The sequence below is a fragment of the Eurytemora carolleeae genome, unplaced genomic scaffold (assembly GCF_000591075.1).
Source record: "Eurytemora carolleeae unplaced genomic scaffold, Eaff_2.0 scaffold764, whole genome shotgun sequence".
Classification (NCBI taxonomy): Eukaryota; Metazoa; Arthropoda; class Copepoda; order Calanoida; family Temoridae; genus Eurytemora; species Eurytemora carolleeae.
The window spans coordinates 36,497-91,403 of NW_019396681.1; the positions used below are offsets into that span (position 1 = coordinate 36,497).

The 54,907-nt window shown below is 33.2% G+C and overlaps 2 protein-coding genes across 2 annotated transcripts in view; both read left to right on the plus strand.

Moving 5' to 3' along the window:
* Positions 1 to 2,778, plus strand: part of LOC111707311 (uncharacterized) — a gene marked incomplete in the record, with an annotated part of 6,154 nt that extends 3,376 nt beyond the window's left edge. The window contains 3 exon segments of the mRNA XM_023480396.1: positions 290 to 585; positions 2,031 to 2,145; positions 2,691 to 2,778. Of these exon segments, the coding sequence (XP_023336164.1) occupies positions 290 to 377 (88 nt within the window).
* Positions 2,779 to 39,796: 37,018 nt separating this feature from the next.
* LOC111707310 (alanine aminotransferase 2) lies at positions 39,797 to 53,727 on the plus strand (the record flags this gene model as incomplete). Its single annotated transcript, XM_023480395.1, has 15 exons — positions 39,797 to 39,892; positions 40,454 to 40,555; positions 40,920 to 41,016; positions 41,370 to 41,448; positions 42,260 to 42,351; positions 42,586 to 42,677; positions 42,875 to 42,969; positions 44,354 to 44,441; positions 45,520 to 45,600; positions 46,405 to 46,501; positions 46,690 to 46,776; positions 47,504 to 47,606; positions 48,004 to 48,091; positions 51,729 to 51,877; positions 53,606 to 53,727. Coding segments are annotated over 15 exons (1,437 nt in total), but the record flags the coding sequence as incomplete, so codon positions are not given.
* Between the last annotated feature and the right edge of the window lie 1,180 nt (positions 53,728 to 54,907).

Here is a 54,907-nt window from a genome sequence, read left to right on the forward strand (position 1 = left end):
ACCTCGCTCAGTGTTTTAACCATGATAAGGGCGAGGGAGGGTGTGCAGAGCATCCATGAGCCCCGCAAGCCGACCTCCGGAGCCTCCTGATTTGCAGATTAGTACAAAATCATGAGAGTTCGGAGATCAGTTCGGCTTATGAATTCAGTTTGGATTATGGATGCTTTGCACACCCTCACTATATGGGTTTGTACTTTAAAAATGAAATTGATGTCTAAAAATAAAGTTTATTTAAGTTCTTAAGATTATTGAAATGTTGAAAATCCAATGACATAATTTATTTTTCTAGACTGAAGGACACATATAACAGAAATGGTAACATTCCTGATCTCTGGAGAGACGTACAAGAAGCACACTTTTTCAGTAAGATGGGATAGGGAGTAATTCTGGATGGGAGGAATACCAAAGAAATCGTAAATTAAACTACTGTGATAAATCATATATTATGTGATAGACTAAGTCAATTGTGCAATTATTGAACGTAAATTTTTAATATCATTACTTTTAGGCATTTTTTTTCAGAAGAAAAAAAGAACTGGGGAACATTGTAGCAGGGTTAACTTGGTTGAGCAAATGAATATACAGGTAGATACATTTATATTCCTGAAACTCNCCCCCCTTCCTGAAAATTATTTTGTTCGGGTATTTTCGTTGGGTCATGCATGGGGAAATAATAACTATTTAAAATATATTACATTAAAAGCTAGCAATTTGGGGTTTGATGTTTACCCAAACCTTCAGAAATCATTAACCCCCTTATTTTTTTTTTGGGGGGGGGGGAAGTCTTCTTTAAAATTGTTTAGAATAAGTTTAGAGAGGACATTTTTTAACATTATTTAACATCCAGACCTTTCCTTCACTGCATTCACCTTTTCTTCGTGTCTTTATCTATACAGCTTTCCTTACATTCCCTAACCTCGCCTTACCTTCCTATTCCCTCCCCTAACTTACTCTTTTCCTTCAAAACAATCCTTCCATAGCTGTCCCCTTCACAACCTTTATATTCCCTACTTTCCCCTACTTACCTTTCCTCTGCCCTGCCTTTCCTTTTCCCTACCTTTCCCCTTCCATACTTTTTCATCTTTATCTTTTCTCTTTCTTATTTTCTCGTTCCACTTACCAACCTTTCCCCTCCTACCTTTCATCTTCTCTACCCAGTACCCATGTCCTTTTCCTTCTGTTTTCCTTTCCTTTTTTCCTTTTATCTTTTCTTTACTCTGTTTTTTCCCATTACATTTTCCCTTTTCCTTCCCATTTTCTTTCGTCATTTCCGTTTCATTAACTTGAAAAAGTATCACTTTGGAAGTCGCCTTGCTAAACTGTCTTTGACAGTTTTTTTAGGTGTTTTAACCCAAACTGCAAACTGATCTCAGACCTGAAGTGAGACTTAAAGTTCAAAATCGAAATTCAAAATCATGAATTTGGGTTGGTAGGACGACAAAAAATGTAAACAAAATTGAAATTCTACAGTTAACTAATTACTTGTTTAGGAACAGATTGAGGAAATAAAAATTAACTCTTTATCATAGAAAATAAGTAATCTTATTCAATTAAAAATTTCTTAAATCTCTCGGTATTTACAGAGATTTTCTGTAATTTGTATTGAAAGACAACATTTAAACAATTTGTAAAAATCTCCGAACAAATTCATAGAAACTAAGAAATTAAACATAATAATGAAAACGACATAATAGATTCTAGCATTGATTTTTTGGCAAATTTTTTTTGAGAAATATGTTTCTAAACATCTAATTATTTTACTATAGAAATTTTTACAATATTCGTTATTTTAACTGGTATATTCGTGGAATTAAGTTGGGGTTAAAGGTTGTTTTTCTAATGGATTGGTATGTAACTGGGACATTCATGAAATTAAATTGGTTTTAAGGCAGCGCACGGTCCCAGAAAGTGTCCTAACCTAATCCTGAAATATTCCGGTTTAACTGATACATTCTTTGGATTGATTTGGTTAAAGGTTGGGTTAACTAATATCCAATAAAAACTGAATAATTAATGATGCATTTTAACAGGATGCATAGTGGATATCAAGATCGCTACTGAAAACGGAAGCAACCCGGGCCATGCAGGAGGGCAGGGTTTAAATGGTGCACGGGGAATGTCAAGATTTCTACAGAGATGAAGAAGGTATTGTGCATATCAGGATTGCAGGACCAAGAGTATGCAGAGTAGATAGATTCAGATAGTTCGCGAATGTTACCTGATGTTTGACGGGATGAATAAGAGTGTAAAAAAATATAAGATTTAAAGTTTTGCACAAAATAAAGGGACTAAAAGGAGAAATTTCCACAGTCTGGATGACCAGGGGCTAGGTTTCGGAAGATGCAACGGTATAAGAAACAGAGAAATGCAGTAGATTTTTTAGAAACAAGATCCTTTTCATAGCTGCGGTTTTCAGCTGCAAAACTACCCATTTTTTTTCTGTGCGGATCCAGAATCCGGATCCGAATCCGCATCCGTATAATATTAAATTGATCCTAAGCACTGGCTAACGTGCCGGACCACCATCTTTGAAAGAGTCTGGTCCAATGGGTACTGTTAGTTATTCGAGCTATCAGATAGATAGATAAATAAATAGATAGATGGATCAATTGATTGATTGATTGATTGATTGATTGATTGATTGATTGATTGATTGATTGATAGATAAAATTCTAAAATTCTTTATTTAGGACATTGATAAGTACTTGAAGGACAACCAACGTTTTGAGGCAAACCTTCAACCTGGCGAAAAAAAGTTTCCCAATACTCAGGTAAATACCAGAAGTAAGAATTTTTATTCTAACGTGTAATGTGATTAGTTAATTATAATTGTAAACATTGGATCAATTGTGGTAATGTTAAAATGATCTGCCCTTAAAAATTAAATTTTAATTTTTTTACATTCTTTTAGTGTACAAATTTTGGAATATCTCTGCCAATTTAGAAGTTACAAAATGTTAGACCTCATTTTGAATATTACAAGACCAGACATTTTGGTATATTCCTAGAGAACGATTTTTGGCCCCCCCCAGGCCCCCCCCCCCCTCCTATCAATTTTGTACATGGATCTTACAGAAAGTGTCTCAACTTAACCTAACCCGTGGCCGCAGCGCTCGGCCCCCTAGCCCATCCTAGCCGCAGCGCTCGGCCCAGAAAGTGTCTTAACCTAACCCTAAATAATGCTAAATAAATACTAATTTGGTCATGTACAAAAATGATAGGAGGGGGGGGGCGGAGGGGCCTGGGGGGGATTCAAAAATCGTTCTCTAGGACAGACCACACATTTTCGATATTAATTCAATTAATGTAAAAATTTTGTTCATGAAAAAATGCTGCAAGAATCGAAGACGATATAAAAGTTTTCACTCAATTCTAATGTTTATTGGGGCATCTTGTAAACAAACAATTTTAAATGTTTTCAAATCGATAGTAATTAATATTGGGTTGGTTTAACACACAACTACACGCATGACTCAGGACACGGGGCTTTCCAGTCAATTAAACTGTTAGTCTCTTCCCTTCCCCCTCCAAACATTCCAACTATTTAGGAAAGTCCCTGTAGATGAACAGTGGAAGCTTGTAAAAAGTGTTCTACCTAACTACTGAAAATGGTACCATACTGAAGGAGAGATCAACGTCATCATTTTCACTCTTTTAGTCTTGTATCTCGTAAACTTTATACAACAGTATTTACCGTTTTTGTTTCATGATTTGCAGATATTAATAATTTTTAGTTTTCTATAAAGTCAAATAGCTTTGTCGTTCTATCTAATTACAATTTTTTTAATAATATACAGGGTGTCCCAAAAAACATGGGAATTCAGTGACGAATTGGATATCGTCTTTGTTATGAATTAGCATTGTAGTACCTAATTTCAAAAGCTATAATATTATTATGTCTGCTAGAGTTTATATTATGAAAATGGTAAAATACTGTAAAGGTGTGTCTATAATGTCTCTGCAAGATGAACAGTGAAGACAGACAGGTAAATACTCTGTTTGTATACTGTAATTTTCTTGTTTTACTAAGTACAACCGTATGCAGTCAAAACATAAACAAACAAAATGTGAACTTAGCAGACGAAACTCTTACAAATTACAGCTTTCTCAGTAGGTATCACTTTACTAAATCAAAGAATTATCTAAAAAGACGATATCGAATTCGTCACTGAATTCCCATGTTTATTGGGACACCNAAAAAAGAGGAAACACCTCAACTAAATCAAGTTTTTAAAATACGGAAACGCCTCAAAAATTTTGCGGAAATGCCTCAAAAATATTGGGAAATCCCTCAAAAATATTGGGAAATTCCTCAAAAATAATTGTCAGGTGAAAAGCGGAAACCCCTCAAAAATTTTAGGAAACGCCTCAAAATAAAGAGGAAACCCCTCAAAAACTGGGTTTTGAGGGATTTCCGTTTTTCTTGCAGAAATTGCGGAAACGTCTCAAAAAAACCGGTTTTTGAGGGGTTTCCGCTTTTTTTTGAGGCATTTCCGTGTTGAGACGTTTCCGTGTTGAGGCGTTTCCATAGCACCAAAATGGAAGTTTAGGGATAAAAAATGAAAGATTTGGTACAGAAAATTAAAATTTTGGGACAGTTAATGAGAGTTTTAGGACAAAAAATGGAAATTTGGAACAAAAGCACAAAACAATTGGGACAGAAAATAAAATCTTTTGGCTGGAAAATGAAGTATTTTGGTTGGGAAATGAAATATTTGGGATGGAAAATAATCCCCATGCGAAGAAAGGACTAGTGGGATTAAAAATATTTGAAAAGGGTATGGGACAGAAAATGAATTTTTTGGGATTAAAAATGGAAGTCTTAGGGATTGAAAATGAATTTTTGAAAAAAATAAGGAAATAATTGAGATAGAAAATGAAATTAATAACAGTATGTATGAAAAGGTTAAGTGGAATTTGAAATAATTTTCTGGGGTTTGGGATGGAAAATCCAGGTCATGAAAGGAATGACTAGTGAAATTTAAAATAATTGTTTTTATTTTGGGACAAAAAATCAAACTGTTGGGACTGAAAATGAAAGTTTCAGGACCAAAAATTATTTTTTTCTGGGATTAAAAATAACTTGGGATGGGACAAATAATCAATTTTTGGAATTATATTGACCCCTGGTTGTTTACATGTTTGAAGAACCCTTAAAAAATGGATTTGATAAGATTGAATTTTAAAATCATCTCACTGATGGCACAACTAAGTCCAATCTATTTTCTTTAATGTCTTTCACAGATTATTAAATTGGTTGTATTTTTAGGTCACAGGGGTCTCATTCAGGACTTAAAATGCAGAGGTGTGGCAAGCTGTTGTAAGTTTTATTTAATTATTCTTTTATCACTGTATTATTTTTAGATTTTTTTAAAATATTCATTTTGACTGTAAATTCTTGGATTTCTTCAACCTATAATAACACCTGGGTATCCAAGGGTTCCTTCAAAAAATGTCAGCCCATTCAGTCAAGCAATTTGGCCTGCTGTAGGGAACACTTATACAAATGTCTTCCTTTTATTATATAGATGAGCAACTTCACAGAGTTCTTATTGCACCTCTGATTTTTTTTTCGGTGAATTTCAGTTTGGCTGAAAATAAGAAGAAATATATGGAGAAAATTAAAGATGTTAATGTCTGGATTGGGCTACCAGAATTTTGAATGATGGCGGACTATCTTAGATGTCCCATTGCTGTTCTTTATCCAGATAAGAAGGAACTAATCTATGACAAGTTTTATTGGGATGTTTATGAACCAAAATTGGATTACTTTAATGAAGCTCCCCTGACCAAACCATTTTCAGGTAAAATGTTTAAAAAAAAACAAAAACAATTGACTTCTACAGTCCAAAATAAATTTTTTGATGGTTTTCGTGGTAGTAGAACTGATTTGATTGAATCATTGAATAGTTTCTTTACTGAATAACAATAAAAGATTTTTTTATTATAAAGATCTAATAAGATTATGTATGAAACAATTTAGCATTTTTTTGATGAATACATGTGTCCTAAGGTTTTCTTTTACCCAATTGAAAACCATTTTTTTATTTTTTCACACTTAAATTCATTCAGATTTGTTTGGTATAAAGATCTAATAAGATTATGGATGAAACAATTCAGCATATTTTAGATGAATACATGAGTCTTTATGTTTCTTTCTCAAATTTAATAAATTTTTTTTTGGCTTTTCACATGATTTTTTTAATAGTAAATTACCAACTGATTTTTAATTTTTAACATTTTTAAATTTATAAACCTGGTTTATATTTTGATGAAGCATTGCTCTGCAAAAATGATCTGACAATTTGATGAAAATGTTCTACCAATAGTATGATGTTAAACTGTTAGGGTTTGAAGATAACTCCATCTGAGTGCATCAACTTGTGTGGACATGGTAAGTTAACCTTCACTTTCCTGAACCATAACCTTTGACCGTTAGTTAACTGTTAGTTATCTCAATTCTATTATTCAAGGCCCTGATGAATGACATTTCAGAAATTGTTAATTTACCAACCTAATAATGCTTAGTTACATTAAGTTTGTCATTAATGGTTATGTAACGATTTCAAAAATCAAAACTTTGCTGTTTGTGAACAGAATCTTCAGTTAATTTTCAAAAGTGTTCTCCCGGCATTTGAAGTGTTCTCCTGGCATTCAAACTGGAAAACATCTACCCTCTACTGTGCTGCCTAACACCTGCCCCTTTGATGGCCCCCCAGCAGCTAGGGCTGGGCCTACCAGCATCAGCTGAAATGTCAGAAACACACACCCTGCCACTTCAACACCTCCAAGTATACTAACATGAGCTCAATTCAAAAGGTCCTAGCTCTGTACCTGGGAGCTGTAAAGACTTGAGATTCTGTTGAGCTGAAGCTATGGTATCGAGAAGGAAAAGAATTTTTTACCTTTTCCAGATCCCTGTTGAACAGGAAGAGAAAGAAGAGAAAGAGAACGAGGAGACAATTTAAACCTTTCTCTCAATCCATTTCCGGGCCCCTGGAAACCCAGCAGTCTAAGGTGAGGTCCCAAGAGTCTCCCTGGACAGTTGTAAACTACCAGAATAATCCACAATCCCAAGATAGATTCCAGGAGAATACCAAGTTCCTTCCAAGTTCCGAGGACAGGTCCCAGAGAAACCACACTAGTTTCTGAATTCACTTTCAAAACTGCAGTTTTAAGGTTTCGTGATTTTTTTTGTTCTGCTCGATGTAAATTTTTTCAAAAATTTTAATGAAATGGTCCTAAATCCCTGGCAATAGCTCTAATTCCCAGAAATTTTTCACTGATTATTATGGTGAAAACAAAAACTGAAAAAATTGAATGAAAATGTCATTTTTTTACGTTTTAGTTTTGATGTGGCTCTGATCAGCTGATACTTTTTTCAAAATGGAACAAGACTCCCGAGACCAAGGGTTTTATCTCCGCACACGGGCCAGGATCTATTTTCCGCACAGTCGCCATCTTTCTTAACAAGCTTTGCATTGTGAAAATTTTGTAAGTTTATATTTGTGTGCAAAAGTGTGAATATATAGTGACAAATTGTCCGTTTGTTATCCCGTAGTGTTGTAGTGAAGCTGATCAGACAATTAAAAAGTTTTTAAAAAGTGTGAATAACTATTGTTTTTCGTTTTTTTAAAACCATCATAGGGGAACCTTTTTATAGTGATGTTTTGCCCCCCACCCTGTAAAAAATGTACATGAAAATAATTTGTCAAGTGTGGTTGCAGCGCCAGGCCCATTAGTGTGTCTTATAGCCGCGGCGCCCGGCTCAGAAATTGTCTGTAATTTACCTAACCCTAAAATACCTCAAAATAAATATTATCGTATTGATTCATTACATTAGTCACATAAAATTGAGAGGGGGGTAATTTCCTAGATAATGAATTTTGGACCCCTCCCCCCGGGCCCCCCCCTCATTAATTTTGTACATGTATCTTATATGTTAGACATTGATATAATTGACCATGTGGCCGGAGGGCTCATCCCCCTAGCTTGTCATAGCCGCAGCGCTCGGCCCAGAAAGTGTCTTAACTAACCAAACCCGTGGCCGCAGCGCTCGGCCCCCTAGCCTGTCCTAGCCGCAGCGCTGTGCCCAGAAAGTGTCTTAAGCTAACTTAACCCTTAAATAAAAACTAATTTGGTCATGTACAAAATTGATAGGAGGGGGGGCCGGGGGCAGGGTCCAAAAATCATTCTCTAGGACGGATCCGATAGGGGGAAGGGGGAGGGGGTTAGGAAATCGTTCTCTTTGGTTTGATAGCTAGAATAACTTACCAAAAATGNGTGGCCGACGAATCTAATTGTTAATTTTACCTGCATACGAGCTCTGCTATGACGTCATATCCTGTTATATAAACGAAACGGTCATTATTCAAGAAATCTGCGTCAGGAAAAGATCTGAGTATGAGTTAAATTTTTTCACTTTAAAGTCTAGGGGTATATATATATATTTTAATATTTAAGAAGGAAATTGACGGTTTTATTTTATAAGCTCGTCACGTGAGTCTGCTTTATTTGTGGTTTAAGTTTGGGTGTTAAAATAAGATACAAGATAGGTACTCGTAATAAGTTTCATATATTCAAATCCATATATATATATATAATTAAATATATATATATACCCAAAAAATGTAAACTAAATATTTTTTCTCGCCAATAGATAACTTGATCTTTGTATGAAATAAGCAAGAGCTCGATAGAGGTATTTTTACAAACGCCGACCAAATGCTTAAAGGTAAGGACAGAAATATTAATTATCAGCTGACTTTGAATTGGCGCATTTAAATAAGAAATATTCCCTAGTAATTTATATTCAATTTTAATGTTCCTAAAACCTTAACCCTGGGTTAATTAACATGTCATACGAGTATGATTCTTGGACCCCCACCCCTCTTATCAATTTTGTACATGACCACTTGCTTTTCAGAAAAATTATTATAATTTTTTGATTGTTTATTATTTTAGGGTCATGTTAGGATAAGACAATTTCTGGGTTGAGTGCTGCAGCTAGGACGGGCTAGGGGGCCGGGCGCTGTGGCTAGGAAGGGCTGGGGGGCAAAAATCGTCCTCTATAGGAAATAATCTAATAATGTGAGGTCATGCACAAAAATTGGGTCTGATCAGTTCACATCGCGTATTATATTAAATCCGACACACACACAAAAATACTATAACACAAAACACACACTATAAAAATACTATAGAATGATGCAGTATATTATTTTCAGATCATGCAAATCCAGCCAAAGCTAAAATGGATTTATTAATTGGAACACTAACCAGCCTGAATGGTTTTGTTTCAGGTAGATACAATATTTTTTTATTAAATGAGAAGTAATTGAACTAGAATTGGTTCAGGTTTAACCCTATTCCCGCTGGGGGGGGGTCAATTTGACCCCCCCCTGTAGTTTTTTTTACATAACTCAAAAAGTATTGGTCTGAGGCTGTTGAAATTTTCTGACTTTTCTTACATACCCAAAGCCCTCCCTTTAGGCCTAAAACCGGGCTTTAATACTAACTGCCTGAGTCCTCAGGCACACTGCCTGAATGACTGCTTTTGCCTGTAGCAAACTAAATCTTTGTTTTGACCCACTTTCACTTGTCAGATTTTGATAAAATTTAGCTTTTTGGAAAGCCTACGACATAAGGAAACGGATTGCACAAGTTTTGCGAAAAAAAATTGCAAATTTTTTGCAAAAAACCTGTCAAAGGAAATTTGCACATTTTTAGTTTTTCTTGATTAAAAATCAGGTTATTTAAAATTTTGCAAAAATTTTTGCATATTTGAAATGGCATGGTCAAGGGCTTTTCAAAAATGTATAATTTGTCATTTTTTGGACAAATTTTTTTTTGCAAACATTTTTACTATAAAACTGGATTTTGCGATAAAAAATTCAATTTTCGCAAATTTGCAATTTTTTTTTGCAGATTCTAAAAGTAGAGCACAAGAGCTTTCTAATGATGTATCATTTGTCATATTTGGACATAAAACATGGGATTTAGAGGGGGGGGTCAAATTGACCCCCCCCCCAGCGTATCCTGGTTTTCAAGTACCCCAGCGGGGATAGGGTTAACCGTCTATGTCCAAACTTCATATTTTTAAAATATTTTTTTCAAATTTTCAATTTTATTTAGAAATGTTCCCTGAGGAACAGAAATATCTAAAACGACCAAGCTAATTTACGCTTGATTCACTTCTAAAAGGGACCTCATAACTGAGGAATGTCGCATTACTGCAGTGCATGTTCGGGCAAACAGCTGACCCTGTGGAGAGCTGGGGTGTCCTAACAAGGAGCTATGCAGAGTCTTAATAGACAAGCTCAAGATACCATAAAACTATGGAAGACATATGATCAAAACCAAGTAAAACCGAAGTAGGTAGAGGCAGAGGATTTGGCAGCTGTTCACCAAACAATAATTAATTGGTGGTGTAAATACTACCACCACTGATATAAGGAAATTTCTCTATTCCTGTACTGGACTGTTCTCGCAAACTGTTGATATAGACCTGATTGTATCTCCCATTTACATGATAAAAAGAGGATCCAAGATAACTCCGCTGACGTTACAAGATATGCCTGCTGTCAATATATTGGGAAACACTGCTACCATTGAGAAGTATAAGGACACACTAATGAATGTGTTATTCTCTATCAGGTTCCAAGGAGGAGAAAATCCTGCTCATCAGGAGCAGTTGAAGAAAACTGTGTGGAAAACCAGACCAAGTTGGAACCATTTCGCATGGATGTCCAATATAGATGTTCAAAAGTTGGATGATCTGCTAGCGGCCTTCGATTGGTGTTTATTCCTCAAGGAGACTGATGACCAGCCGCTAAGGTTTGGCACTGTTACCACACAATGGAAAGACATGGGAGCATTTTGAGATTTCTGTTTAATATCCGAACTATTTCCAGGGGATTCTACCAGGCCTATTCGCTGGATACAAAATCCAGTCGTCGCAGATTCAATTCTTAGGATGCACCTAATAACGACTGAGATAGGCAACGTGGGAAGCTCTTTTCCCTATTGTAAATCAATGGGCATAGTCACTCAGAGTGATCTATCTGTATCTGAGCATGCCAGTATGCATGATTATGTACACACTATGGGAGCTATCCTCGGGAACACAAGGTCCTGTAATAGCAGGTTTGTGTCAAACAGTATCTCAAGAAGCGACGTCTGCATGGCGGCAATGTGCATTATGGCAACTGGAGCTATGCGATCAGGAGTACAGTTAGATAGTGATGAAAGCAAGATTATTAATGAGACAACTGCCAGAGCTTTGAAATTAAGTGTTCAGGAGATCAACTCAATACCTGACAATGTGACGGTGTGGATACAGACCTATAACAAGAATCCATCCAAGATTGGTGATTGGATAAAATCGAGGCTAACCAATGCTACCAAGCCTAGACAGTACTCTGTACTCTGTACTCGTGAATGGAATGAGTCTTAAATATTCTGTCATACCACTAGGATATATCTGAATTGTTATTGATATTTACTTTCAAAATTATTTGTATTATCCAGAATCTAGTTGATATAATAACCATTTTTGTAAGATCAAGAATTTCCAATTTATTTGCTTGTGGAAGTTTTTTTGTATCAGTAATTATAATCTCTTTTCATTAAAAGTCAATTGATAGAGCCAACTCACATTTATCATATTTTAACTTTTATTATTAAAATTAAATGTAAATAACTACAATTTCAGAAAAAAAAAAAAAAAAAATTTCCAGTTCATCTCAGTATCTCCAGTTCATCTCAGTATCTCCAGTTCATCTCAGTATTTCCAGTTCATCTTAGTATTTCCAGTTCATCTCAGTATCTCAAGGGAGAAACACCTAGTGAACTAGCTCCAGCTCTGTAGTGTTAGTGTGTACACAGTACTGCAAATCTCAGCAAATCAAGTAAGTACATTCGGTTAACGGAAAAAAAATTGATACAGAATTGGTTTTTCATAATGGAAATGGAAAAAATGTCCGGATCATTTCCATACGTAAACTGTAACCCGGAATTCCATTGGAAACCCTACTTGGTGGCCTTGCAAAGGTCTTCAAACTGGGCATTGAACTGATATGACTCATATACCTGAGCTCGAGCTTCCCAATTCTGTTATGGACCATGATTAGAGGGGAGGAGGTTAAGGTGCTCTGTGGGGACTTGAGATAGAGGAAACAATCAATGAGGCCAAGGGTGACTACCACGTCTACAATCTTGATTCTGGTAGAGGATCCGACTAAGTAGGCCCTTCCCTCGTGGTTTCTGCATCTAGGATTCACCTTCTTCAGTTCTTTGAAGGCAGACACCTTATTCAAGAACTGTCTGAAATTACTCACACACTCCTGTACCTGTGTAACCCCGAATGCTGTAAGCCACATCTGGTTGCTGTGATGCAGACTCATGGTGGCATACACCAAGGCAATCTTGGCCATTCCCACCGGAATTGTGTCTCACTGGACTTTCATGTCGTCCCCTAAGATGGTCTTGTTCATCAGGGAACGGGAATTGTGGCCACACATACTTTACCCTGTTCTTATACCCATAATATTAATTGCTAGGGGGGTAGAGACCCAGTGCTCAACCTCCCAGACAGAGTTCTTTGCAGATTCCGTGATATAGCTGCCGCTGGCGCTCATCCAGGGGTAAGTTGTAGAGACAACCTTTGTGATGAAGTGGGTTGCACGGCCCTGCCCCACTTGGATATTAGTTTGAAACCAATTAACCTTCATTGCAATCATTACCGTCGGGCCTTGGATACAGCGCTAGGTTTACAGTATTTTGAGAGCCAATTAGACCCAGTGATGTCAGCGGAGTGGATTGCCATCTACATATAAATTTGGCTTGTCTGTTTGTTTGTACCCAATAAATGTCAAAACGGCTGAACTGATCGGGCCCAAATTTTTTTGTGGGACATCACATGACCCCAGGGAAGGTTTATGAATGATCAAAATTTTAAAAATTTGTGTTTATAAGTTTTTTATTTTTGTAAAATTTTAAAATGCGCAAAAAAATATTATGAAGTCCACAAACTTTTTTTGTTTTGTTTTATACTGAACAAAGAGAAGATGCTCACAGATAAAGCCACACTTAATAGTTGAAATAGAAGATGGGCGCGAAGCGAAGCGCCCTGAAAGCCTAGTGTTCACACATTCATCCATCTCTTCTTGTGTCATATCGCTGGAGTCCTGTGCTGGGCGTTTAACTGCAATGACNGGTTAACAGCGCAAATTTTTTTGTCCCCCTCCCAGTAAACTTTTTTTTTAAATTCCCCACCCCATTCTAAGGCTAAATAGTTCTAATTACTCCCCTAACCTTATTAAAAATAATAAATTATTCAAAGAGAATTATACTATTTATAGATACACAAATGATATGATTGGCATTTCATTACCTAGTTTATATTTGTATTTTGACAGAATATATATTTTATGGTTTTTAACTAAGCCCATTTTTTATATTTTCTTCATTGATTTTTTTAGATTTTAAGTGTTTTTTATTCGTAAGAAACTTTCAATATTATAGAAAAATGTGGAAACTGAGAATTTAAAAGATATTAAAGAACTGACCTTAAATATAAGGAAACTAGTGAAAAAAAGAGGAAAACGATCAACAAACTGAGAATTTACAACTTTTTCTGAAAACCGGAAATAGACCCAAAAATGAGGAAGGGGATCTAAAAAACAAGGAAACCGATTAACAAACTGAGAATTAAATTTTTTTTTTGAAAACCAGAAACAGACCCAAAAAATGAAGAATCGCACCCCAAAAAAGGGGAAACCGATCAACATACTGAGAATTTTTAACTTTTTTTGAAAAATGGAAACAAACCCAAAAAATGAGGAAATGGATTGAAAATATTGGGAAATCCCTCAAAAATATTGAAAAATCCCCCAAAAATATAAGACCTGTATAAACCGGAATCCGACCTAAAAATCGGGGAAACGGATAAAAAAACGGGAAATTCCTCTAAAAATTAGATTTGAGGAATTTCAGATAATTTCTTTAAAAACATGAAACGCCTCAAAAAATTCATTTTGGGGAGGTTTTTGTTTATTTGGGGTCCGATTCCGTGTTGAAGCCTTTCTGTGTTGAGACATTTCCATAGCACCTCTAACTCTTCAAGATTTATTTTATAGAACATGTCAGATTGGGATTTAAAAGATGAATCATTTAAACAAGCAGAACAGAAGCTGTATGTATATATTCAGATTTTATAAAAGGCATTCTACGCTCAATTAATTTTCCCCCTCCAGGTTTTAGTACATTATTAGATTTTGTTATTACTTCATTAATACTTTAGGGCTGGGATAAGCACCTGTCTTTTAAAAACTCTGTGGCCAAATTTTTGTTATACCCTAAAAATTACATTAAATGAATCTTTATATGAATGAAAATACAATCATACCTTTTTTCATCTGTAAAACTTGTGGGAAGAGGAGCACTCGTCAAACTTTTTAACTTTCTCTTGAGAGAAGAAGAGGAGTTTCAGAAGAGATTTCACTTCTCAACTCAATCAAAGGAGAAGGAGTGAAACAAGAGATCTCTGTTCTCAACTCATAAGAGAGAGGATTTCAAAAAGTGGTATCAATTCACGACTCCACTATAGGTAGGGATGTTAATCGTTTTTGTAAACGATCGTTAAACGATTGTTAAACGATCGTTTTTTGTTTGGTTTTCAAAGACGATCGTTTCGTTTTTGGAAAAAAACTATCGTTTTTAAAAACGACCCACTTGTTTTGAACTTTTAGAAAACGAATAGCGATTGTTTTTGAAAACGATTGTTTTTATTAAAACGATTTGCGACCGTTTTTGATACGATTGTTTTTAAATAAACGATCTTTTTTGAAAAAAAATTTTATTGCAAATTATGTTAACAATCGTTAACGAAGGGTCGTCGTTAACGATCGTTAACAAAAGCTCGTCGTTAACGACCGTTAACGAATGGTTGTTGTCAACAATCGTTAACGGAACGACAAACATTATCAAAACGGTCGTTTTAAAAAAAAATTACATGCAACTTTATTGAATGTCGTCTTACATGAAGTTTAACAGTTGTGGGGGAGTTAAAACTCCTTGATATTTTCTTAAAAACTACTCAATGATAAGTGCAGATGCCCTTCAGATCGGTTTCCTCTCTTTGTTAATGATCGTTAACAAAGGGGTCGTTGTTAACGAAGGGGTCGATGTTAACGATTGTTAACGAGGGGTTGTTGTTAACGAAAGACGAATTTTATAAAAACGATCGTTTTGAAAAACGATCGTTGTTAAAAACGAGCCTTTTTACAACCATCATTTTTAAAAAACGAACTTTTTAAAAAAACGATTGTTTTTAAAAACGATCGTTTTGTTTTCGTTTTTTTGTCGTCGTTTTCATAACAAAACGATCGTTTTTCTGAAAAATGAAAATGTTAACATCCCTTACTATAGGAGGAGAAGCATCTGAATATGTCTCACTTCTCAACTCCATCAGAGGTCGAGTATCCCAAGAGCTTCCTGATATAGTCAGAGGAGGAGAATTATGAGAATGTCTAGTTGTCTACAGCAATCCTTATCATTAGGTAGATTATAGGGAAAGTTTCCAATAAAGGTGAAAAAGTAAAAAGTAAAAAGGTGCACCATTTTGTCAGCAAATGGCAAGGTTTTTGAAAATTAACTGAAGATTCTGTTAAAAACAGCAAAATTTTGATTTTTGAAATCGTTGCGTAACCATAAATGACAAAAATAATGTAACTTATCATTAATAGGTTGTTAAATTAACAATTTCTGAAATGCCATTCATCAGGGCTTTGAAAAATAGTATTGAGATATCTAACAGTTAACTAACGGTCAAAGATCATGGTAACTTACCATGTCCACACAAGTTGATGCACTCAGATGGAGGTATCTTCTAACCCTAACAGTTTAGCATCATATCTAGATGTCAGATCACTTTTGTACAAGCAATGCTTCATCAATTTATGAGCAATGTTTATAAATTTAAAATGTTTAAAAATTGCAAATCATTTGCTTATTTACAATTAAAAAAATCATATATCACCAGGGAGGTTCATTTTTATAACTCTATAAAAACATATAAAAAAATCTAAAAGAAGTTAAATGTGAAAGCCTGACAAAAATTGTTTTCAATTTGAGTACAGAAAACTTGAAGACTCATGTATTCATCTAAACAATGATAAATTGTTTCATCCATAATCTTATCAGATCTTTATACCAAACAAAGGCGACATCAATCTCAGGTATTTTCATTGTTTTACACCATATTCAAGGTTTAGAATTTTTTCAGCAGAAGGATTTTTTCTTGGTCAAATTTAATTTAAAAAGTTTCAGCTAAACCATTTTAAGGAACTGTGGGGACATGCAAAGTTTTTCAAGATGATTGAAAAAACCATCTTCTTGTATTTAACTTTTAAAGCAATCTTTTTTTTTAAATTGTTTCAATAAAGATCATTTCATTTTCATTTAATTTGTATTAAGTGGAACTGCCTCAATTAAAAGAAAACATTAACATACTTTCCATTGATTTTCATTACTTTTTTTAATTCAAATTTTTTGCGGACAACTATATGACTGGCAGAATAATTAATTCCTGGAATAAATCATTGAGGGCTGTAGGTTGAGAACTAGTGATGATACTTGTAAAGATTCCTGTCCTGCCCTCCCTACCTTGTCAACATCTACGACTTCTAGATCCTCCTCCCTGGATGATGAGAATAGGTCAGAATAGGTCAGAAAGTTTCCCGATATGCATATATTTAATCTTCTTCAAATTACCCTTTTCTCCATGTTTCCTCATATCAAGGCATGCTTTGCACCTCCGACAGTCCTCAACTGTGCATTGTGGGCAGATCTTGCACCTGAGATGGAATTTAAAGAATTTGAGCCACGGTTTAAATCCGCCAAAACCCGGTTTAAATTCAGCGCCGGCTTAAATCTTGAAACATTTGATACAATTTTAAGTGGAACCAACCATATTTAAACCGCGGCTTAAATTTAAACCGCCGCTCAAATTCTTTAAATTTGGTCACTGGTTTTCTTTTGAGCTGTTATTGCTCCACAAGACTGGCTGTGTTGCAGAATATTCACAATGATTACATGAATACATTACTCCTTCTTGAATACTCCATATGTGTTTCTTTAAATTTCCTGGCTGTGTTGCAGAATATTCACACTGAGTACATGGATACCTTCCTCCTTCATGAATATTCCCTATGTGTCTCTTTAAAAAATAAAAAAATGGTTTTTAATTAGATAAAAGAAAACCTTAGGACACATGTATTCATACTAAATCTGTAAATGTTATTTAGTAAAGAAAGTATTCAGAGACTATCACATTAGTTATACTTCCATGAGAACCATAAAAAAATCAGTGACATGGAAACGCCTCAACGTGGAAACGAATCAACTCAGAAACAGATTAAAAATTGTTTTTGAGGAATTTTCGTTGTTTTTTAGAAATTCGAGGAAATACCTCAAAAGTTCAGAATTGTTGAGGGATTTCCGAATATTTTGTATCTGTTTCCCAATATTTATAATTGAATGGGTTTGATCATTTTCCTCATATTTTTAGGTCCATTTCCTCATTTTATTGATCCGTTTCTGCTTTTTTCAAAAACTTTAAAAATCTCATTTTGTTGATCGGTTTCCTCGAAATTTAGGTTCGTTTCTTCATATTTTTGATCCATTTCCGCTTTTTTCAAAAACTATAAAAATCACAATTTTTTAGTGACATGGAAACGCCTCAACATGGAAACGGATCAAAAATTATTTTACAGGAATTTTTGTTATTTTTTAGAATTTCGTCGAAATTCCTTCAAAAGTTCAGAATTGTTGAGGGATTTCCAAATATTTTGTATCCGTTTCCCAATATTTAGAGTTGAATGGTTTCCTCTTTTTTTTGATCAATTTACTCATATTCGTAGGCCTGTTTCCTCATATTTTTGATCCATTTCCACTTTTTACAAAAACTTTTAAAATCTCACTTTGTTGATCAGTTTCCTCAAATTTTAGGTCTGTTTCCTCATAATTTTGATCCGTTTCCAATTTTTCCAAAAACTTAAAAAATCTCAGTTTGTTGTTCGGTTTCCTCAAATTTTAGGTCTGTTTCCTCATATTTTTGATCCATACTACCGCTTTTTTCAAAAACTTTAAAAATCTCATTTTGATGACTGGTTTCCTCAAATTTTAGGTCTGTTTCCTCATATTTTTTATCCTTTTCTGCTTTTTTCAAAAACTTTAAAAATCTCATTTTGATGATCGGTTTCCTCAAATTTTAGGTCTGTTTCCTCATATTTTTGATCCGTTCCCGCTTTTTGCCAAAAATTTAAAAACCTCAATTTGTTGATCGGTTTCCTCAAATGTTAGGTCCATTTCCTCATATTTTTGATCCATTTCTGCTTTTTTCAAAAACTTTAAAAAATCTCAATTTGTTGATTGGTTTCATCAAATTTTAGGTCCGTTCCCTCATATTTCCTCATGCAGCTAAACCTGAGATATTAGACATGGAAATCCTGAAGAGGGAATTCATAAAGGAGAAATGTTGTAACAATGTTCCAAGTCGGTCAATAATTGTTGAATTAAAGGTAAACTTTACTAAAAAAACGGATTATCCTATTTTTTTTTCTGTCATTATCTGTGGCGTACGCAGGATTGAATTCTAGGGGGGGGGGGGCCTAATTAAATATGTGGGGTATATATAAGCTTTATTTTATTGCTTAAATAACTAGTTGTTTTAATGTTTTTTATGTTTCAGAGACACCTAAATGAAAATTCAAACACTTCAAATCTGGGGAAAAGGAGTGCATTGGTAAAACAGATATACAGAGAATCTATTACGTCGAAAATGACTGGTCCCTCCATCAATAGTTATGTGGATTTATAAAAACTTCCAGCGGAGTTTAAAAAATACAGAGAAGAAGATTTTTTACTCAGTGAACAACAAACTAAGAAAAACGAAGCAATCCACATTTATGGAAGCTCGTCTGGACTAAAAATCCTTCAAGATTGCTCTATATGGGCTGCAGATAAGACCCATAAGGAATGTCCGAACCCCTTTGTTCAAATCTACGTAGTCTGTGGAGGACTTGAGGGACATTTTTCACCATCAATTTATTGCCTGCTGCCTGATTCATGTTTCATAACAGCAAGGTTGTTCGGCCAGACGAGGATTCAGATATCATTGAACAGTCCTGTGAGGCTACAATTCTCCCTGGAGTTGCTGTATCTCAGAACTTGCCACTTCTCATCCTACCCCTGGAAATACTGGAACTTATTCTCAAAATGATCACCGTGAACGACATAGAAAACCTCATCCGTCACTGCAGGATGCTGGAGAGAACCTTCAAGTCTCGATATATTCTCCATGTTATGGTCCCCTACCCCCATTCTGTTCTGAAACACAAGAAACCTGTTCTGAATCTGACCAGCACATATGACCTGAAACAACTAAATAAACCAATTGCCTACTTTTCAATCATTAACTTGAATAATCTCAAGGAATTGAAAATGACTGGTGCTAACTTACTATATGATGACTTTATCGGTGTATTGAAACCTGAATACAAGCAAACCCTTGTCAGTATTTTGTTTTCTCTTCCTCCTTCTTCTCTACAGAAGTTAGAGATACTTGTGGACAAAATCTTCTGTAAGGTTGTAACAGAACCCCTGAAAAGGTTTGTGAATTTGAACGAACTGATCTTGCGGGGATCATCATCCTTCCCATACTGCGAACAGCGATACCATTCGAAAACGGATTTTCTAAAAGCCTAGTTACCGTTCACTCAAATCAAGATCCTACGTCTCGTAAAGTTTACACTTAATGATGACTTACTGGAGGTGTCGAGCAACTCTATCGAAGAACTGTCTATTTCAGCATTTAAGGTGTGCACAGAGTTCAAGTTTGATCTGCCCAACCTGAAGAAGTTATCCCTTGGCGGATCCTATACATGTCATTGTCTTTTCCACAGTCATTACGGGGGAGTGATGAAGAGTGTACATGAAGGATGCAAAAATATTCAATATTTTAACGATCTTGATATTCTCAATATTCCAGATTCAGACAAGTTTTCTTCATGGTTTGAAAACATTTCATCTGAACCCCAGAAGTTTTGCGACTATACAAGATTGACATATTTGTAGACCAGCTTACCTTCATATGCGTCTAATTAGATTTAACATTTCATACTTGCTTGTCTTGAAAAATGTCAAATATGATTTGAAATTGAAATTGAAATTGGATTATGGCCAGATTTTTGAGGAAATTGATATTATTTCTATTTTTTATACAAATGTTAAAATGTATACAAAATTATATCTTATCATTATAATATCTGTATTTTTTATAATAATGTAAAAGATAGATATTTTTTATTTGATTTTCAGAAAAAAAAAAAAAATCATTCAACAGATATTTACAGCTATGTATTCCAATTTATTCAAAGCATTGTGAAAAAAACCTCAATTTAAGTTATTATCGATTTTGAGTTGGCCACCATGAATGCTCTGCGAAAGGTTTATGTAGGGGTAAAAGTGACAGGATGCCTCTACCATTTTCAAACCAACCTTTTCAAAAACATTATGAAGAAATATCCTAGTTGCAGTCAAAATGAGCACAGCCAATTTTTTTCCATTTCCATTATGGAAAAGGTTCCGGAAATCCGGAATTTCAAAACAACTTTTTTCTGTAAACCGGAAATTTCCGGGACATTGTTCTGGAATTGCGGAACGTTACGGAATAGTGTTCCGGAAAATTCCAGTTTATGGAATAATTGTTCCGGAATTTTCCAGTAAAAGGTTTCAGAAAACGTTGAAGACATCTTAAACTTATGTAAAAGATGAAACCAGTAAGTAGTACTATCTACAGAATAATAGAATGTGCACTGGGTGTAGCTGTATTTAAAGTAATATACTACTGTGAATTATCATGAAATAATATAAATCCTGACTGCCATGTCTCAAAATAATTTCATCTACAGAAAACTGTGGAAAGGAAGACGACATGTATAACAATCCTTGAGTCTAATTGATGTTGTTACAAAGTTTTGTAAACCCCGAGTTTTATTCAGTCTACAGCAGAATTTAAAACGCAATAATTAACTCTCTTAGTTCATATTTAAAAATTCCAATAATTGTAATAATTGTATATTTATATTAAGGAGATTGATATATGATTCCAAGCTGCACCTTTGCATCAAACGACAGCAGGAGTTCCGCCCTTCTCAACCTCAGCAAGGACACGTGAGTCAACAGTTCCGCCTCCGCCCTCAGATAATGTCCCTCTCTAGATATCCTCCTATGCCCCTGAGATGCATCTACAATTACTTGATGAAGGCTCTGCCAGGCAACGTTTATCTGGCCCTCGATCCTTCTCCAGTCACTGATAACTACATCTATCCGGCCTCTGTCTGGCTGTTGGCCCAGTCTCATCCACAGGAGGTCCTTCTCGTCTGCATCCTCAGGCCTATCCTCCGGGTCAGGGAGATCTACATTAGGATCCCCCGTCTGGGGGTCACCTTCTCCTGATCCTCTCCTATCCAGTTCATTCCCTCCTTCATCTACAGGTCTCTCAGACACTTCATCAGCAGGCAGGACCCGAACTACAGCCCCATGGTCTTCATGGTCATCACCCCCTGGGGGTAGGGTGGTCGTAATCTCCATTATAGCTTCTATTAACTCTTTGTGGTATTGTTAATTACTTAGCTATTAATATACTTATAATAAATTAAGAATTATTTATCTTTGTATATATCTTTACTAAGCTATTGGTCTTGCTTAGCGTTACAGAGCTATTTTATCTTGCTTTACAGAGCTATTGACTTTGCGGAGCTATTAACTTTATCTAGCGTGCATTGATTATCTCACTTGAGATCAGAGATAAACAATATATATAACTCTATCCGCTGTGTTGGAAACAGAAGGACAAAGCAATTTCTGAAAATAATAAAGATTATTTTTGAATGATTATTTAATATTAATGTTGATGGAGCAAGTAATATAAACCTAGACTTTAGAAGAAAATATCATAAAATAAAATAAAAAGATAAAAAAAAAATGTATAAAATACATATAAAAATAAAAAAAGAGATTATTATTTTATAGAATAAGATAGTGATTATTTACGCATCGTTATCGTTTGGGGACAACTATCGATTAGATATTCAAGATCGAATTTGGCTTCGTGTTAACGATATTTGTGAAAGACTATTGGGATAAGTCACATAAATTGTTTAATGAACAATTATTAATTTATCTTTGAGAAAACATAAACTGCTATGAAAACCACCATGTCGTTGAAGGACATCACAATAGATAACTCGGTTAAGGAGTTAGAGAAAATAAAAGCGCTTTTAGAGCTGTCCATTCTCAAAAATGCATCTAACCGTGAAAATCAAGGGGAAATTGATGAACTTCTTATAAAAACGACTTTGAGCTCTGACCAACAAGGAACCCAAACAAATATTGCAAACAAAATACAAGATATCAAAGCAAGACTAAAAAAATCTCAAAAGGAGGATCAGGTTACGGAATTTAAATTCGACATAAAAACATTTAGTCTAGAATCTATTTTAGAAGATTTTAATAAATTTAATTTGCTTGTGGATGAATACATCAAATCATTTGGGAATAATAATATCATTTATATTTCTAATACATGGGAAGAAGGGACTATAGAGTATAAACGAGATAATTTGAACACCAAATATGTAAAGATATCCGATACAAATACCCCTAGGCAAGGGTACACAATTGCAAATTCATTTTCATTTGGGATTCAAGGCCAAATCCAGAAATTAATTTCATACTTGGATAATGAAAAAAAGGTCATAAATTGGGAATGCGTAATGAATGAGCTGAAAGCACTGGCTAAAAGCTCAGGGTATACATGTAACGATGTAAAAATTGGCTTAATGGGGTTATTAAGACTGGGAAATCTGAACCAAGACCTATATGAAGATATGACAATTGATGAGATCACAAATAGCTTAATTAAGAGCGTAAAACCAATTTATAAGTCTAGTATTTTATGGAACGCATTACGTTCCCTTGAAAGACAGATAAGTACACCCCTTCAGTTAGTTTTAGCAGAAGCAGAAAGTTATATAAAAAAACTTTTTCTGGATGAAAAACAGAAAAGGATACGTGAAAATTACTTTTTTATAGCACTTACCAGCTTTGTTAATGACTCCCTATCTATAGAGATTAGTAACAAAATTAAACGTAAAAAGGAACTCAACGAATATTATAACTATGATACTTATAAGGAAAATTGTATAAAGTTAGAGATGACAAAATCAAATATACCTACTCAAGTATTAAAATATGGCCGTCATGTAAAAAAGAATAGCTCTATACAAGAGGAATCTCTTCATAATACTTCAATGAATAATATTCAAGATAAAGTTAGTGCCTTGGAAAATGAGCCTTCAGATGAGGAATTAGATTTTCAGTATTTCAATATTCATAATAAGAAAAGTAATCCAGTATTTCCTGTGCAAGTTAAATCAAATATAGCTGCAACAGATCAGCCATCATTAGGGACATGTTTTGGAGACAGAAGTGAGGATGACATTACGACATTTGTTAAATACAACAATTCATATTATTCTGTTCCACTTAAAACCTGTGACACAAAAATGCAGTTAGCATTATTGGCAGCCATGAGACAGGGACGTCTTAATCAAACTTTAGACCTTTTATGGAATGATAATGAGAAATATATGTCTAGAATTTCGAAAGATGATTTTACTGCTGCAAAATTGTCAGGTTGCAAACCGAGTAATAGATGGTCCGATAAGAGAGAGTTAACTTTAAATGTAGCATTAACAACAGAAATGAATAGGGCTAGGATACACAGATCAGACTCAGATTCATTCGAATCCACAAATGGTGAGGAAGATTCAGAAGTAACAGCTCTAAATAATACAATGACCGGCACGGGCAATAAATATCAACGTGACTATACGCAGTATAAACCGCTGTGCAATAACGATACTTACTCAGCGAACCGTAAAGATAATAATTATCGTACATATGATAGAGAAAGATATTCTAATAATACAAACGGATCAAATACTCCATATTACAGAAATAGATCTAACTCCCCGGGGGGATACAGAAATTTGTTTAATTATAGAAATAATCAAAATAAAGACGATAAGTTTACGAACTATAATGATAAGCAGAGAAATGAGAATAGCTTTAAGAAACAATCAGACAGGCAATTTTCAAATAATTACCGAGATAATAGTAGATCTTCCAGGGATAATAGATCTCCATCTTGGAATAGAACGACACAGGATAGATATCAACGTCCACGCTCTCAATCTGCAAATACTAATTATGACCATAGCAGAAGTATGAGAAATAGTAGTCCATATGACAGAGATAGACGTCAAAACCCACATAATGGTGAAAATAGAAATAGATCAGAATCAAGAGATAGACAGGATAGATTTCAATCTACTAGATATAGTAGGAATTCCTCAAACAACAATAGACCAGGGGATAGACCCCGTTATAATAGAGAAGACAAAAGTAGTTCAAGAGATAGATACAGAACAGGAGAAAGGGGTAGATCTCTGGAACGAAGACGACAATCAGATTCACGCTATAATATAGAAAGATCAGCAAATGGAAGAGATAGAGAAATGAATAGAAGTAGACCAACATCTAGGGATAATAGTTTAGAGATAAGATTGAGATATCCTAAGTTTAAACCTGGGGAAAATTGTGATTCAAATTATAATCCTAACAAAGTTAAAATGTGTAGAAAATGCGCTTTGAAAGCAAATTTTACACATCACAAGTTTGAATGTAAGAAATACTCGAAGTTTAATGATTATCCCTGCAAAAAATGTCACGATGGTTTTCACTTTGAAAAGGAGTGTTCTAATACTAAAAGTAGAGCATTTAACATTGGGGAAGATGAATCTGAAAAAAACGCAAACCTGGGTTAAATTCCATGGGTGATTTAACTCAAATATCTGATAATATATCAATTAATAACCATTAAATAATACTAATAATAACGCAGACAAATTATACAGTAATACACATGAGAGCAGTCAAATAAATTTTAAATTCCCTTTACCGAAAATTAAATTAGAAAATGATTTCCCGACGAGTGACAAACCTTTGACATCAATAATGAAGGATTATATATTATTGACTGAGACTAAGGATAAATACGCGGAAGATAGACATAGGTATTTAGAAGGAAAATTAGATGAGGAAAGAATAAGAACTAAGAATATAAAGTTAAAAACATAAATAGTGCAAATGATGATATAATTCATCTTGGATCTGAGAAACATATTGAATTAAACATTACCAATTTAATTGATAAAAATAATATTCAGAATAGACTGAGGTGTACCTGGATATACGCTGGTAGATCATTTCCTACACTAGTTGACACTGGAGCTTCTCATTCTTTTATAAAGGAGGATCAGGTAAACAAGATAACTCCAAACTTAATCCTAAATTAAAAGAAAATATAAAAGTTCAATGTTTTCGGCAGGGGGCAATCTTAAGGATAATATAAAAGTAAAAATAACTGTCATATGCACTTTTCAACTAATAGATGGAGAAGAAATATCAATGCCTATTGAATTTTTAGTGGCTACAGAACTGAATGAGTGGGATGTAATATTGGGAGAAAGCTTTTTAGGCAATAAAGAATTAAATGCAACCATTCATAATAAATTCATTTCTTTAAACAAAAATAATAATTTATATAAAATCATATTATTCCACAGTAAACCGAGTGATTGTATAGGATACGCGAGATTGTCGGAGAGGATATATCTAGCTCCTTCAGAAGAAAAAAAGATATCTTTCAATAAATATACATCAATAAAATCAGGTACGGTGTTAATTGAAAACAATATTTTATTGGACAGCAAATTCCAACTAACTCCCTCTGTGTTGAAATTAGAGAACCATAAAACTCAAATTAATATTAAAAACACTAGTAACGAAACGTTAACAATATATGAAAATAGTAACATAGGCTTAATATATAAAGTCTTGGATGATTATGAAAATCAAAAGATGTCATTTAATAATTTTATCAATATCTTGACGGGGCATAAATGTGAATTCGAAGAGGACATGGATAAAAGCAATATAAGTTTATATAATAGTATGATTGATAATGATAATATAGATGAGGATAACTTTGAAAATGATATGGATAAATTAATAGAACACAATAAGGATATAGTGTACCCACAGGATTCATCAACTGAGTTTCAGGATAACTTAACGTTTTTACCCGACCCGATTAAACAGCTAGAAACTTGGTCATATAAAGACGTCAATGTACGCCACTTAGACAAGAATAAACAAGAAAGAATTTTGAATTTATTAAGAAGTTTCGAAGGGTGCTTCGCATCCAGCAAATTAGATGTTGGAAAAACAGACTTGATCACTTGTGACATGAAGGTGGACAAGAAACATAAATCATATATGTCTCAAAAACAGCGATATATGCCACGAGATAAATTAAAGGTTGCACAAGAAGCTGCAGACGTCCTTTTAAAGTCAGGGGTGATCCGATTATCTGAAACACCTGAACTAAAATCTAATTTATGTCTAGTTCCTAGAATAGAGGCAGGTAATATAAGAGATTCAACTATAGCAGCGAAAATTAACCAAAAGAATAAAAACCAAGGAAACACATGGAGAGTTTGTGTAGATCTAAGGAATTTAAATGCATGTAGCATAGGAAACACTAGTCCATCACTAACTACTTTAGATTCAATCCTTGCCGCATTACTAGGTAAAATGGTTTCAAATCTAGACTTTTCTAACGGTTTCTTTCATATTCCTTTAACGAAGAGATCTTGCCCGTTAACCGCTTTCTATCTAGGGGATAAAATATATGAATTCTGTAGGCTGTCACAGGGATATATATATATAGCCCTACAATTTTTATAAAATTTATGCAAAAAATATTTTCCAAGGAACAATTCGATCTAAGCAAAAGAATATTATCTGAAGATGAATTAAAAGTAATTAAGGATATGACAAGTTTTGATTCAATCTGTGTGAATTTTATGGATGATTTATGGATATATTCGCCAATGGAATTAGGTTTTGATGGACATCTTATATGTATCAAACTAGTTTTTAGTGCACTTAAACAAGCAAAAGTAAAATTGGGGCCAAAGAAATGCGTTTTTTACACATATGAGTTATAGTGCTAGGGATAGCAGTAAATTCTAAAGAATCGACAATGTTCATAGATGAGAAGAAAACAAACGCAATACTTATGTGGGGTAGACCAAGCAGTTTAGCTGAATTAAATAGCAGAATTTTTTCTTTAAATTACTGGGAAAAATTTTTACCTAAATTACTTGAAGTTACAGCTCCTCCGCGGTACTTGGTACTTAGATCACAAAAATTCTCCTGGGATAGTCACTGTGAGGAAGTTTCAATCAACTGAAAATGTTAATATTAGCAGATATTAGGCTTAATATACCTAATGAACAGGATCAATTAATCTTAGCAACAGATGCATCAAAAATTAGTTCAAGTCAAGTTTTATTTATTAGAAATAAAGATGGGACATTAAAAATCTGCGGTTGCAATAGTAGAATTTTCTCTTGTCAAGATGCTAGAAGAGACGCTAATTTTAAGGAATCCATTAGTCTTGCAACAGGTTTTAAAGGTTTTGGTCCATATCTGAGTTTAAGCTCAAAACCACCAATCATTTTGTGCGATGCTAAAAATTTGATGTATACAAGTAGATTAAAAGAGAGATCAATCTTAGCTAATAATCTGGTTATGTATTTAACAGACATGGCTAAACTATACGAATATGCAGTTTATTCTATTCCAGGTCCAATCAACTTTCTAGCTGACCTCTTAAGCAGGGCTTTTAGTCAGTCGAGATTTATTAATAAAGATAAATATAATCTATCCAAAGAAACTGCAGTACAATTGCCAAGTTTAGGTCCAATGTTCAGCATAGATCCTGCTACTCTAATTAAATATTTTCAATCGGAGATGTTACCTGTTAAAGGAGACACAGGGAATAAACAAAAATCTTTGCCGAGACAATTATAACCAGTCTTAACGATGTATATGAATAGCACACCTGAGGAAAGATATGTAGATACAATTTTATTATTAAAACAAATAAGTAAAAAAATAAGTTCGTCAAAATTAAACTCTACAATTGAGGTTAAGGGAACAAATAACTTGAGACTTAGTGAAGAGGAAATTAAACATCTTATAAATCATGACATTAGCAAAGGATCTGAATCAAAAAAAGCAACATTCATTAAACCAATGTTAGAACGTATAATTGAAAATCAATTTGGAGCAGATTTGGACCCCAAAAACAAAATTAGGATTAGGGATGCATTACTAAATAATTTTTTAATAATGAGGAGGATAGAATCAAATTCCTCCTATTTACTGAATGTTTATGAAGAAATCAACAATGATATAAAAAAGAGCTGCATGAATTTATCTCCGCATTCAATCAATCAAAATAATTCGATCTATAACCAATCAATAATAGATGACAATGGGACCGAAACTAAAACATTGCCTGAGTTTCCAGAAAACATTTTCTTGGACACACCGTTATGTAATAATATTCTTTTAACAGAAAACTTGGATGATGAAGATAATGAACTGTCAAATATTGGATACTCAATCAATTTACAATTATTACATTCTAACGTGGAAAAATTAGATTTAATTGAAAAATTATCTAAGAATAAACTCAGGGTGTACCAAAAAGGTAAAAAATTGGATACTTACTTCTCTTGTACTGGAAAATTTCCGCCAAAGGCAGCTTCATATGGATATGATGCAGGTATTGATCTGTTTCTCTAATCGGAAGTAGTTCTGGAACCTAATATATTGATAAAAATTAATACACAAACAAAAATATTAATTAATACAACTACTTGTGGTATTGTATATCCAAAGTCTAGGACAATGGGAAAATTATCGATATTTAGGGGTGTAATTGACCCTAATTATACTGGGGATATTATTATTGGAGTAACAAATATTACGAAAGAACCGATAACTTTATCAGAAGGATCAAGCATATGTCAATTAGTGATAACTGAGTGTAATTTAGCAAACTTAATTGAATGCAAACACATAGAATATATATCAGGCGAAAATAAAAGGGGTGATAAAGGCTTCGAAAGTTCAGGAAATAACATATCTATCAATGTTGCAACAAATACCAAGAATAATATAAGTTTTATGGATTGTATTGATAATCTAATCCCAGATAAAAGTATTTTTGAGAAAACTAAAATTTACAATATTTTAGAGGAGAGAGCTGGTGATTACAACAATACAAACCAGGATTTCGATGAAAATGAACAAAATCAGGTACTGAAAAGGAAAGGATTAAATTATATAAGAGGAAAATATTTAACACTCGATGAAACGGAACGTCAGAATATGATTAAGGAATATTTAAATCGACAAACTTTGAAGAATGCAAAGCTCTATACTGACGCTATGAAGGACGAGAATTTTGATAATGAAGCAATTAAAAACTTGCAAATTCAAGACGAATATTTAGGCAGTATTTATGACGAATGCAAAATCAAGTCTAAAGACCCTTTTATAATAATAAACAAAATGCTTTAGAAAAATTCTAGGGGACACTATAGACTCTGTATTCCGTCGATTTTATTAATTAGCATAATTAAATGTATACATGATAAATTGCTTCATTGTTCGAAACGTCAATGTATTACGAATTTAAAAAAATATTTTTATCATCCTTTTGCAATGTTGTACGTTGCTAAATATACAAATAGCTGTCTAACGTGTAGATGCACATCTGCATCTAAAATCGCAGAAAAATCAGTGAGATCGGAAATAAGATCTTTCGGAGTAAAATCAGCGAGAGAACTGTTAACTATGGATCTAATTCCAACTCTACCAAATTCTAACGGTTATGATTCAATTCTTATTATTGTGGACGAATACACGAATTACTTGATAGCTATTCCGTTACAAAATAGTGAATCATCGGAAATAGAAAAAGCTTTGAGCATAGTATTTTCTACCTTAGGATTTCCTAGATGTGTAAGAACGGACTGCGATAGAAGAATAACTAAGGCTCTCGAAAATCTAGCAAAAAGAATTCCTTTCATTATAACCACATCAGCACCATACAGACATGAACAAAATGGTCGTTCTGAAATTGGGGTAAAGCTTATAAAAAATAAGTTAAAACAGGCAATATATGACCCAAACCTTAAGTTAGCGAAGTCAAATTGGAGTGATATTTTACCAATGACAGTAAAAGCAATTAATAATATTCCAGTAAGTAAAGCTGATATAACAAGGGAAGAATTCTTTTTTAAATCTTCTGCACGTAATATTTTTATCATGGTAGGTGCGGAACATATATTCGAATATGTAAACAATGACGAAATAGCAATTAATAAATTCGAAAAAAACAAGGAATTAAAAAAATTAGAAAACATGAAAATGTCAAAATTAAATATAGAACAAGAAACCATACATACAGGGGATATTGTGTTATTTTTAGACAATACTAACCCAGCAGCAGGAGTATCAAAACAATTATCACCTAAATTATATTTGGATCTTTTCCAAGTATTAGGCAAAGCCTCGAAATCTAAAAATTTGGAAATTATGTCTTTGAGAACAGGTTCTATTCATACGGTGCATAAATCTCAGATAAGAAAAATACATATTAGTGAATTTATCTCGGAATGGTCAGCAGAGAATTATATTAAAGAGATAGTAAATTTAGCAAGATTCACAAAACCTGGTTCTCAAGATTTTAATAAACCACTATTTAATTTCGATAACGACATCAATCCAATTGAAAATAATGATGATATTATGCCAATTGATAATACTGAAGAAAGGCTAATGGATAAAAAGATTGTGAATGAATTGATTGATAAATCAGGGGACTGGAAGGATAAACCCCCAGATTTACCTAATTTAACTATTCCTAGGACACCAGAGATTGAACAGGAAGCCGAGCAGGAAACTGGATGCACTCTAAATTTGAGAATTAGAAGTGTACGATTTACCAGGTAAAATACTGAATAAATCTTAAACTAGAATATAAAATCATAATAAATATATTTATGGCAACTTGATTATATATGGGATAATGAACTTTTGAACGATATAAATGTTGATTTTCTTTAATAGAATAAAGAAGGGTTTTCATTATTATAATAAAAACATTAACGGATCAATCAAACCCTTAATTGAATAAGGCAGAGAATGATAATTTATAAAAGATGAAGATGATTTGTTCTAAAATCTAATAAGTGATAAATAAATTTATTTATTATGATATTCCATATATCAAATATGTTCTGCCAATATTCCTAAAATGTTGATAACACATAATCAATATATAGATTTGAATAAAATATAAAATAACAATGTAAAAATACACAAATAAAAAAATCAAAAATATTTAATATTTAAATGTACCTAATAACATTCGATTTAGGATGGATATGGACTCTGAACATGAGTCGGTTGGACATGTAGACGGTGACGATGAAGCAGACAACCTGTGTGAGATAGAGGATTGTCTCGAGCTGATCCAACCAGAAACCGTCACAGCTACAACCTACTATGAAAAGGATGTAGATATAGAGGAGCTTTTGTGTGACACTCCGGAACCAACAAACCCTGAATCTACAACTGAAGCTTCAGCTCCAGCTGTAAATTTAAATTTGGACAGTAAGGAGAAGCTGAACAATCTAATAAGTATCGAAAATAAGGAACTTGCGAAAATATCGGAAAGGGAGCCGGAACAATTAATTACCTCAAAGAAGACACTTGATGAACAAATATTGGAAATGGAGACAAATTTAAAAGAGAGGACATGGATTGAATTAAAAATGATTTTAAAGTTCTGAGGGATATGAAGTCCGACTTGGATGAACTAGAAGCCATGCCGATATACCAGAGATGGATGGAAGATACATCACAATTGGCTTCGGAAGCAACAAAAGCTTCTGTACAAATTAGTGAATGTGAAAAAGAATATCTAAAACAAGAACACCAGGAATGGACAAAAATATGCGAGGCTCTGGAAAATAGAACCAAGTGGGAGGAATACAAAGAAATATTTGAGAATGACTGGGAAGATTTGGAAGAGGAATATATGAAAATTATAAAGGAGTGTGAATGTCTGGGGGTTAATATAGAAACCCAGAAAATGAAAATATTCAAAACAGGAGAGGAATATTTTAAGAAAGCAGAAATAAATATCTAAACCACAGGGATATGATTATAAATAAAAATATACAATCATATCAAATAAATATATGCTTATATATATAAACATATATGAAACTGCTTTTGTACCATACAGAATTGCATCTAAAGTATTTAATAAATAAGGAAAAATAAAAAATATAAAATAAAATAAGTATAGTCTTCTATTTACGCTTTTATACTGTATTATTACTATATTATCATTTATCAATTTTTTAAAAATAAAAACCCATATATTATAATTTACAGAGAATATGTCGGGGCAGGAAAAACAAAGCATTACTTTGACGGAAACAATTGATTATGCTGATGATAGGATTAGAATCGAGGAAAACGATGAAGTAGGACATATAGATCTAAATGAAGAATTTAGAAAACTATGTAAACGTGAACACAACGAAGTATTTGATCTGGAACATAATAGATTAAAACAGGAAAATAGAAACCTTAAGGATCATACTTTTGAGCTTGAAAGACGACTCACCAGAGTGCTTCATCTAAATGACAGATACGAACATCTTCTAATGCAGATTAACCTGGAGATGTATGGCCTAAACAAAGATAATCATATTCTACAGCTAAGATTACAGGACTAATAGAACATTCACGAAGCACAAATGTTATACTTAAAAAGGGATAATGACGAATTAAATATTAAACTTAAAAATATTCTTGGTTTTCACAAAAAAATTTTAAATAGTTTTAAGTTTATAAAAAAGACAATAAATTTAAGGCAAAAAATTAACTTGATATATGAACACAGATTAAAAATTTTTAATATGTTGAAATCTAATTAGACTTAATAAAAGTCCACTTTGCTTTTTATCACACAAGCTGTAGAAAGATAAAATATGTAAAATTGCACATTTTTCAGAAGATATGGCAGAATCAGTGGAGAAACAGGATGCAATCCTGGATAGTATCACCTGGAGACAAGAGGAGATACTCAAGGAACTTATGGATCTCGAATTAGAAGACCAGAGCTGAAAACTTTAGAATGAAATATCCAGATATCCGATCGGTTAACTTCTCTGGAGTTTAAATTCATGTGGAGAACAAGCAATATTTAAACTGGATATTAAGAAACTTAGTTTGAAAATAGTGGTTTAAGCCTTAATCCTGATATCCACCATTCTAAAGTTTTCAGCTCAGGTTACCTAAAATAAACCATTAAAAAAAGAAAGAAATTTTTTTTGATCAATTAGTAGTATCGATTGATAAAAGATAAAGTATTCTAATTTAAAATTTTTTTGCCTATAATACTTAAACAATTACGAATAACTCATTTCTTCAAGTAGAGTTTGGATCACTATCACGATCGATCTATTGAAACACAAACTTTAAACCTAACATTGAAAAAAATTTACAAAAAAAACAATTTTTTTTCAATGGCTGAAATTATTAAAATATTTATTTTTCAGCTATATTACTCGGATGGAAGTAGTTCAAATGATGAAACTAAGGGAGTACCATCTAAGAAAAACCGACGTCCGCGTACGCCGATTCCAGCGACACCTTCAACAAGAAACACAAGATTCAAAGATAATATGGAGTCCAAGTATTGATTAGATATGGCAAGCGATCTAACCACATACTCTAACATCAGAAGCATGACGGACGAGGATAGAAATAAAAAGGAATGCGCAAACAGAAATAGAGTTCGGGGGATTTCTCTGGAATGGTAACAGTCTAGTGGAAATTTTCAACACAGCACTATCTGATCCAACAGCAAAAATGATCCTCTCGTACACCTGGCCGGAAGAAATTGATGCTCCGTCAGAAAATCGGGAGGATGACGAGGCGAACCCGGACACTTAAAATGTGTCCAAATTATCAATGATTGAAGACGAGGTCTATCACCTGAAAAAGAGGCTAGCTAGGTTTGAAGGTAGAGAGGGAACTGAGTTTTTCGCTCTTGACTCAATGGCTAAGAAGCTCTCCAACTTAACACGGGTGATAACACCAGATAGGTTACAGGAGTGCACTCGAGATATGGACGAAAGGATTATACAACAAAGAATGAAGGAACATGCACACGATATTGAAATAAGAACTCTCAGAACATTGGTCAAAAAGCAAAACGATCGGGTAAAGGATTTAGAGTCTCAGCTAGAAGCTCTTAAAACAGCAAATTGGAATGAGAATAACATCTGGAGAGAGAATTATGAAAGCCTGGAAGAAGAGTTGGAAGAGACTCGGACGGAACTACATCATCTGCTTATTGCACGAGGACGGAACGAAGGTATCTTCACCTGGATGACTGATTAATATCTACGAAATAAGGATATATATATATATATATCAGTGCAGAAATACAATTATGTATTAAACTTTTGTTTAATAACTATAACTTCATGACCGAAAAAAGTTCAATAATTTGTTTATTTTTCTTTTTCTTTTAATATTGATGGGATAAAACTTTTGTTAATTACTTACGTTCCCATAAACCTACATATATATAGGGCATGATTTTTGCTCCAAAAAAGGAAAAGCAAACTTATTGCCATAAGCTAAGTTTAATTGCTGATTTAGTGTGTAATTGGATAGCACACAGTTATTGCTATTTAGTAGCAAAGGCTTATGACTGAAATAGTTCTTACATTTATTTAGACTGAATATCAACAGTCTACAGAGTCCAAAAGAGGGGTAATTTTTACTTAAATTGCTGAGAAGCTAAGCAACAAGCACATTTATTGCTTATATTATTAAACAATAGTTGAATTCCAACCTTAGTTTAGCCACCATTCCTAATACACGAGTCTAATCCTGCGTTAGGTTAGGCAAATATTGCTTAACTGCCAATATTGCTAATATAGCAAAGTTATTGCTAAAATTTGCTATATTCTCTAACTAACATTATGCTTATTTAGTTTTTGAAACCTCTGTGCTGTTATCAATCTGTGACCGGAACATGACCCTTTCTAAGAAGATTGTATTTATCAATAAAGATTTATGTTACTCAAACCTTGTCATTTATGTATTAGGGGGATTAAATAGCAATTCTCTAAAATTACGCAACATCTGTTTTTGAGACAAGTCTAAAAACCAAGGCTTTCAATTTGTGCCCATTACTAACACTCAGTGTTAGAAATATGTTAAGTGTTAAGTTTGGAACTAATGTCCCACGCTGGACCAAAGGAACCGCCAGGTTAAAAGTTGTGGCACTCAAATGAAATTCAATAGAAATGACTCTAATATCGCCAAGGTCATTGATTATCAACGTTTTAAAATCCTAATCAAGTGTTAAGTTAAAAAAAACAGATTTTTTTTTTGCGGATTTTTAGCCTGAAAAATGCTTTATCTATTTACTATGTGACAATTAAAAAATCTTGGAAAACAATATTTTAACATGTTCTACATTTTATTAAACTACAATGGTTGCTTACTGACTAAACAGGGCTTTGATGTATTATTTTAACTTATTCTTCTTGTGTTAAAGTCGATTGCAGATGAAGTTAGCCGTTTTGCATGCTCAGGATGTTCACTGTTTCATTTAAATCTGTTCCAAGTTGGCTTAAATTTTGCATGAATAGCTTCTCCACATTGCTCTGCAAACTTTGACAGTCCACAATTGTGAAACTCTATGAAAGGTTCCACATGACAAAAAAGTATATGAACTTTCCAGGTACAGCATAGCTTAAGGCCTAAAATATCTGCTATTTCTTGAGCAGATAAGAATGAGTTCTTTAAAACTGTAAATGTCCTTTTATAATCAGGTTGGAGAGCTTTTCCAAAGCATGCTTCTTTTACAGATCGGAAATCTTTAAGGCATTGCGCAACAGGAAGCAACATAGGCATAGATTTACTGATATCAACTTCTAAGGAATCTAAATTCTTCAAGATTCTATTGGAATTATTTCCATCCCAGCCTCTTCCTTGGTATCCTCATTGGAAGATATTGTTGGATACTAACCAATGATCAAATCTAGGCCATGCATCTAAAAGTATTACTCCTAAACTTTTATCAAAGCCTATCAGAATATGAAGCTCAGGGGGAGGTATCTGTTGTTCCAGAACTGTATCAGGGTTCTCTTCATAGTACAAGATTCGAGGATTAATCACATTCATGTAGTTTTTCATATCTTTCTTGATAGAACCATTCTCAGCATATTGACTATACCAATAATCCAAGCTTCCGAGGGTTCTTATGGTTCCTTTTTCCAATGAAGACGGTCCTTCACACCACAGACAACTATGCTTTCTGCTGTGTGAAGAAAGACCAAAAACTGCATTTGCACATTTTAGGTCAAATGCAAGATAGTAGCTAACATTTTCCAGTTTCAATTTTTCAAGAATTAGGCGAAGATTGTAATTACTTTCAGGAACTTCTTCTGCAATAGCGAGAACTTGACACCTTTGAACTCCACTGTTTAGAAAACCATTACTTAAGTCATCTTCAAGAGGATCGAACACATTAAGAGTCACTTTCAAAAACGATCCTCCTCCATCTAGAGAAATTCTAACAAAAGCTGTCAGAGGATTGAGGTTTCTTTCTTGTATGAGTTTTAATATAAACACTGATGTATCCTGTATGAAAACTAAATTCTTGCTCAGAACACTTTCATCCGAACCCAGAAAGTTTATCTAAATAAAACATACTATGAGATCAAGAAAAAATTGTAATTTTACTGTAAAATTAGATTCATTAACATGTGCGCACGTGCAGGAGTCACTTAAAAGCGTTAAAATATTTAAAATGTACTTCGTACTGTTGTTGCTGCAAAATTGAAATGTTTCCTTTATAATTACATGAATTCCAGAATGTCCCGATATATATGAAAATTGGCTGAAGATTTTTATTAGTGTTGTTCTTTCAAAACAATTTTTCTCTGCCCCCCCCCCCCCTAACCCCATTCCTGTTTTAGTAGTTTTAAGTCCTGGCCCTATATATAAGAGAATATATTTTTTTTTCTCAGAAAGGAACTAAGCTACAAACTCTGATTTTCTAACCCTTATATTTTTGCAACCTGATACCGTAAACCTTTGCCATTTCAAACATTATTAAATCTGTTAGGTTTCAGTACTGTCATAGTTTAAAAAATCTAAAGCTTCAATATTGGAATTAGAAAATTTAAGATTGTGGCAAAACTCCAGTTTCTGTAATTAAATATCATCAGAAATTACCTTTTCAACTTCATAGTAAGCAGAAATAGTTTGTTCCAGATCCTTTAGCTTTCCAAGTACATTAGATTACACAGAAAGTTGAGATTCCATAACCTTCCGCAGAACTGACACTAGTTGCTTAGTTTTGTTCAAGGATAGCTCAAGCACTATTTGAAGTTCTTTTATCAATTGTAGAGAAATTTGTTGAACAAATTTTCTTTCTGATTTCTTATCTGCTGTTCCTATGGTTATCATGATAGGATTTCCACCAGTTGAAACTCGGAATTGTGAACCCTTCTTTATATTTTCATCATCCATTCTTTTCTTCAGTATCCCACTTGCAACCTGCTCTGCTTTAAGGGTACCCAGAGTAAAGGCTAGAAAGATTAGATTCGATACAGCAGTAGTGGAGCAGCAGAAATGATCAGAACCTGGTCTTACAGAAGTAAAACAAGCTGTACAAATCCTTGTTGAACTAGTTTGTGCTTCAGATTCCTTTTCATCAGATGAATCATTTAAACTCATTATACTGGAGGTTCTAGTAACTCTCTTCCATTCAACCTTAAAAACACATTTTTATGAATTTTATTTTAAAGAATTTGAGTAACATTTAACATATTTTATCTAGATTAATTTTTAATTGGATTAGATGGAGGTTTAAAGTTTTATGCATCCTGCTGAAATATTAAACTCAACAAATATATTATTATTATCAGTTTAAATTAACTGAATTTCCTTGCTTACTCTTTCAGACCAAGTGCCTCTTGCAGTGTCTCCACTATTCAATTTATACAGATTGCGTTTGCAACCAGAGCAAACTACAGAGGGATAAATGAATGAATTCTTGGAGTATCCATTAAATATGAATAACTTCATCATATTCTTAATCGTTTCATTCACAGCATGTAGAACTTTTGATCTGGAACCAAAACTAGTCCAACAACAACAACAGATACCTTGGAGACCTTTCTTTTCTTCCATGATTGGTACAATTTAAGTGTACAGATTTAAATTTTCCCGGATTTTCAACCATTTTTCTCGCGGATTTTCCCGGATTTTTTTTTAAATGATGAACTAAAAATAAGATAATTTCAAAAATATTTAATTTAAAAATTTTTATGTTTAACACCTGATTCAGATTTTCAAAAAGCTCTTAAAATAATCCTGACATATTATTGAATTATTTAGAAATGGTTTCATTTGAGTGCCACAACTTGTAACCTGGTGGTTCCTTTGGTCCAGTGTGGTCCCCTGAACTGAAGGGTTGCTTGATACATATTGTAATCCTAGTCACAAGGACGGTTATTAGACGAACTGTTGATACATTAGTGAGGGGAAAATAAATTCCCTGTTACTCTGTGTTTGCCTATTCAAAAGTTTAATATGCTCTGTAGAGCACCAAGCCAAGCCATCTTTCCTAGATGGCATGAAACACTACTAGGTATTAGCATGGATTACTTCATCTGAGACAGAAGGAGGAAAATATCAGGCTTGGCTTCAGCAATCCAGTGCATTGTAGTAATTTTTTAAGATGATGTTTTCTCTCTACACTGTGTTGCTCTAAACAGTTCGATTCTGTTTTATTATTTTAATTAAGTAATCTTTTTGTGTTTATTGTGTTATATTTTAATGTCGTGAAACAGAACTAGTAATATGAATATTTATTGAAGTCATTTTTTTATTCAAATCCTATCTATGTATAAATTTGGCTTGTCTGTCTGTTAGTCTGATTGTTTGTTTGTATCCAACAAACGTCAAAACGGCTGAACCGATTGGGCCTACATTTTTTGTGGGACATCACATGACCACAGGGATGGTTTATTAATGATAAAAAAAAATTTAAAAATGTGTTTTAAAGGTTTTTAATTTGTAAAAAAATTTAAATTCTTGAAAATCCGTAATTTTTTTTTTAAAAATCCGCAAAATTTTTTTCTTCTTTGTTTTGAAATGTAAACAAAAAGAACATGTTCACAATTTAAATAGAAAAGCCTTGTAACATATATATATATAAAGCAGAATATATTTAAACATGAATTTCCTGTTTTAACTCAAGCCACTGATCAGTTCTTTCATATGATTGAATGAATACTAAAATATTAGTGAAACAAATTATGCTGAACTAACTAGAAAAGAAATAAGAGGGGGGAGGGAGGAGATGAAACAAATGAAAAATTGCTTTACATTGTTTTAAAGTTCTCTTTTTAAAATAAAGGATTTATTAAAGTTTTCTTTATAAAGTAAAAGATTTATTAGTATTAAAATGCTGAATTGATTGATAATATTGAATTTAAATTAAAATTCTCAATTTAAAAAAAGTGAAAAGATTAAAAACCCCACTTTTAAAATTGGGTTAGTTTTTCAGAAGATAAATAATATTACAAAATGGCAAGTCTAAATATTGAAAATATGAATATTCAATCAATGACCAGCTCTAAATATTGAAAATATGAATCCTCTTCTCAAGAAAATGGAATTTGCTGTAACAGGACCATTAGTTATCAGAGCTATGCAGATTGAAAAGGTATACCAATAATTCTATAATTTAAAAAACTGGAAAAATATTTGGGAAGTTTCATGTTTAAAAAAAGAATTAAATTTATCGCTTTGTTATTTCAGAAACATTTTAATTGTGATAAAATCCAGTTAAGCACTGAAAAATTTAGAAATAGCAGCTGCTGATAAGTGTCAGTATGAATTTTCATATCTCTAATTTGCCAATCCTGAAATGTCTGGTAATCAGATGTTAAATCAAATTATAATAGTTTCATAAATGAAATTATATTTCTTGTTAGTTGTCCAACCTTATCAGCTGTTGGTTCCATAAAGAATCTTAACACTAAACTCAAACTGTAATTTTATAATCCTTATATCTTTGCAACCTGAAGGTGTAAACCTTTCGTATTAAAACTGTTTAGTTTAGCAGAATACTTAGCTTTAGATATCTTAAGTCTTCAAAACAAATAGACGCAAAGGTCCAAATTACAGTTTGAGACTAATTTAATTCAGTCTCGTTTTCAATTTAAAATTAGTTTCTAGTGAGGTTTTCTAACATACTATAGAGGATATATCCAATGTATTCAAGGAACTTGCCTCAGGGGCTGAGAAATCATTTACAAGATTGATAAAGACAAATCTTGGTGATGCTCATGCTATGGGGGACACACCCATCACATTTATTCGACAGGTGAATCATTTTTTTTAATTTGACCATTCAAGAGGATTACAAAATCTCCTACTTCCTTATGCATCTCCACTGTAGCCCAAGACCTGATGGATGAATTGCTTGTCATTAAGTCAATTCGGTAATTTCCTAACCCGTCAATTCAGATTATTAAAGAAAAAATATACATTGTCTTTTTAAAGTAGTATTAATTATTTAAAACTACTTTACAGGGAAGTTAGGTTAATTTTATTGTACCAAGGGATCAAAAAACAACAGGTTAAACTGTATATATCAATTACTGCTTAAGTAGAACTTGTGTCAATTGGGCTTAGAAATCCTAAATGTGATTGTAAAATGGAAAATTCTGATAAAAATTCTGTTTGAGGTGTTGTCTCTGCTAACCTACCCTCCTCTGCTGGAATTTGAAATGTTTCCTGCAGATGCTAAGCAACGTGCTCAGGAAATCTTGGCTAGCTGCAGAGGTAATATCAAATGGTCTGTCAATGTAAGTTTTCCTAAAATCTAATGTTAAAACGCATTTATAAACTTTTGTTATTGTTCTTCTCAAATAACGTGATGGGAAGGAAACATGTAGATTTCCTTTTGTCAAGAGCTTTTCAAAACCTTTGTTGTTAGATCTTTAATTTCTTAAAAGTTAAGAAATCTTCTGAAGAGGAAGAGGGAGCATAAAATCTTCCCTATTTTAAGATAAAATAATTCAGCTTCTGCGACACCAACACCGACAATGAGGAAGCGGTGCCACCTAAATTGTTTCTGCAGGACAATTCTGCTACAGATTTTAAATTCGACAATGTTTAACTGATGTTTATTTGAGGATCAAGTGTGGGTTCGTACAGTGAAGGAACTGGGATTGAGTTGATCCGTAAGCATGTGGCGGATTACATCAATAGCAGGTTATTTCTACAATTTTTACCTTATCCTTGAGAAAGAAGGTGTTTAATTTATCCCAGAGATATTTAGAGAGTTGAAATTTTCCCTGGGTGTTAATTTTAGGACTGTAGTATGGTTTTGGAGAGTAATATAGCCATTCAAAGCCTAAGGGTGTCAGAAATTATTTATTGGCATATTTTTTAAAAACGTCTTATAAACCAGATAAAGTTTAATCTTTGATAAAACTTTAGCCTGTATAATTGCAATTAATTTTTAAAACTTTCTCAAAACAGTATATATTTTCTAAATTCATTAAGTTAAGAGTTTAAGTCAAAATAAGTATTGATAAATATTGCTTTAAATCAAGTAGATATCCTTAAACATAACGATGTAAAACCTTTCAGAAAGTAGGAAAAATCCTTCATACAAGATTTTCCAATCCAAACCAAAATTTTATTTTGAACAAAATATTTAGTATCTGTAAAGAAACATTTTAAGTATAATTTCAGTCTAGTTTTTAATTATTTCAATTTATGTAAATGCTGGTTTAATACAACATTAAACAGCTGATCTGTCAACAGGTGGAGGGATGTCAACCTTGCTAATTAGTAACACCAAAAATCTGGGTTGTACTGAGTGGGTAATTGGGGTAATAGGGAATACTGAGGTACTGCTGATAACTCATTATTACTAAGCTTGGTTAGCTTTTTTTAAATATCTGCTCTTAGCGGAATAACTCTAACTCTATCATTTGAATTTGGTTCCATGTGTAAGTATCAAGGGAACTCAGAAAAGTCAAATTCATATACAACCAATATGATATGATTATTTAAGAGATGGTTATCCTTCTGACTGGGAGGATGTTTTTCTATGTGCTGGGGCAACTGAAGGAATCAGGGTTTGTCTCAAGTTGATAGCTAATTCAGGTGTTAATTCATTTACCTATGTTAAAATCCATGATATTTTATGGTAATGTTATTGGATATTGGTTAATCTATGATCAGCATTTTGTTAATCTATTATCAATCTATGGTTAATCTATGATTGGTTGATAATGTATGGTACATAAGTTTAATCTATGTTTACTCAACAGTTAGCCCTTGTGGTAAGGAAATAATGAACTTGGGCTATTTATGTGTTTTTAACTACTTAGTACCTAGAGAATGGCTCAGTAACCAGAACAGGTGTAATGATACCAATACCACAGTATCCTCTTTACTCTGCCTGTCTGACAGAGCACAACATGGATCAGGTTTAATCTAGTTGAAAATAATGAAAAATTTCTTTTTGTGTTGAATAATTTATAAATAATCTTTATTTTACTATTATTTGTTTATTAATGTTTTGAAAGTCAAAATCTTTTGATGTCTACTAATATAAAAGAAGATATCAAGATGGAAAACACAGAAATACAAAGGTTTTTGATTTTAATATTGCATGTTTTGATAGGTTGGTTATTATCTGGAGGAGACGAATAATTGGTCACTGGACCCTTCAGCTCTTGAAAGAGCGTTTAAGAGTTCTAACAACAGTTTGAATATCAGGTTTAACTAATTATAAAAATTAAACGTTCAACATGTGCAGTGGTATCAAGTGAGCCTCCATGTCAAGACTCATTGTGCTCTCTGAGTTTGCGCATTGTAAATTGGATGGGGTTAAAGATGACATTCAATAGCAAAACTAATATAAATTAGTTCATTTTCTGTACATTAAGGACAATCTTTGACCTCAACAACACACATACTTCTCCAGCTACTTAGCTACTTCTTGATGGATGGCTTCAACGATTTGATCTGAGGCCATGCCTAAGTGAATGAATTTATTAAGTCATTTAATCCATGTATGTTGTTCTAAAAAATCTTGGAGTTAAAAAAGTCAGAATGCCCTCTATGATTTTTCACAGTTCAGATTTACACACTTATCTTGAAACTGCACTTTAGAGTGCATGGTTTGTTAAGTCAAAACTGTGCCCTTCAAGAAAGATTTGTGTGTTGAACCCTGAATTCTCTTTTCCATACTCAAAGTCCTTTGCACAGAGTAACAAAAATTGAAAATAATATATTCTCTAAAAAGCATAGGATATTTTGTACGTTCTTAACCCTATCCCCGCTGGGGTACTTGAAAACCAGGATACGCTGGGGGGGGGTCAATTTGACCCCCCCCCCTCTAAATCCCATGTTTTATGTCCAAATATGACAAATGATACATCATTAGAAAGCTCTTGTGCTCTACTTTTAGAATCTGCAAAAAAATTTGCAAATTTGCGAAAATTGAATTTTTTATCGCAAAATCCAGTTTTATAGTAAAAATGTTTGCAAAAAAAAATTTGTCCAAAAAATTACAAATTATACATTTTTGAAAAGCCCTTGACCATGCCATTTTAAATATGCAAAAATGTTTGCAAAATTTTAAATAACCTGATTTTTAATCAAGAAAAACTAAAAATGTGCAAATTTCCTTTGACAGGTTGTTTGCAAAAAATTTGCAATTTTTTTTTCGCAAAACTTGTGCAATCCGTTTCCTTATGTCATAGGCTTTCCAAAAAGCTAAATTTTATCAAAATCTGACAAGTGAAAGTGGGTCAAAACAAAGATTTAGTTTGCTACAGGCAAAAGCAGTCATTCAGGCAGTGTGCCTGAGGACTCAGGCAGTTAGTATTAAAGCCCGGTTTTAGGCCTAAAGGGGGGGCTTTGGGTATGTAAGAAAAGTCAGAAAATTTCAACAGCCTCAGACCAATACTTTTTGAGTTATGTAAAAAAAACTACAGGGGGGGGGGGCAAATTGCCCCCCCCCCCCAGCGGGAATAGGGTTAATCATTTAATGGAACCAATGCGAATCAGGCATTAAACTCTTTACACATAGGGTCACCTAAAATTACTAAGAGTCTTTCAGAAGAAATTTAAAGTATCTAACATGTGTTTATGGTAGAGCCATTGTTGTGATAAACCCAGGAAATCCTACAGGACAAGTTCTTTCCAGACAAAATATTGAAGACATCATTAGATTTGCACATAAGGTGACAGTAACTTGTCTTATCTGAACACTAGAATATTGCATGAAAATAAAATTTTTAATACCTGAAATTGTAAATTTTTTGTTCACAAAGTAGTTTTGCTTTCCTCTTGCACATGAAAAATTTGTAATTCACAACTTATTACCTTGATATATGATGTTATTAAGCACTATCTACAGGAATTTCAAATTGACACAAAGGCTCTGAGTTTTGCCTTAAACACAAATGTTTGCATCCCTATATCTTTTGCCGCCTGATGGTGCAGTAACAAAAGTCATAATACTTTTGTCATAAATATGTTTTTCATAATACGTTTGTCATAATTACAAAAGTCATAAATTACATTTTTCATAAATACGATTTTCATAGTGTAATAATCATACATAATCATATTTTCATATTATTTCTATTATAATTTTAAATATGTTTACATTATATTTGTAATATTAGATTGGCTATTTGTTCACTGGCTAGAAAATCATCCTGGGATACAAGATGATAGAGTCACCAACTAGATTTCCATTTGATTTTTGGGTAACAATCCTTTTGTTGCAGCTTTTACTGGAACATAACCAGTAGTTTACCTTGTTGTTGTTGTTGTTGAGGTAATACATGAAGTGGTGAGCATTAACAGCTTTGACAGTTTTAGATGCTTCTCAAATCTCATGAGATAATCCATGTTCCATGCAATTTCAGAGAAAAGATAGTTTAGCAGATTTGAGGATTTTCTACTCTCTTAAACATGTCAAAATGGGATAAATTATGACAAATGTATGATTTGTAAACTATAAAAAACGTATTTATGACAGATGGAATTTGTGACTTGTGTCATTTATGACTTTTGTAATGAAAAATGTAATTTATTAATATCGTACTATGACAAATGTATTTATTGAAAACATATTTATGACAAACATATTATGACTGTTGTTACTGCATCCACCTGATGGTTCAAGGGTTTGATATTGCAAACTTAGACTAATTGATCTTCAATTCAAAGTTTGAAATATCAAAAGTCTACATCAGGTTGCAAAGTTATAACAAAATACTACCATAATATCAAGATTAGAATTTTATTTAGAATGGTCTGATGGTGTTTGCAGATGAAGTTTACCAACACAATGTTTACTCAGCAAATTCTAAATTTCACAGCTTTAAAAAGGTAAATTTTGAAGTAATGTAACTGTTAAAAAGGACAAATTAAACTCAATTATACAGAGTAGCATGCCTGATTCAGATTTACAAAAGTATCATCAAACTTTATATCTGAACTAGCCTGTGTAAAAAATTTGAAAGGAAAAAAAATGGTGAAAAAAAGATTTGAAAGAAAAAAACTTCGATTTTTTTTAACTATTACACCCCTGCCACCAATGAGTTTCCACAAAAAAAAATCAGCCCCATCAATCAAACCGTGTTGCCGGCTCTGCGCAAAAAAAAAAACCCAGTTGCAGAGACTGTGGGATTTGTAATGCATGCCGGAACAAAAAAGCAACAGAGGAGATTAAAGAAGGGCTGTTTTAATCGGGTAAAATGCCAGGGATGGAACTGATCAGAGATTTACACATTTCTTCCTTGCAACCTTTTATTTAACCAAGGTCTGTCTAAATGTTCTCAATTATAGACCCGGCTGGACATTGTAGAACTTCATTGTAGAACTTCAGGTGTAAACCAAAGATTTGCTGACACTTCAAACTAAACATATTTATATACCAATGTCTTATTTAACATATAGATAAGAATAAGTAAGTTATCGTGGTTTTCGTATTTTTATAAGTAGGAAATTCTAAAAATGTGCAAGAAAAAAAAATTGTAAATAATTATTTTTCAGAGAGAAAAACCATGGACATTTTGTTTCTAAACCATCCAGAGTATAAGGGTACTGTTGTGCATCAGACAGGCCACTCTGTAAAAGCGGGTCAATCCAAATCTTCTGTTAAACATTTCACTAGGATACTTGGTATTTTAGGTAATGTCTGAGATGGGTCATCCATTTAACATGATTCAGCTGGTCAGCTTTATGTCCTGCAGTAAGGGGTATATGGGGGAGTGTGGTTTAAGAGGAGGCAGGTAGCATTATTATCACTGAAAACAAATTACAATTACAGTTCTCTTCAAAAATAACAAGGAATGGTATTTTTGAAAGCAAGATGATATATAGAGTGCAAATGGCTACTAGGTTACACCTTTAATTAAAGGTCACTCAAATTGTGACAATAAACACCCTTAAGAACCCACATTGGGACTTTTCCAGGGTACTTCGAGATTGTCAATATTAGTGCTGAAGTCAGAAAAATTCTCACAAAGTTCACTTCCTCAATGATGTGCCCAACAATCATAGGTAAATATTTTATGAATGTAATGATGCTTCTTTAAACATACTTGAGTGGTAAAATGTAATTAAATTGATTCTAGTATGCAGTAAAGATGTTTTACAGCATTTAACTTGAATGATTAGACACTTACTCAAAAATAAACTGAATGAACATGTATCGGAAGACTTTTTAATCATATTTGTGATGACCTACTTTCAATTTCTTTCTTAATCCTCTGTTTTGGATATCCCTACTGTATAAAACTTACGTTAGATAACAATTACAGCTAGATACAATGCTATATTAATTGGTCTATTAACCGATTGAATTAAAGGCTTTAAGAGCATTAAAACAAACATGAATTTGATCTTGTTTATATGATCTTATTAAAAAACATATTTTATCACATTTTAGGACTACTGTCATTTTGAACATTAGTCTTAATAAACATTAATCCAAGACCAAAACTTATGTTTGTTCAATCGATCAAAAACGGAAACAAAAACCAGTTTTTCAAAAGTTAAACAGCATATCTTAACTTGACATGCTGATTGGTTGAATTTTAAACTTCTTACTTGGATATCTTGGGTTTAGTAAAACCAGGAGTTTAAGCATTAATCTTGATATCCACCATTCCAAGGTTTTAACTAAGTTGTTGTTTACAGTAGGTATGTTTCTAATAGTGTGGTGAATACACAGTTAAATGACAATTTCGCTACATTGACTCTGAAATCACATAACTACTAACTATAGGTCAGGCTTGCTTGGATATGGTAGTCAACCCTCCAAGACCTGGGGATCCAAGTTACAGCATGTGGAAGACAGAAGTTGATGATTGCTTGGCAAGTCTGAAGAGGTCTGATTCAATTCTATAAACAGTTATCTAAATGGAGGTTACTTATAATTCCATGGGTAACAAAGTCTGAATTGAAAGATTTTCATATTGCTGACAGGAACTTGAAGCATAGTTCTTAGCAACCCACCTTGCAAAGAGATCAATTTCAAACCTTATTCTGATAAAAGAAGATACTTTCATTTGTGAGACTTAACAAGTGTTTTATTTATGTGAGTTTCTTCAATATTTCCAATAAACAAGAAACACGCCAGTCACTTTGAACCACACATTTAAATAAACAGATTAATTTAGACTAAACCTTGGATTTTAGAATGTCAGATAGTATCAGGCATTGTCATCTTGGAATTTAATTTAGAATTGGAATTTAAGTCCCCTTAACATTTATTTTAAATCACAGGAGAGGAGAAATGATAGCAGAGTCCTTTAATAAAATAGAAGGAGTCCACTGCAATCCAGTCCAAGGAGCAATGTATGCTTTTCCTCAGGTAATTAGATAAAAGAAGAACAGCGATGCTTGGTTTTACTATCAGTTTGAATGTGCTCAACTCTAGAACTGAATCATTTAGTATTTTACCAAACCTTCCATCTCTGCTATTTATAACCTGAGAGTAAGTTCTAACCAAAAACATATTCTATAGAACCATACACAATTGTCAATGAGAACTGTAAAACATCAGATTAGGAAAGAGGACTTTTATACTCAAGTTGTGATTTAATGTAGTGCAATGTTCATGTAAGTAAAACTATTAGGTTATTTACACTTCAATATTGTTATAATTCAATCTTCCTGTAACTCAGTGTTCTGATTCTCACTGTGCAGTGTGCATCCCTAACATTTGAACTCACCCAAAGACTTTGCTAAGTAAAGATAGCACATCAGAAAATCTACGCAAAGAACCTGTCAAATCTTTCCCTTGGATGTTTAGAAAAATGAAAATTTCCCTGTATGATAGTTGAAGGACTGCAGTATGGATTTGGTGAATCATATTGACGAACTAAGCCTAGGGGTGTAAGAAATGATATTTTTGCATTTTTTTGAAAACGTCCCATTAGCCTAAAAAAGTTGAATTTTGATAAAACTTTTTGTTCTGGACGATTGCACATATCTATATAAAACTTTCTTAAACCGGCATATGTTTTCTATATTCATTTAGTTCAGAGTTAGAGTTAAAATAAATATTATTAAATATTGCTTTATATTGAGTAGATATCCTTAAACATATCGATGTAAAACCTTTCATAGAGCAGGAAAGATTCTGCAGAAAAAAGTTGCCAAACCAAACAGAATTTTTATTTTGAACAAAAATATTTAGAACTTATATAGAAGCTTTTCTGGGTTGCACTTTACTCTAGTTTTGCATTATTTTCATTTGTGTATAACAGTATAAACGAGGTTCTGGTGATGGTTTAAAACTAAACAGCTGATGATTCATTGGAGGGAGGAATGGCAAAAACACCAATTTGCAATTCCCAAATCTTTTTATGGAAAGTGATGGTAACAGGGTATACAGAGTGCTTCTGGGTACAGGGTACCACAATATACTGCAAAGTACTGGGCTTTACTGGGGTATACTGGGGGGAGGGGGCACAGAAACCAAACAGAATTTTTTATTTTTAATAAAAAAAATATGTAGAGTCAGAAGTACTTCCAAGCATGTTTTCTTTATAGTTTTCCACTATTTTTTATAGATAAAAAAGCTTGTTTAATACTAATCAGCTGGAGGGAGGAATGGCAACCACACCAATTTGTAATCCCCATATCTGCAGGGTACTGTTGGGTACTGCGGGGTACATAAAAATTCTGTTTGGTTTGGCAACTTTTTTTTGCAGAATCTTTCCTACTTTCTAAAAGGTTTTACAGCGGTATGTTTAAAATTCTAATTTGTTGAAAAAAACAAAGTTTAAAAAAACAATTTAATAATTTCTACTGGCAATTCTATATTGATTAACATTGGAAACGCCTCAACACGGAAATGCCTCAAAAAAACAGAATCATAAAACTAATTTAATGTCGTCTTCTCTCAACTTAAAATTAAAAAGACTATATTCTATTGATTTTAACAGCCATTGCCGCAGCGCTCGGCCTCCCAGCCTGTTCTAGCCGTAGCGCACAGCCCCCTAGCCTGTCCTAATCTCAGCGCTCGGCCCCCTTATAGCCATCCTAGCCGCAGCGCTCGGACCCCTTCGTAGCCTGCGGCGCAACCTAACTTACCCTAAATTAATGGTAAAATAATTGTTAAAATTTTTTAATAATGAGAGAAGATGACATTAAATTAATTTTATGAGTCCGTTTTTTTGAGACATTTCCGTGTTAAGGCGTTTCCGTGTTGAGGCGTTTCCATGTCACCGACATAATATTGTCTACAAGTCTATCAATAGGATTTGGGTCCATGTCAATATTTAATCCATGAAAGAGACTGAAACTGCTCTTGGTATGTTTTCTAGAGCTAACTAAATTTTCCAAATCAGAAATATTCTTCAGACTGAGATCTGTTCGGGTCTGAGCATCAGAACTACTTGTCCCAATTTCATTTGGTTCAACCATCTCAGATTCATAGAATTCAACCTCTAGCAACTCAGTTATCAATTTTCTTTGATTCAGTTTTTTAATTGCATTAGTACTGGTTTCATGTTTTTGTTGCATGTAACGTTTTTCTTCATGGAATTGTTGAGAAATTACTTTTAAAATCTGAGTGTTTAAAATGTTTTTCACATACTCTTAGATCTTTACTTGTGATACATTCTTTAACTAAATGAAGGACCTTCAGCCCCAATTGTTTTCTTCTGGGATTAGCTGGAAATCTAAAATGTTAACCTCCTAGTTTTGAATTGCAGCTTGGTATTATACTTCTTGGAGCTGTGATTGGCACTGACGGACCTGAATTGATCAGAATTATTCAAAGAATTTGTATGCTTAAAGCTATGGAGTTTGAAGATGACATAATTAAAAATTAGACAATCTTCTTGTTCTCTGCTTAATAGAGGTATTTTAACATTCATTAAACTATTTAATCTTAACTTGAGTCCAAAAGTCGTCTTTAAATTCCTTATTTTTTTCACCAATGTATTTATTTTTTCCCGCTTTTTTAAAATCCTCCAATACTTAATGCCTCAAAACTTTTTTAATCGTCTTTAAAAGATTTCTAGGTAAAAGGTCGCCCTTTAATTCGCAAATTTAACGAAACTTTCTGTGGTTATTTTTTTTAATTGTGGATATTTTTGAAACAAAATCCCCATAAATCAATTGAAGAATAAGGTTTACACATTAATTTATGCAAACAGAAGACGTCATTTACACAAAATTTATTTACTGTTTATAATATTGGAGATTTCTGCTGTCCTTGCTTCTTCAACGCCTAAAACTCCGTTCCACAGAACCTCATAAAAAATATTTGAAGACATCTGAAAATGTCAAACAAACAATTATTGGCTATGTTTGATACAAAAGAGATGCGTAACTTAACACAAATTCAGCTATAATTCACCAGATGATCCTCATATCCAACAAATGATTAAATAAATTTTAAAATACAAATTAATATCATTAATTTTAGTTAATTTTTAGCCCAAAACATTCACAATTGTGTTAAATATCTAAGGTTTTAATGTCGATCGTTCAACTCTCTAACAACCAAAATAACCAATGACGTCAAAATACAGCTGTACAGGCATACACAATGGTTGGAGAAATTTCCAACGCCTTGTCTTTACAATTAGCAAAGTCTTTGGACTCATCCTGACCCAATTAGCTGTCTTTAGCTGTACAAACTTCATATTTGAATCCTGCTTATACCTCCAACCTGACCCAATTAGCTGTCTTTAGCTGTACAAACTTCATATTTGAATCCTGCTTATACCTCCAACGGCACCCTTATAGACATTTTTCCCTTAAAGTTTGCACTAAATACCAATGAATTTAATTTTGAAAACTAAATATTTTTAATGGCATGGTTTCACTTGCGTCTTGCGCATTATAACTGCAGAAAACATGTAGGAATGAGACCCTTTTAAGCTCAGAGAAATGACAACACAACATCTACCAAATTATTAAGGTTTAAGGGCACAGCCACCTTTGAAATCATTAAAGGATATAGATATCTCTAGCTATAAGTGATAATCTAGGTATTGCTACCGGAGAAGGCTATTGCTGCAGCTCAAGCTAGTGGCCAGGAACCTGATGTTTTCTATGCGTTTAAGCTCTTAGAATCTACTGGTATATGTGTTGTACCTGGATCAGGTTTCGGTCAACTTCCTGGTACATATCATTTCAGGTCAATCATTTAAATTTTCTTCATAATTTATTTTCAACGGATCTAATTATACTCCTCATACTCTGACTTTTGAAAACTTTATATATTTGGCCATCTGATGTCATAAACCTTGTAATTCAAACTTAAAGTTCTGCTATATCAAATAGTCTAAGCTTTAAAAACAACCTATGAAGTAAATAATTTCACCAGTAGTAGCTTGAAAACAACTTATAAAGTAAATAGTTTCACCAGTAGTAGCTTGAAAACAACCTATAAAGTAAATAGTTTCACCAGTAGTAGCTTGAAAACAACCTATAAAGCAAATAGTGTCACCAGCAGTAGCTTGAAAACAACCTATAAAGTAAATAATTTCACCAGTAGTAGCTTGAAAACAACCTATAAAGTAAATAGTTTCACCAGCAGTAGCTTGAAAACAACTTATAAAGTAAATAGTTTCACCAGAAGTAGCTTGAAAACAACTTATAAAGCAAATAGTTTCACCAAAACAACTTATAAAGCAATTAGTTTCACCAGAAGTAGCTTGAAAACAGCTTATAAAGCAAATAGTTTCACCAGCAGTTTCTTGAAAACAACCTATAAAGTAAATAGTTTCACCAGTAGTAGCTTGAAAACAACCTATAAAGGAAATAGTTTCACCAGTAATAGCTTGAAAACAACCTATTAAGCAAATAGTTTCACCAATAGTAGCTTGAAAACAACCTATAAAGCAAATAGTTTCACCAGTAATAGCTTGAAAACAACTTATAAAGTAAATAGTTTCACCAGTAATAGCTTGAAAACAACTTATAAAGCAAATAGTTTCACCAGTAGTAGCTTGAAAACAACCTATAAAGTAAAAAGTTTCACCAGTAGTAGCTTGAAAACAACTTATAAAGCAAATAGTTTCACCAGTAGTAGCTTGAAAACAACTTATAAAGCAAATAGTTTCACCAGTAGTAGCTTGAAAACAACTTATAAAGCAATTAGTTTCACCAGTAGTAGCTTGAAAACAACCTATAAAGTAAATAGTTTCACCAGTAGTAGCTTGAAAACAACCTATAAAGCAAATAGTTTCACCAATAGTAGCTTGAAAACAACTTATAAAGTAAATAGTTTCACTAGTAGTAGCTTGAAAACAACTTAAAAAGTAAATAGTTTCACCAGAAGTAGCTTGAAAACAACCTATAACGTAAATAGTTTCACCAGTAGTAGCTTGAAAACAACTTATAAAGCAAATAGTTTCACCAATAGTAGCTTGAAAACAACCTATAAAGCAAATAGTTTCACCAGTAGTAGCTGGAAAACAACCTTTAACGCAAATAGTTTCACCAGAAGTAGGTTGAAAACAACCTATAAAGTAAATAGTTTCACCAGTAGTAGCTTGAGGAAAACAACCTTTAACGCAAATAGTTTCACCAGAAGTAGGTTGAAAACAACCTATAAAGTAAATAGTTTCACCAGTAGTAGCTTGAAAACAACTTATAAAGCAAATAGTTTCACCAGAAGTAGGTTGAAAACAACCTATAAAAAAAAAATAGTTTCACCAGTAGTAGCTTGAAAACAACCTATAAAGCAAGTAGTTTCACCAATAGTAGCTTGAAAAGAACTTATAAAGTAAATAGTTTCACCAGTAGTAGCTTGAAAAGTAAAAGTAAAATGGGTATAATTGCTATAGTTTAATTTCATTGGACTATTATTTATATTTATTTTTGTTAACTTTGTTCAATGTTGATAAGGAAGATATTTCAGGACTTCAATCCTACCCAGACAGGAGGTGATTCAAGATTTGCTAGCAAGATTTAAAACATTTCATCAAGATTTTATAAAAGAGTTTTCATAAAAACTCAAATCAAAATTTTTAGAGTCTAAATTAAAATTATTGTTCAATTTGGTATTTATTGGTATATTTTTATCATAAATAAAAAAGCTTGTGTGTATTAATAAACCTGATTTTGTAGACAAAATGTGTCATGGGTCTAACCCTTCAGTTTGAATTAAATTTGCTGGAGCAATTTTTACAATTTTGCAGGGTGATTTTTAAAAGCAAAGTACAACAATAACATAATTTTAATATCGTTAATAAGTTATTCCTTGACATTTGATAAAGAATTATTTATCTCCAGCATTGTTAATATTTCTCTGCTATTTTATGGCTAGTGTATTTAAATAAAATATAGTAATATCTTTTAAAGTTTGATTGTTCACACAGGAATGTGTTTTTCTAGGGTTAAAAATTCCAAGTTTATAGTGAGTCGATTTTTACCAAGAAAGTTTAGTTTCCAAGCCAGTATGGAGATAAATATGTATAAATAATGTTGATGAATATTTCTTCTACTCTGAAAGTTGGGAGGGGGGGGACCCCCCCACACACTCCTTCATAACAAGACCACAATGGTCAACATATTTACCGTTAATGTGATTTATGATTTAATATCTATTCCATGTTTACAATTGTATTCAATGATAAGTATTCAATGGGTTCTTCACCAGAATATTATATTGGTTAACCTGACAGGGAGGCAGTGGCATTAATTTCGGTAAAATCTATTTATAAACTTCGCTACAGTGCTTTTTTGTGTATCCAAAAAAAGGATTAAAACGGCTGGGTCCATAGGTTGTGTGAAACCTCACAAGCCAGCAAAGAGGTTAGAATTTGCTCAAAATAATTTCGATTTACGGAAATTTTTCTGTAATTGTTTAATAATTTACGCAAAGAAAATACTCACAGACAAAGCAACAATTAGAAGTTGAAAGTTGAAATGGGAGTGTAGTCACATATTTTTAAAGAATTGACTATATATTTTCAAAGCTTGATTTAAAATTTTCCAAGAATTGATTGTAAAATACTGAATCTCACCCCTTTCCGGTATTTTAGCTGCCACACCCAGGGGCGTACACAGGGATTTGTCTGGGGGTGGGGGGGCTCTAAACCATTTAGTTACTTCTCAAAAGGGCGGAGGGGAATAAGCCCCCTTGGAAACCAAAGGTTTCACTTTTTAAAGGAGTGACCTATCCCCACAAAGCCCCCCCCCCCATCCCGATAAACACAGC